Source organism: Liolophura sinensis, chromosome 8 (genome assembly GCF_032854445.1).
Source record: "Liolophura sinensis isolate JHLJ2023 chromosome 8, CUHK_Ljap_v2, whole genome shotgun sequence".
Classification (NCBI taxonomy): domain Eukaryota; kingdom Metazoa; phylum Mollusca; class Polyplacophora; order Chitonida; family Chitonidae; genus Liolophura; species Liolophura sinensis.
In genome coordinates, this window is record NC_088302.1 from 34,513,957 (window position 1) to 34,574,904 (window position 60,948).

The 60,948-nt window shown below is 38.3% G+C and overlaps 3 protein-coding genes across 6 annotated transcripts in view; 2 read left to right on the forward strand and 1 right to left on the reverse strand.

The window, feature by feature from the left end:
• Positions 1–13,131, forward strand: part of LOC135473452 (uncharacterized) — a 14,184-nt gene extending 1,053 nt beyond the window's left edge. Inside the window, 12 exon segments of the mRNA XM_064753302.1 lie at positions 1,592–1,641; positions 2,504–2,619; positions 3,384–3,471; positions 5,416–5,530; positions 5,960–6,091; positions 7,027–7,245; positions 7,788–7,943; positions 8,397–8,494; positions 8,842–8,900; positions 9,710–9,801; positions 10,776–10,833; positions 11,263–13,131. Coding sequence (XP_064609372.1) covers positions 1,592–1,641; positions 2,504–2,619; positions 3,384–3,471; positions 5,416–5,530; positions 5,960–6,091; positions 7,027–7,245; positions 7,788–7,943; positions 8,397–8,494; positions 8,842–8,900; positions 9,710–9,801; positions 10,776–10,833; positions 11,263–11,993 — 1,914 coding nt within the window. The 3' untranslated portion in view covers positions 11,994–13,131.
• Positions 13,132–19,522: 6,391 nt separating this feature from the next.
• Positions 19,523–44,613, reverse strand: LOC135473793 (dual specificity mitogen-activated protein kinase kinase 1-like). 4 transcript variants are annotated; one of them, XM_064753684.1, is made up of 12 exons: positions 44,391–44,613; positions 41,432–41,512; positions 37,743–37,971; positions 36,636–36,782; positions 35,190–35,267; positions 34,763–34,814; positions 33,083–33,207; positions 31,306–31,501; positions 28,549–28,670; positions 20,829–20,890; positions 20,004–20,049; positions 19,523–19,732 (listed from the first exon to the last, which is right to left on the reverse strand). In XM_064753684.1, exons 1-12 carry the CDS (start codon positions 44,456–44,458, stop codon positions 19,643–19,645), a joined length of 1,296 nt encoding a protein of 431 aa, XP_064609754.1. In that variant the 5' UTR covers positions 44,459–44,613; the 3' UTR covers positions 19,523–19,642. The 4 variants fall into 4 exon arrangements, with proteins under 4 accessions (XP_064609754.1, XP_064609755.1, XP_064609757.1 ...); XM_064753685.1 differs by lacking the exon at positions 41,432–41,512; XM_064753687.1 differs by lacking the exons at positions 19,523–19,732; positions 20,004–20,049; positions 20,829–20,890; positions 28,549–28,670 and adding an exon at positions 28,671–28,975.
• Positions 44,614–47,883: 3,270 nt separating this feature from the next.
• LOC135473159 (large ribosomal subunit protein uL22-like) lies at positions 47,884–53,486 on the forward strand. Its single transcript, XM_064752999.1, is given in 7 exon segments — positions 47,884–47,938; positions 48,272–48,312; positions 50,965–51,027; positions 51,029–51,100; positions 51,579–51,677; positions 52,478–52,574; positions 53,286–53,486. Coding segments are annotated over 7 exon segments (555 nt in total). The 5' UTR covers positions 47,884–47,898; the 3' UTR covers positions 53,429–53,486.
• Positions 53,487–60,948: the final 7,462 nt, after the last annotated feature.

Sequence of the window (60,948 nt, forward strand, 5' to 3'; positions counted from 1 at the left end):
CCTGGAGATACAGATGTGTTCCAATGAGCATGCGCAAACGCATTTTGAAAATTTTACAAATAGATCGAAGATAATTTTGACTACCTGTACGACTAGATATTGTTAAAATCTGGTATAACCACCACGCTTTTGTATCACACTGAGACAGTCAGCTCGCATCATGTGAATGAGGCATGTGATCCGATTTTGAGGGATGACTAACCACTCCTCCTGAAGCAGATGTCTGACGTCATGAAATCGTAATACAGCAATGCACCGCTTGTTTCAACTGGTCCCACAAATGTTCAGTGTGATCGAGATCCTTGCTTAATGCTCTCAATACCTTCATGTTCAAAGAAGACACTTATTACTCTGACACAATGTGGACGAGTATTGTCGTCCACAAAAAGAGATCCATTGCCATCTTGAATCTGTTTGTAAAATTTTCAAATTTCCGACAGATAATGCATTTGTGCATGCTCATTGGAACACATGAGTATCTACAGGGTAATCTTTTTACAGTGTGTTGACTGGATTACTAAGATATTGCTTGCAAAATTTCACAACGATTGGGCAAATATCTTGGTAAATGCCAAACACTTTTTTGGGGGAAACTTAGTTTTGATGCGCTGTTTATGTCGGGGTGGGGAAAATGTGGCTTCAGTGGGAACTCCTCCACAAACGGGGGGGCGACATTGTTTACACTCACCATGGCCATCATGATGGATAGGGTTCATTTTAATGTGGTGTGATAATCTTCGAGACCTGCAGGCAACTGATGAGTGAAGGTGAGGCCGCCGAAATTGTAGCGTGCATATTTGTGGAGCTCTGTACTTTCACAGGAGACGCACTATAAGTGTGTGAGGTGGGAGCTGGCAGAACTCTGGCACTTAACTCCAAGTAAAAGTAAATGTAAGTATGCATGATGGTACTCTAGTGATTTCAAAATCATACTGCAGTGAAGGTGCCTTCATGTAGGACTAAAACCAGCTAAGTGTGAACTCTGTTATTCAAACAAGTTGACATGAATTAGATGTGCAGCATGTTATTGTTAAGCTCCTACGTATACATCAGTAAGATGTATATAAGTCCTCCTTCCTCATACATGGGTGCATATATTGTACCTTAAACCCACATTTTGTTCTGGCTTGTTAACTAATTTTATCTGCCCATTTCTCCGTCCATATCTGATTAACTCTTGAAATATAGATAGTTAAAACCAGTTCATTAACATTTCTGTCAGAGGATCTATTAAAAATTTTAGTTTTGTGGACCATAAACTAGCAGAACTTTTGTGCAGTTGGAAACAGTTCTGCAGTTTGATACACTTTCATATATTCAAGTACATGTACTGTAGTTCAGGCAATGAAAAATGTTCTTTAACCTTTGTGATTTTCCCTATGCATTCTCCAGAATGACTGCAACTTACCATTGTTCAAGTTTCAACAAGGAAATAACAATCAGACTCAAAGCAAATTTTACTGAGTCTATCGAGTTGAAAGGAACAAGGAGGTCAAGTACGGATAACTGATAAATACAGTTAGTACTTTTGTAAGACATCTTATTTAGTTAAGCATATTCATTGTCAGCACATTTTTCTTTCTGTTTGCAGAAACTAAAGGAAGAAAATGCTGCTCTGCGAAAAGAATTATTGGAGTCAAGGTATGATCTGTAACAACATGTGTCTTTCTAAACCCTTTTCTTTTGCTTCACTAGGTAAAATGAAAATGATCAGATTTTAACCAGATCAAAGGGTCTGATCATTCCTAAGGCAGTTTTATTAAATATAGGGATGGAGATGGAAATTTTTCATAGCGTACTGTACATTTATATGTACAGCAAATCCTATGTATTTTCTTAATATTGGCTTCCAGCAACCTGCAGATGGTCGTGGGTTTCTCCCCGAGCTCTGCCCGGTTCCTCCCATCATAATCCTGGCCACCGTCGTATAAGTGAAAATATTCTTGAGTACGGTGTAATTTTTGTACAACATCAGTCAGGTTTATTCCTGTGGGGTGACTAGAATAAAACACAGCCCTTCTGCAGTCATTTGACAAACCTCCTGACTTAAATCTGCATCCATTCCAGCAGCCGCTGCACTGATTCAGAGGCTGATCCACTGTAGTGATAACAGATTTGGGGTCTACGTGGCCATGAGAGTCAGCAGGCAAGGACCCAGGAGCTTTCCACCAGTGGCGTCGCTATGAGTTGAAGTCCAGCTCATGCTGGCCTCCTCTTCAGCCGCCAGAAGACTGCGGATGGTCATGGGGTTTTCCCTAGCTTCAGCCCGGTTTCCTCCCACCGTAATACCGGCTGCCGTTGTATCAGTGAAATACTCTTGAGTACGGCGTAAAACACCAATAAAATAAATAAATAAATAAGGCACAGTGACAGATTATCAGAATTTCAGCTGTATAAGCTAGCAGCTGTTAAAGGGATTTAGATTTATTGCATTAGTAAATTCCTGTATGCATACATCATGTTTTAATATTCTGATTTGTGTGTAATTTCATTGCGTCATCAGGACGCTGTACAATCAGTTGGTGCAAGAGACATCCCACGAGAAGTTTGATGAGAGGAGGATTAACATGTTAAAGTCTCAGGTGATCCAACTGGAAAGACAGGTATGTTTACAAGCAGGTCTGTTTACATCGAGGAGCACTTCAACAAAGGTTCTGGGAGCAGGATTTATGAGGTGCTGGCTCAAACCAAGCCTTGGACAGGGTATTTGTCTTAAAGGCTTGACTTTGTTGACTTTCTTCCATCAGTATGGTGCACATACATCTGTACATCACATGTGGGAAAGTTTGTCACTAAGTTGCCAAAAAGCCGGTGGTTTTTGCGCCAACCTCTCATATTTCCTTCTAACATAAAACTTACCATCATGGTGTGAGTAAAAATTCTTGGGATGGCATTAAATAAATAAATTAAAAAATAAATAAATAAATAAATATTTAATACAGATTTAGAATGATTTGTTTTCCCCCCAGCATATTTGTCATAAATGGCATTGTTTGTTTTATTGCGCCATAAAAGCTAATTGATGTATTGGAGAATTTTGAGAGAGATTTTGAGCAGAGGGAATTGTAGTGCATGGTTGAGTAACATTCCGTCCACTTGTTCAACTTGTACATAAACAACCTTCATTATTTTTGTATAAAACAAGAAATCTGAATGCTGTTTGTGCATCAAAGATGTATCTTGGGACACTGATGATTCAGGTATTATATTACTGGAAGGAGTCAGGGATATAAATGTTGAAACTCATATCAGCATTATTTTATTATAAATCAACTTTTATGTGCGTCCACACTTAAATAAAAGACCCTTGTTGTTAATGAGCAATAGTTTGTGGGTGAAATGAAAGAAGACTGAAAATTAACTGTAACTTTGTCTGCATACAGCTGCTGGTGATATCTGATGCTTGACCTCTAGATCCAGAACTATTATGGAGGTGGAAAACGCCCTCAGCTGGCTAGTTCAACAGTGTAGGTTAGTACAGGTTTTAACACGAGCCCTCACTGGTCTAAAGTGCTTTTTTCTCATCGCAGCTACCGTATTTCTTCAACTATTTCGCATTTTTAAGGGTTTACAAGTTTACCATCATCAGAGCTTCATGTAAAAAACATTTTTTTCAGTGTAGGGAAAGAAATCTTGTCAAGTTATGCTTCAAACAACACCAGGTGAGCATGCGAAAGGGTTGAAGAAATAATGAATGGTCCCATGACTAATAAGGGTCCCGTGTTCAAATCCATCTCTGACTGGTTGGATTGCAGCTTTTTTTGTCAGGTGATCTGTCAGGTAACTGAGTGTGCATGTACAAGAGGGCAGTGGTTTCCTCTAGTACTCTTTAGTCTGCACCCAAAAAAAGCGTACCACTGTCACCGTTTACTGCTTACCGTATTGAAGAGAAAAATTCAATCAAATAAATAATCAAGGTTAGTATGGAGTGTTGAAAACCTTGGAATTCTTCTAGGCCTTGAAAAGCTTAGAATTCTTCGAGGCCTTGAAAAGCTTGGAAAATAAGGGGATTTTATAGTTTGGCCTGGAAAGGCTTTGGAATTGAGACTACAGAGCCAACCTGGAACTACTGTATATATGCATAGTATTCTGACATTCTCTTGAAATGCAGAACAACAAATGACTAATATAGCTTATGCTGGATTTGAACTCTGGCATAAACTGTTACCTTGCCATCTCTTTGAGCTGAGTAAAAGCTCATGTTAGCTCCCTCTTAGGTTGTACGTGGATATACTTGAAATGTTTTGTGAACGTCAGTACAAATACAAGAACAAGTTTAAACTGTTGGTGGGTTTGAATTGCTACAGTTCAGACTTGCTTTGACCAGACAAGGGCTGTTTGAAACCAGTTCTCAAAACTAAAGTTTGTCAAATACTGAAGGGCCTCCATGGCCTATTGCCATCTCTTTGAGCTGAAGTAAAGCTCATGTTAGCTCCCTCTTAGGTTGTACGTGCATGGGAAGGCTTACCTGCAACAAAGTCGTGGGTAAATTTCCCCCTAGGGCTCTTCCCACTTTCTTACCACCACAACATGTCTAAAGCCGGCTACTGTCATATAAAGTGAAATATTATTTAGTACAGCAAATAAATAAATCAAATATTGAACTTGCTAAAGATTTATCATTTCCTCCACCCATAAATGTGCCCTGTAAGGGAAATATACTTGGGCATGGTGTTAATCACGAAATGAACAGTTCAAATATGATAAATGGCCTAAAGTTTCGTATATGAGTTACTGTCGTTTACTTTCGCACAATCCGAGTTTGCAGCAAGATGACAGCAGAGAGCGATCAGCGCCCCAGCTGTTTCATTACTCTTCATGGCACTTTGCAGCTCTGGTTGCTAATACTCGCCACATGGGGTCCAGTCACTGACAGTGAGGTGTGCAGCTGTCCCGACTAGTAGGCCTACATGTACATCTCTGAATATACCAGTGAATGGAATCAAAGAAAGTATTAAGACAGGCGATGTCTATTATAAACCTTTAAAGCCATGCAGTGTATAAACGGATATTTGACACGACACTCCACATGTGTAAAGATACTGGGTAGTCATGCCTAATCTTCCAGAGTTTTCTCCCAAATTCCCATTTATCACAAAATAACAATAATAAAACAATCAACCTGTTGCAAAGTTCATGCACAAAAATCATCATGATTAAACCTCAGCAAAACATGAACTGTTGGTGGTCAAAGCATAGATTAACTGCTCAGTGAAGCATGAGCTTGTTTATTTCTTTCTTGAACTGTCCATATAATCCCCTGACCACCCTTGATGCTCTCCTGTGGCACCCAGACAGTAACAACAACAATCCCCATAATGAATCCTGGGATACATTTTCCAAGTTCCAGGGCGAAACTTTAGGTCATTTAATAATGGGATAATCCTCGTCAGAGTTATCTTTTTTTATATTCAGGTTGTTCATTTCACTGGACATTTCGGGACCAGATGTGCCTGTTCCTAGATCCAAACTGATGGAAATCGTGGAAAGACTGGAATCTACCAGAATCAAAGTATACAAAAACATTGAGGTAATAGAAATGGCCATATTCTGGGAAGTTAATAATGCTATGTTTAATAATTGATAACTGAAAGTATTTCATAATCTGTATGTTACTTAGTTTGTACCTTAGGATCTCTTGCATGTCAAATTCCTCATCTTCACATATATACAAATTTATGTTATTAAGCAACCACTGTTATCAAGTAAACACTGACCATACTGTATATAATCATGATGTTTACAATGGGAGCACTCAGTATCCCTGATGAGAATGAAAGTTTGAAACTGCAGTTGAAATACAACAGTGTAGAAATTTGAGAATGTTTCTTTGTTGTTGTTTTGTTTTTTGTTTTTTTTTCATATTATATATATCTTTCATATTGGATATCCCACATAACTGCATTTTTTTAGTGGAAAAAAAATACAGAAAATCAACTTTATTCTCTTTTCCTTTCAGAACACCAGCGTGGAGGCACTGTCCAAACCCATGGAGTTTTTCAGTGATTTTGTGAAACCTGGCAAACAAGGAGAAGTGTCTCTGTTTGACATATGTTCAGGCAAACTGGATCATGTGAACCTGAAACAAGTGGTGAATATTTAATAGTCGTCTTTCGATACTTTCTGCCGTTTTGTGCTACATGGTGTCATGTGACATTCGAAAAGTTGGGAATATAACAAGAACGTGTATCTGTGGCATGATGTGCGCTCAGATAGTTTATTGCTCTCAACGGCAAACAAGGTCTTGTGTGGAAACCATAAACCAGTCATACCCTGTAATTCATTGACGTCATTCATTTAACAGGGCTGGTGTATTCCAAGTATTTTTTGCAGGACATCATGTAATGCTGAAAAAATCAAGGTTGTCCAAGACAATTGAGTTTACCAGAAGAGATGGGAACTGTTAAAAGAAGTAGGGTAACTCTGTACTGGTATTTCAACAGTAGTCAAGGTTAACAGAGTGCTTTCGTAATTCTTTTAACTTGTACAATTTTTTCAACATTAAAAGAAAATATTTTTGGCAGTAATTCAGTCATAATCATTCTTTTATTAAAGGAAAAGAAAACCATTGTTTCAGCCATGGCTATATTGAAAATTTCTGCGAATAAAATATAGAACCAATGCATAACACAAGTGATATGAACACAGATGCCATGGAAAGTTACCTAATCTGTGGCTGAGTGGGTTAACATGCCAGCACTGGTGCAGTGACCCTGGATCCTTCCACCAATGCGGTTGTAGTGAGTTTTAGTCCAGCTCGTGCTGGCTTCCTGTCTGGTAGTACATGGAAATATCTGTCGGCAACTTGCAGATGGTTGAAGGTTTTCCTCGGGCTCTGCCCGGCTTCCTCCCACTATAATGCCTTCTGCCGTTGTATAAGGGAAATATTCTTGAACACGGCATAAAACACCAATCAAATTATTAAATAAATCAAATCTTCCCAATAGACAACATCCTGTATGGTGCTATGCCTATCTTCAAGCCTGGCGATTGTTTTCCATTGAAACTGGCACAACTTTTTGACAGGCCAAACTCGAGTCTCGACTGTGTCATCTGTACAAGGACCTGTTGACCGTTCATGAAGCGCTGACCAGCCCTCAGACTGACTCCAGGTTGACTTCAGTGCTCACCTGTCCAGCCTCAGCTGACCGTCTGACCACTCAGCTGTTAAAGGCTCTGGCCAGACTTGAAGATTGCACCAAGGATCTCCTGTCCCTCTCGCTGCTTTACCCTGCGGCTCCTTGGGTAAGCTATACATGGGCATATCATTCACAGTTGATTTTTTATGTTTACCTGTGACAAGCAACTCTGCAAGGCGCTCAATATGTCTGTCTGTTAGTTGTTTGCAAATCTCAGTGTCAGTATATCTGTTAACTGTTTGGTCTAATTTTTAACACCTGATACACTCAATGAGTGAGACTTGGTTCCAGAGGACGTGATATAATTTTGTTATATTTTCTTGGAGCGGACACTTTTCAAGGGAACTTTTTTTTTCGAATTTTTTTGTTTTGTTTTCTTTTGGACGAAGAAAAACGCAAGTGATAACAGATAATGTTTTAAGATATTTTGTACCCCTTCAAATGGAAATGTGATGGCTAAACTTCATAGGTTTCATGTTTGTGCTCTTGAATTCATGTGTGTGACAAAGCTGTTGGTAAATATATGTATATATTTTTTTGTTCATAGTTTTGAAAAAAATTATTTCATTATTTGATGAACCATATGTGTGTGAATATTTTCATTTCCTATAAAGTCAAGCAGTGATGTTTTTTCTTTTGAACATTCAGCCAGTTTTAAAAAGACCATTGACTGGTGAAGTAACACTAGACAAAGTTGTCTCCTCTTTACCAACTCTTCCACGGTCAAAGGCAGGGGAGGTACAAAAGGTCTTAGAGGCCCTAACCAAAGTCACCAATCACAAACTTCATCTACGAGATCAAGAGGTAAAAATCAGCCAGCAAAATTTCACATTTTTGATCTCTTTTTTTTCTTTGATGTATGTATATTTATGTACCGATATACATAACTGATGAGACCATGTGCTTTATTCCTACTCTCGCTGGTATACCTGCAGCTGCAGTTCCACTTCAACAGGTCTCAGTTATCTGCTGGTGATTATTTCCCTTGATTTATCCTCCACCACTACCATTTGGCAAGAGACAAATTAAGTATGAATATGATGATGTTAAACACTAATAAAATATTATATTAACAATGTCATTTTAAATTAAATTTTTCTTTCCGCTCCTTGATTTTGGGTCTCTGCAGTCCATTGCCATTTTAATAGATCTGATAAATCATGTGAAAAATAATCATGGCAGTTTGTAAAATATTTTCTTTTGCAGATGCCATTGACAGTATATTTAATACATGAAATTTTGATTTTGAACTTACAGGTGAAAGCCTTGAAAGATGAAGTGAACTTCCACAACACGGTGTACAACCTCCAAATTGAGTACATGCAGGCTTTGTTTGAAGCAGTCAAGTGCGTGACCTAGGTGATACATGGACACTGTATCTCATTTTCTTTTCATTTAATGTTAACAACAAGAAAATCAGTGGTAAATCTAGATAAGCCATTAACTAATGTGCCTCATTTTATTTCCTTTTCATATCATAAACTAGAAAGTCAGCTGTCAAGATTAACCATCAGTTGATTCTTTACTCATTTTCTTTCTATTGGTTTACTTTTTTTTTTTTTGGCCTGAAATCTACAGATATGGGAATGGTGTTGGAGTTATGTCAGACTATATCCAGTACAAATTTGATATTTCTGGTCACAGTTGTAAAATCAAATGTTCTCATATTTTCACACATGCAAATTCGATTTCATTTCTATAGGGCAGGCTACAGAGATTTTGAAGATAGTGTGGAGGAGTCCCTATGTAAGCCATTGACAGGTAAACATCTCAGACATTTGTATAGTGTTTGTAGGCTATACGTGTAAGTTTGCGCCCTGGGTGTCAGCCACACAATTGTTTGAACTTATGTGAAAACAGTTCATCGTATTGAATTGAAACCTTGTACATGGCTTCACCATTGCAAGTTACAGATCAAGTTTAAGTTGGGGATCCCTACGTCCAGTTTTTACAAAATTACAGCGGCTTTTATCCAAATTTGGACTCTGACAAGGGTTCATCATATTCAAAATGAAAACTCGGTGGGTGGCTTCTCCATAAAAAGTTACAGATCAGGTTTGAGCGATCTTGTATTTAAGTCAAAATTTCAAATCACTTTAAAATTGTTATTTCTGATGTGACAAGGTCAGGGTATTGTTTTTGACAACGTAAATTCCGAGTAAGTTATTGGACAACAGATTTCAGCTAAAATAATGGAAAAGAACATACCAAGTCTAATTTTGACTTAAGTTTAAGATCATTTCATGACCCTGGGACCTCGAGAACCACTCGAGTGTCACATGAGCTTTTCATCTTGATTTGCTCTTGTTCCTACTGTTCCTTCAGGAGCTCAATAAAAATGGCTTCTGGCAGCAAGTTATGCCCCTTTTTTATGATTTGTTGGTTTTTCATAACGTTAAAGTTATACAGACCTGCTTTACTTTGAGCTTTTATACTTGACCCAGAAGCCTGTCAAATTCAAAACTGCTCTAGTGTTGTGCAGTTACTCTTCGTTATCACACCCCTTTTATGTTGGCAGTGGATATGACTACGGTTATGAAAATGTGGAGTTATTATTTTCTGCCCCATAGAAATACTATGCCGTTACAAAGAGCTCAAAAACACATCCTCAGAAGAAGACCTGCGCCTTTTCCTGAAATCCTTTAAGGACCAGTCAGATAATGTAAGTATTAGATATTATCCTCTCTATTTACATAGGTTAGTTGGTTGGTAACTTGCCTAGGGTCAGTGGTTTTACTGTTTTCCATCTCTTCAAATTTTTTCCAAACCAAGTCATTTCAGGGAGTTTGAAAAAGAAATGTAAGCTGACAAAATATAGCTGTCTTTCTCAGTAGACGATTGTGGACCTGATAGAAAGCATCATGGCCTCAGTCTTGGATTCATATTACACAGGTGTAATTTTACTGCATTTTATAACAGTAAAATGTATATAATATAACCTCGGTATACAGAAAATAGAATTGACCCAAATAAAATTCCCCACATTGTGTGAATTTAGAAAAAAAAATTGCTATCAAAAGAATTAAACTGTTAATAAGGTCTTTTGGTTACAGATGGTAGATTGTAAATCATACAAAGCAATGAAAGCCTTTATTTGAACTATAGTGTATGTCACATACTGATGATCAGTCAGTCGATCGATCAAGTTTTTGTCAGCACACACATCTTTTTAAACAGACTCTGCCTACAAGTAATAATTACATTTCTTGAAATATATTTTGCTGAAAGACAGTCTTTCAACGTAAAGGAATATCATAAGTTTTATGGCATTTTATGTTCTACAAGGCGAATTATGCAGTGCCAGTTATAAGTATGTGTAACTAGTAAGTGCTCCATTGGCGGCCATGTGATAAGCAGTAGATCATGATTAGCTATCTTGTGACATCTCGCAAACCCTGTCACGCTCAGCAGGTGACAATGACCACTGAAACAGCACAAATTTATGTTGTTTTTACATTGCTGGTATGAATAAGTGGGGTTAAGTTTGTTATTGTCATTCATGGCACTTTCAGTAAAGTAACACTTTAAGTGAAAATTCTTGGGCGCAGCGTGAAATGCCATTCATATACACATATTTGTAACAGTGCTTATAAGTTTCACATAAAATTCTGTGTGACATAATGTTTATAATTTCAGCTGGAATTCACCATTTCTTCCTTATCCAGATTACACAGCACTGACGGTGAAAGTCCAGGTGAGCTGGCATTACCATTTACCATGTAAAAGATAAACCTTTTGAATCGTGTCATCACGATATGGCTCTACGATATGGTGCCATATGTGGCATTCAGCCATAATCAATCATGGATTCAAACTGCAATATTCTTTAACATGGCAAAGAAAAGCCATTATGCGCAGATTCTCAGTACCCGCGAGGCCTTCCAGCAACCTTCAGATTATCGTGAGTTTTCTAAACCCAGTTTCCTCCCACCATAATGCTGGCCGCTGTTGTATAACTGAAATATTCTTGAGTATGGCGTAAAACATCAATCACTTAAATAAATAAAGCAGTACTTTTCTGTGTAGGGGTTTGTGTCATCTTGTACCCAGACCCCTCAAAAAGAAATGATGTAAAGCATTTAACCAACCAACTAAACCACTGATATATATGTTTATCTTTCAGGACTAGAGGGGCTGTCAGCATTTGGAAGGGACTTTTTCCTAGCCATTGAGAAGCAGTGTCAACAGGTGAAGAAAACAAGAGACCAGAATGCAAGGGACAATATAGCTCTGAAGGAACAACAGGATAAGCTAGATTCGGCTTTAGCGGAGCTGCTAGAGCAAAGGGAGATAATAAAAGCACCGTCGGATAACAGCGGAGAAACAGAGAGCAAATCCTCTGCTACAAACAAAATGGTGCTTCAGAAAAACAAGGAAGAAGGTCCTCATGTAGAGTTCCACCTCAAAACCGATAAGAGCTCGGACCAAAATTCAAGGATTTCATCTCAGTTGGATGAAATGACTTTGAGTAGCCCACCCAAAGATGTGTCAGACAGAGATAGTGATAGCTCATCAGTCAGTAGTCATAGAAACTCTAAGCTCCGCCCACCTTCTGCAAGTGGTCCTCAGTCTTCTGCCAAGAGCCCAGTTAGTTACTCTAAAAATAGGACACTAAATCTGAGGCGATCTGGAAGCCTGTCAAGAGTCAGCCAATCAAAAAGTCCCACCTTTCTACCTGGCTTGTCAAATGAAAATTCTCAGTCAACTGACTCCATTTCGGCAGACATTAATAGGCCAGTGACACAGACTGGAGCTAAAAGTTCACGCAAAGGAAGTGATTCAGCAGAATTGCCTAAAAACCAAACTGCGTTACCCAGAAGGAAAATACCAACTCTAAAGGCCCCGTTTCGATAACCTAACTAAAGAAGGAATGACTGTGATAGAAAACAAAAAAAACACTGTGAAGTAACTGGTTCACACAAATCAAAGAAATATTTTTTGATGTTCCAGCTGAAAATGTTTTTGGAGTGTATATGTATTTAATTGACACGTTTATTTTCGTCCACTGATCTAACAGCATATTGTTATTTGTATATACATATAGTGCAAGCTAGGCTTAAGTTCTGTATTATGCTTTGAGCTTGCCAGTGGTTTTTCAGTGGACTCATTGTAGAATGTAAAACATTTCTTGGGATCAGTTTTATGTGAAGCATACTTCGCGTTAAGTGTACTTAATATCTGTATAATACAGGTTGTGATGGGAGATTTCTTGGGGTCAGTTTCATGAAGCGTACTTTGCATTAAGTGTACTTAATATGTCTACGCTATAGGTTGTGATGGAAAATTTCTTGTCAGCTTCCTGAAGCATACTTGCACTTCGCATTAAGGGTACTTCATATCTTTACAATATTGGTTGTGATGAACGATTTCTTGCAGTCAGTTTCATGAAGCATACTTCGCATTCAATGTGCTTCATATCTCTACAATACTGATTGTGATGGAAGATTTCTTGGGGGTATACATACGCATACTTCGCGTTTATAAGTGTACTTCATATCTCTACAATACAGGTTGTGATGGAAGATTTCTTGGGGGTATACATACGCATACTTCGCGTTTATAAGTGTACTTCATATCTCTACAATACTGATTGTGATGGAAGATTTCTAGGGGGTATACATACGCATACTTCGCGTTTATAAGTGTACTTCATATCTCTACAATACAGGTTGTGATGGAAGATTTCTTGGGGGTATACATACGCATACTTCGCGTTTATAAGTGTACTTCATATCTCTACAATACAGGTTGTGATGGAAGATTTCTTGGGGGTATACATACGCATACTTCGCGTTTATAAGTGTACTTCATATCTCTACAATACTGATTGTGATGGAAGATTTCTAGGGGGTATACATACGCATACTTCGCGTTTATAAGTGTACTTCATAGCTCTACAATACAGGTTGTGATGGAAGATAAGGACTTGTCTAGCTAAGTGTGCTTCATGGAATTTCGCCCTGGTCGAGTATTGTTGAATATTTAGGTAAAATGTCCCAAATTTAATATATTTTCCATTTGGCTAAATTTCAGATTGGTTTTGGAATTTTACTTATTTATTTAGGAATATTGAGCCTTTGCTGGTTCAAACAGGTTAAGCACTGGGATCACTGCAACTGTCAGAGCCATTGACCAATATGGTCGCATGTTCAAATTCAACCCCCAGCTGTCTCAGCTCTAGCTTTAAGTCACAAGGTTTGTCAGATACCTGCTAACAGCGGTGGTTAACTCCAGTTTTTTTCCACCCTCAACCAAAAGCACAAGTGAAAACTCAACAATGTTTAACACCAACGAAATAAATAAAATACTTGAACGCAGTAGCATTTATATATGCAATGAAAAGTAACAATTACAGGTATCATAATACAATAGTACAACTCCGAAAAATGAAAAACTGCCATCATCAGGTGAACATTACAAATATCACCAATTCATTCTCCTGTATCTATATATTACAATTTAACAATTATTCTACATTTTGTGGCTTTGTCTCCATACCTGTATATACATCTGTAATGTTCACCATGAAATTAAGTTCTCCTGATGATGGCAAAATAAAGTGTCCCAAATGAACTTTTCGTATTTTTTGGAGTTACAATACTCATGTATTATGTTACACTAATAAGTGGCGCACAAGGCTTTTGAAACACAGGTAATTTACAAGTCTTTGGAATTGGTTTTATTTCTTTCAAACAGACACTTTCAAGTATCTACAATTGTATGTCAACATGTATTGGATGATTACGATAAAACATAATCTTGGGGCATGCGTTATATCTAGACCACTAAAATCCAAGGGAGCCGTGCACATGTACATATGTGGTACCAGGAAACCAGAAGTCAGGCACACTACATGGTTGATCTGCAGTATGTCTTCACGGTAACTATACCAAAATGAACTGTTTTAACTTAGCAGTCAGGAGAACTTGATCCCCTGAAATCATCTGGCAGGAATTTTGGGCATGTACACTTGCATATTAAAAAGAAAAAAAAAAAATTGGAGTCTCATTAAAAGTTATGGCAAGTTTGATTCTATACTGGGCAGTATTAAAACGATATCATTGCAACTTTTTCTAAACCACTGAACCTTAAAGTCATACCAGCCATGCTGATAGGCCAATCATCACCTAGCCCACTGACTATGCAAGCTTTCGATTTTTTTTTTTTCTAACTGGCACTAACGTTATTTGGAATCTCAATAGTTGTGATATCTGTTGCACATGTATGTATATGCCTGTATTTAGCCCTATAGTATTAATACTTCATCCTGTGTAGCAGAATCACAAATATCAACAGTCACATGAGCCATTACAACTGACTTAAAGCTGGAAAGAAAGTACATGTACACTGTATTGTGCAATGAGCATCAGGTATGGGGAAATACCGCTACTGAAAAGTAACTTTCCGTTAGCCATAACTCATGTGCTGTCATTTTTCTCACCAAGATACATCATAAGAAGCTCACGAGTCTAGTAGTTTCAAATGTTCATGTACACACACTTGTAGCCTAGATAACCTGCCATACAACCTCCACACACTAAATTCTGGAAAAGACAACAATACGAAAGAATACTTAAATGACAATAGTTACAGGGTATAATGTATGGCAGAACAAAGTTAGGCAATTTACATTTAGTCCTTGCCTATTGGAGATTAGTTATGGGTTAAGCTCAGGCGTTGAATTTCTATAAATTCCTCTAAATCTCTATAAATGCATGATCTAAAAGTCTGCCTCAGAAAAGTGTATTTTCAGAGGCAAATAAATGTCATAAAATTACCTTTAGTGCTATAATTCACATTTGTCCAGAATCTTCGTCCCACTGTCAAAACAAACCTTTTCAGTAGTTTCAAAGACCTCTGAATTAAATCTATTTTGATTATACCCTGCTGGTCTGAAGGAACATAGTACGAAGTCTGCTGGCCATTGCACATGATACAGTAACAGTGCTACATCCTACATGTATAACTGTTTGTACTAAATGAACATTACAAAATCCTGCCAGAACAAACTGCAAAACCATACATGTAGACATACATTAGGAAGGATAGCACTTAAAACTGATATTCAAACAAATCACATTCATAGGGGGGGCCTCCGTGGCTCAGTCGGTTAGCACGCTAGCGCAGCGTAATGACCCAGGAGCCTCTCACCAATGCGGTCGCTGTGAGTTCAAGTCCAGCTCATGCTGGCTTCCTCTCCAGCCGTAAGTGGGAAGGTCTGCCAGCAACCTGCGGATGGTCGTGGGTTTCTCCCAGGCTCTACCCGGTTTCCACCCACCATAATGCTGGCCGCCGTCGTATAAGTGAAATATTCTTGAGTACGGCGTAAAACACCAATCAAATAAATAAATAAATAAATCACATTCACAGGAGTTACACTGGCAGAAAATGAGTAACTAGACACATACTGTTATAGATACCAGATAACATGACCTTTCTGTACATGTACATGAATACACCTTCTGTACAAAGCTACAGCTTGTGTTTTCATCATCATTGCATTACATATATCTTGAAAGAAACATTTACTTACAATATTTCTTGCAGGTTTTGGACACAAGTAAGAGTAACAAATGAGTTTTACATGTACAGCTGTGTGGAAAAACTAACTGTCTTGTTCATGGACACATGCCAAATTCTGGCAAGACTTAAAAGTGACAGTTTACAATCTTAAGCTTTTTAAAGGATATAACGCTATCCCTTAAGGAGCCCATAAAGTAAAAAATGCAATGAAGTGGATAAAACATGAAAAAAGGCACCAGAACCATACATATTCTTTTAATTTTTTGCTAACCAAGAAACAGCACAGAAGTAATTATTTTCCAAGGTGGGTTTTGATAATATAATTTCCAAACAGTTTTCACATTGTTTTGCGTGCCCCAAAATCCATTAAAATCCACAAGAATGGTTGTTCAACAGAGAAAGATTCACACAAATTAACTACATTCAAAGTTTTATGCTGACAAATAAGGGCAATTCTTACAATAAAAGCATGTGATGTGACGTCACATTGCTTAGATATGCTCAGTTATAGCCACCTTAATTTGTTCTGCGTGCAGTAGAAAATGCATTCTATGGTGCAGCAAAAATGTAGGGGACCATTTCACCTGGCCTTTTCAATGGCATGGGTCTCATAACTTATATCTGCTCACTTTAAATTATCACAAATACACTGACACTCCCTTATGAACTACACCTTGAACCTTACACAGCAGGTTACTGCACTTTTACATATAACAGACATATCAATAACCTCCATTTATATACAAAATTGTTAGGTATTTCTACACAATACATATGGGCCTACATATTTTGTTACCCTTAATTTGGTCATCTTTTCTTATTCTTCTTTTCTTTTCAATTTGATGCTGTTAACTTCATGTATCAAAAAGTTAAATTATAGGTGTTACAGGTATGTACAGGTATATCTGCATGCAATTCTGAGAAAAACTATCAATGTTGACTAGTTTGACCAAATGAGACAAGTGTCTTGAAATCTAAAATGTTTATCAGAATAACAGGGAATGTAGCATTGCAGATGCAAAAACAAAAAAAAAAGACGATATCACTTGCAAATAATGTATCTTTATCTCTGTATCATAATGAGAATGTCAAAAATTTGTGACAAATATATCCCACCAAGCAGTGAACAGTCCCAAAACCTGAACTACTTTCTCCGACATGCACAAATAGGTCCTTAAATGGGTTACTTTACAAACATGTTACATCCTTACCATACAGCTAAAGAAGAAATATAAAAAAAGATACCAGTGCATTTTTACAAAAAAGGCGTGCTTGACATGTACATATATATGTACCATTTGCAAAACTTAATTCTACGCTTTTCTCCATTATTTTTGTTTTTCATTAACAATTTAATTACCAAATGATGCAGATAAATTCTGAAATGATTGCAGTGTAAGAAGTATAGATCCATGTCCAGCATGTTGTACCCATCCTCCAACTCCTCAAACTGTAGGATGGTTGGATGATGTAGCCATCCTCCAACTCCTCAAACTGTAGGATGGTTGGATGATGTAGCCATCCTCTACCTCAGACTGTAGGATGATATAGCCAGACTCAGTCCGTAGGATGGTTAGGTGATGTAGCCAGTCTCTACCTCAGACTGTAGGATAATATAGCCAGACTCAGACCCTAGGATGGTTGGATGATGTAGTCATCCTCTACCTCAGACTGTAGGATGATATAGCCAGACTGAGTCTGTAGGATGGTTGGATGATGTAGTCATCCTCTACCTCAGACTGTAGGATGATATAGCCAGACTCAGTCCGTAGGATGGTTGGGTGATGTAGCCAGTCTCTACCTCAGACTGTAGGATGATATAGCCAGACTCAGACCCTAGGATGGTTGGATGATGTAGTCATCCTCTACCTCAGACTGTAGGATGATATAGCCAGACTCAGTCTGTAGGATGGTTGGATGATGTAGTCATCCTCTACCTCCTCAGACTGTAGGATGATATAGCCAGACTCAGTCCGTAGGATGGTTGGGTGATGTAGTCATCCTCTACCTCAGACTGTAGGATGATATAGCCACACTCTGCCTGAAGGATGGTTGGATGATGTAGTCATCCTCTACCTCCTCAGACTGTAGGATGATATAGCCACACTCAGTCTGTAGGATGGTTGGGTAATGTAGCCATTCTCTACCTCAGACTGTAGGATAATATAGCCAGACTCAGACCGTAGGATGGTTGGATGATGTAACCATCCTCTACCTCCTCAGACTGTAGGATGATATAGCCAGACTGAGTCTGTAGGATGGTTGGGTAATGTAGCCATTCTCTACCTCAGACTGTAGGATAATATAGCCAGACTCAGGCCGTAGGATGGTTGGATGATGTAACCATCCTCTACCGCCTCAGACTGTAGGATGATATAGCAAGACTCAGTCTGTAGGATGGACTCAGTCTATATGAAATATTAATATACACATGCAGCCATCCTCCACAATCTGCAGGTTAACACTCTCCTTCACATACATGTAAGTTGAGGATAAATACAAAGCTTCAGCAGCAGAACACATAACAGACAATCAAGTGAACACCTGAAGCTCTGTTCATGATGTATAGTCAAGAATCACATTAGTATTGTACTTCACCTCAAGTTTTTGCAAGTGACACATCTTACTTGATTTCTGACTGATTTATCCACGTCATTAGGTCATTTTAATAATTCAGAGCTTTCTGTGAAGTTTGATATATTTTTTTTTATCACAATAACCTAAGTGTTAGCATCAAAATATCATTTTAAGGCCTTTATGTTCTTCTGAAAGCGCACTTTGACCATATCAAACTTTAGGTTAACCACATTTTCTCGTTATTATGTTTGTTTCTTTTATGCATAACCTTTAACTTTTTCTGCTGGGTGCAATGTCTTTGTCTTGTTGAACAGTAACAATATCAGAATCCAAACTGCACAGAAAGCACTGACCTAAACATATGTCTACAGTTCTACACTACTGCAACAATTTACACCTACATGTGTGTCCATCGAAACTATCTCACTTCAAAATGTACCAACAAGCACCTGTCGGTGAATAAAGTAGAGCATCCCAACTGTAACACTGTAACCGGAATCAAGACCGCTTTATGTTTTTACTGTTTCAAATGGAGATTCAGAGACCTGAATATAGCAGTGGTATACATGTACAAGAATCCAGAAAAGTCGTTGAACTGGTGTGTGTGATCAGAGTTATTTGAACAACAGACAAGAAGAACATGGTCTATATATCAAAACTCAATCTTTTTGTTTTGTCTTTAGTTGTCTTAATACTTAATACTCCATGTTCATGTGTAGAATCAATTCGTACATATGCGATACCAAAAGTAAATTAACACTATTTCACGAGAAATCCATACATGAACAACCCAGGAACAGTGCATGTGCGCATTAATATATTTTGTTCGAGTTTGTTTTTTGGTTCCTTTTTTCATTTTTTTTTTTTTTTTGTTTGTTGTTTTTTTTTTAAAAGCATTTGTAGCAGACGTTAAATAACATGCACAGATACAGTAGGATGGTTAACACTTGATTAGAACATAACAAAAGGTATAGGTAACAAATAACAAATGCACAGCATGTAACTAGCCTCTAAACCAGCCTGCCCATTTAAACCTGCAACATTCTGCACATAAACACTGTTGTTTCTGAGCTCTGTTCAACAGAACAGAATGTTAAAATTTACACAGCTGAGCTCGAGTCTGGCAGTTCCTTGTTAAATCCATGAAACCTGAAGTCTTGCGAAAAAAAAATTATACACCTCACAAAAGCTTTCCTGACAAAATGCCAGAACGCAACACCTATGTGTACACATATGTGCTTGGCTAATCTAATTGCAAGAATAACAGTGTAACAGTGAGTGTACGCTTCCACGCACGCACGCACATACACACACACGATTGCTCCTCCAGTGCCGGACAGCACACTTCTCATCATCCATTGTGTCCATATTCAGCTGCTGTCCCCCGAACTTGCCCACAAACTTCAACTCGGCGGCTCAATATTCATTATACGACACACCCACTGGCCTATGTCAACATCTTCAGCCTCAGATCTCTTTACAAACTGATGAGTCTGCAAATCAACACACAAACAGTTGAAATCTGCATAAACCACTGATCTCTTGTAAGTTACAGATGAATACTACCATGTACCTGGTACAGATATAAAACCATTTTGGTGTGGAGATAAAGTGGTTTTCAATAAACGCTGGGCTGCAAAACGGAACCACGCACTGTGTCAACTGCTTATTGCCATGAACAGTGATAATGGACAGAATCTATAAATTCTCTGTTTGACAGTATACTGTATATACTATAACAAATGAACAAGAAATAAAGTATACCTTAAGTGATGCCAAGTCTGCTCTGTCTGCTGGGAGCTTCTTCAAGCTGGAAACCATAAAAAGAATTCATCAGAATTCAATGTTAAGAGCCTGGAGATCTGACTTACAAATATTGAAGGCAATACACGTTACCTGAAGAACTAGAGGTATGTAAACCAGGCATATGTACAATTACAGCATTGGGACAGGAGGGACCTTTCATACCTTACTTTATTATTACCAGTTTTATTTTTTTAATTTATTTTATTGATTGGTGTTTTTTATGCCAAACTCAAGAATATTTCACTTATATGACGGCAGCCAGCACTATGGTGGGTGGAAACCAGGCAGAGCCCAGGGGAAACCCACGACCATCCGCAGGTTGCTGCCAGATCAGTTTTGCGTTTATCGCTGGGTTGTCTGGCAAAGGGCAATAGGTCATCCAGAGTACTTTGGGTTTCTCTACACTTGACAATCCTTGTCCATGTGAACATTTTTTCCGAATGTTGTTCAACAATAAATGAAACAAATCAAGAATGGAATGGAAGCCCTCATATCAAGAATGATTTGTCAGACAGCTTTTCCACAAAGGCCAAACAGGGACAAAGTCTAAAGTGTGTATGTAAATTTTATAACCTTTGGCCAAAATATTTTGACTGAATATCACCCCACATTGCATAATGATCAGGCCAGAAAATGGGATTGATATGCTAAGTACATACAGCAGTTTGAATTTTTCTTTTTTCTTACCGAATGTGTATTAAACTTGAGAATACTGTAAAATGTTTGATCAACAATATAAATAATGAAAGAAATTAACAATTCCACTTTGGTTGCAATACTCACCACTTATTTACAAAATTACAGAATTCTTCAGAAAAATATTCTGTCGGAAGTTTTGGTGGAGGCTGATAAAAAGAAAACATATTTTTTGATAAAGGGAGTGTACCCAAGTTATTCTAGTTTGTATGGTATTTATCTATACTGGAATCAAACCACAGGAAAGTAAAACATTTAACAAGTGATCTTAAAATTGTCATGATTGTTTAAAACTAAACTTCCTTTGTTCAATCTTATACTGCCCATATAATCATTGGTCAAATTACAGAATATCACAAATAAATATGGACAAGGATAAAAATGGTATTACACATACACTATGAGATGATTAGGCCGATATTACAGGTGGCCAATGAGAAGCCCTTTTTAAAAGATCGAAGCCAGAACACAACATAAGTAGTATAAACATGTATAAAGATGAGATGTACTTGAGACATGTACAACACCTCAAGGACATATAACATGAACACATATCAGAAACAAAACACTCGAAAGATTTGCAATATTCAAGTTAAACAAGATTTCATCAAACCCTACATTTCATGTGAACAACATGGTCTACATGTAGGTCACTCAGAACAATAAAGCATGATGGTATGGTCAGTTGGACAAAGAGAAAAAAACACATTAGCTGAAGAACTTTGTCAAGTTTACAAGAGGCGGTACTGAACTCTCACCCAGAGCACACATTTGCTCTCCCTCAATCACACTGTGCACAGCGTACATAATGACACCAGGCAAGCATCGGAAGATGCAGCAAACCTCTCTAGAGTATCCCGTGCGAAGCCTGTGGCTGCATGCAGCCTTAGTGAACACCTTTATGCCCCTATAGCTCCAATAACAGTCTTATAAGCACACAGTAAACTCCAAAAGCAGTTAAAATGAAACCCCTCAAACCAAGTTGAATGTTAAGTCTTAGCTGAGGGTCAACCTCATCCCACAGACTAACCTAGCCAAGAGTCAAACTTAACTTTTTGTGAAGTTTTTATGTGAACTTGAATGTTAGCATCAAAAGCATCATTTTAAAACCTTTATGCACTTCCTTTGGTGCATTTCTCAGGCAAAAGGTGAAATACAGAATGTATACCTTAAGCATTTACACGCTGATATTTGCAGGCATTGACAGTTTGGAGCGCTGCCACCAATAACCTCAAAATCATGCTGCATTATTATAAATTTGTTCCCCCCAATATTCAAATTTTGCGAGCCTTACTTACTAACACAACCAAGAACAATACTTCTAAAAACATAGAAGTGGAACTGTCTTTGTCAACACTTGCAGAGTTGCCCGTAAAATACTATAATTCATGACTAATATATCTCACTGACATTAATCTGGGGAATGTAAAAGGTGTGCCATTTCGCAAGTCATGCAAATGCGCTGTGGGATTAAGGGAACTGGGTAGGAAATAGTTAATATTCAGGGTTGGGTGGCAGGGGATGAGAACTGTCCAAGACTCTAACCATAAAGAAACCAGACACAACTACTCCTTCCTGGAGCAGCAATTCAGGCCTTAAAATAATCGTGATATTGTTAAATTGTGAGAGGCTACAGAAACCCCCTATCACTCGTAGCCTGGGAAATCAGGCACCACTTCAGACCTGTAAAATAGCCCAGGAAGTCTCGCCACCACAAGGATGCAATATTGCCACTGCGGCATTAAAGGAGAAGAAAACCTAAAAACATGACACTATAGGCTGAAATGAGCTCATTTTTTTTTTTATCTGGTGGTGCCTGCTGCATAATTTTGCCATTTTTCCTCGTCATACATGTAGAGTCTGAAAACGACTCAGCTGGCCTAAATCGCCGAGTCCATCGCGTCCTCCATCTTTAACACCTTGTAATTTATGCTGGGGGTGTGTTGCCTCTCAGCCAATGAGAATTGTTAATACTGCCGCCTTGTTTGTGTAAACTCGGAACCTATGTCCAACATTCCGGTTTCCCGATCATTAAGCGGAAAACGAACTGTACTGTTTGCTACCTTCTGTGAAGAAGAGATCTACCAGCAATGTACGAACTGTACTTTGGCGGTTTCCGACGACAATTCTCCACCTAACACAGAAAACTTCAGGAATACTTCTTAGGCAAAATGGAGATTTTGGAGCTGACTTATTATTTATAATTTATCAACTTGAGGTACATATTAGAATTTTTTCATGGCATGCACCTGCGAGGAGAAGCATACTCTTTCCAATGGTATTTGATTGATATTTAAATTTTCTTCTCCTTTAAGCCACACTAACAGAAGTCCATAAAACCACTTCTTCAGTTTTTAAAAAGGTTTATCCCATTAACAACATTTTATCAACCTCGAAAGAAATGTATGTATCATTACTGAGAGGAAAGTAGGGATCAGCTGTGTTCTGCAAAGCTATGATGGACCAAGTTGACTGTGACTGTGATTCAAATTAACTAGAATGGTGGAGCTGGTTAGGCTTTCCTTTAGACCAAAAGTGTCCAGAAAAACAGAGCTTATCATTAGTCATCAACCATTAGTCATCAAAATCAGATCGCATATCAACCCCTCCACTATTAATATCCCCAACTTAACCAACCATGCCCAATATGAGGTTTACTGACACAATACATTTCCTTATCCTTTCAATGAACAACTGTACAAAAACTTCATCCTGTAAAAAAAACCATTAGTTCAGCACAAAAGGTTGATATACAGGCAAATTGCTTCAGCATAGTTGCTTTCACAGCCAGACTAAGGGAGATAACCCAATCAACAGACACATATGGTAAGGGAAAATTTTGTCTGACGGATGATGGATAATTGGTTAAATCTCTTGGATGTTCTCATTGCAGCCCCCGACCAATCAAGCTACAATTCCAGCTCTTATTGGTCTGGCTGTGGCTTTAAATCAGGAGGTTTGACCCGAGGGCTGTGTTTACCTCCAAACACTCCAGTATCTTTCAGCTATAAACAGAACTAAATGAAGTGAAAAAAAATGTGTCCGTTTAGCACTGAACACCAATCAACTAAAATTAATACCCAAATTCTAGAACCACTGAGCATGTTCAGTGGGCGTGGCTCTTTTAGCAAATCTGAGATGAACTCTCACTTCTAAACCAATAGTCTAACATGTCCTCTTTTCTTGAAACGTCATTTTGTACATTTTGGATACATCTCAGATTAATGGTTAGTGAGGATGTCAGTGATTCCTCATAGGATAATATCGCTGCAACTTTAGGTCAACAGTCACTGAAGAGACCAAACTGTTGGAGGGTGTCACAACTTTAGGTCAACAGTCACTGAAGAGACCAAACTGTTGGAGGGTGTCACAGTAGCCCCGCTGTTTGCAAAGTGCTTTACACGCAACCTCATTTTAACTAGATCAGTAGAAAAATATCAATGTACACTTGGGTAATACTTGCATGTGTAGCTGTCACAGAAGTGAAAAGTTGTGAAATTTCTGATTCTGATTGGCCAAGGAAAAAAGTCCGAAAGAATACATTGTTGCAGAGCTGATGCCTGTTCTCATGGTAAACTGCAGTCCATGGTTTCATGCAGTCTATCAGGAAGCTCCCATTTTATTTATATAGAAGTGTTTTGTTGGCTTTTTGGTCATAACATGAAAACAAGACAAAGTACAATCATAATTCTTGCACATTTGTAAGCAGTTTTAAAAACTGACCTACTTATAAGTTCATCGGTCAGTTTTGGCCTTATTTGCATACCAAACTAAAAGCTTTTTACTATCTGGGTAGGGTGATCCACCTAAAAACTGTAAACAAAAAGGTTATCTTAATAGGTTGAGCCTTAGAACATTTTTCTAGCTTATCAATAAAATTCAAAATGGCCTCTAAATCATGTGACGGGTAAAACAGCACAAAACGTCAAAAGTTGCTTCATATGTTCCTTAGTAAGGCTCCAAAGTTTGTTTTTTCTACGTTTACCAGTTTTATGAGTTGACTAAGAATATTAATAACCCGAATGATTTTAAGAGGTGTCCTCCTAGTACACTAGTGTGAGCCCCTAATTAAAATTTTATATTGCAGATCACAGCAGCTATCCCAAATAAAATATTATGACACACTTTAAATCAATAACCACAGAAAACATATCCATATCAAATACCCACATACATATACCAGACAACACAGGTGTAATTGTCTTGTACTAAGCTAGTATATTTGCCAATTCTCTGTAGTCCTGCTTACCTACCATATTTATGTAATCTCCCACAAAGTAACAAGGTTTAATACCCTGCGTAAACTCAAGGGAAAACAAACAAGGGGAAGTAAATCAGAGCGCAAGAACAGGGGAGATAAACCAGCAGTAATGACTGAACTCATGCACTGATGCAATAAAAAACTTTCCCTGAACTGGCATAAAGACTAGTTTTCTTGCAGTAACATTTGGACAACAAATGACCGATGAGAGCTAGGACTCAAAAACAAATGCATGTACTTGTTCAGAATGCTTATTAAAATTCCAGTATCAACCTATTCATCATGGGCATGTGAAAAAAAAAACAGTAGGCCCTATAACAAAGCAAACCTGACTTATTCCAAATAGTTGTGATGACCTTAAAAATCTGATTCATGCATGCTGAATCCATGCCATTCAACTCAAACTGATGAACATCCATGCTACAAGGCCATAAAGCAAAGCCAGCTCAATATGGCGCGCCTAAAGACAAAAACAGGAATCCATGCTGAGGTTAACAGCCAACATGCTGGGTGATAATGAAGACAAAGTGCTGTTACTCATGGAACAAGAGATAAAACACACCATGCACGGGTAAACACATAACTTGTACAATACAACCGGCCTACAGTGGCCATTAGTGACAGCAGCTCTCCAGGACTGGGCTTAATCCTTATTAACTTGACAGAATCCCCTGGAACTAGCAAAAAGCGTGATCACGAAGAGGACTGAAAGGATTTTACAAAGGTAATTCAATGAGCACAACGTGAAATTAGTTTTACGAAAAGACAATACATGTACAAAAAACAAAGACAAACAACTGTCCTATAGAATGAAAAACAAAAAAAAGGCAAAAATTCTCACTGGTTCAAAGAAAATGAATTTGGAAACTACAACATAAAACAGAGTGAAATCTGAGGTATGTTAGTGAAAACATGAGGGGCTGTCGCTGAAAGGCATTGGTAATACAAAACCAAACCTTAGAGTGAGGTCAAAACAATAAGGGGACATCACTCTGTGTGAGCTAACATGGCGGACAGTCCAAATTTAAGGAATGCTCACTCCAAAACTATCAATGAGACCTCTATCTTCTGGTAACTAAAGACAGGACGTAAAACGATGAACAAATGAAGGATTCCAAACAGAGGATTGAATACACACTCGTCATGTGACTGTCACAGACACTCATGCGGCTGTCAAGAGCATGTGATTTACATGTACATGTACCCAAAAAATACGGGTCTTGTCAACAGGCATACATCTCTAAAAGACTGATCAACAACAGTGACGAACTAGGTCCTGTTTAAGCCCCCCAAATCTCCCATAACTGACTATGATCATATTCCCACATGACTGAAACAGCTTGCACGCACAACGAAATCAGACAACAAGAGACAAACCAAAGCCGAACATATTTTCCATAACAGATTATATTCGCCACTCTGGCAACATATCCCTAAACCATGCTCTTCATACCATGGTACATATGATATAGGTCCTCCAAGACAAACCACCACCTCATGATAAACAGACTTCTATATGACTTCAGTTTAATTCCCAGAGCCATCATCTGCTGTTAGGTTTAAAATTTAATGCCCTTGTGCTCTATGAGGATCTATCAACAACAACTTTCTTCACCTAGTTCACTACCATGCCACGAGTGCAAAAAACGCACACCAACGGCAAACCAGTAGTGAGCTACAGGAAAGAACTTGTATCCTCGTTGGTGCTGTATGGCGGGGTATCTTAGTGCAAGTGTCCATAATCTACAGCCAATATGGTACGTGTGTGAGAAAAGTGTGTTACCTATGTGTTAACTTGGTAGCTGTCTCAACAGTTCGACAGAAAGAGAACTACATGTACATGTACTTAACGACACCTGCACATAACCACCATAAAATAAAGGGAGATAAATCATATATATGTATGAAGAAACTACACATGGAGGGGCAACAAATACACACATGGATACAAGACAATGAGACTACCATGAAGTATTTCACTAAAAGCTCTTCGTGCGTGTTCCGTGATCCAATGAACGATGTATAAACAGGCAATGATCAGGATAAAGCACTGATGTTGCAGCAGCAAACAGACCTCTAGTTTAATGAGGCTGAAATTTCAAATCCAGCTGTTGCTAGTTTGGCAGTGGTTTTAAGATCGGAGGTGTGTTAGGTACCTAGAAAAGGGCGATCACTTACTCTGGACTCCATCACCGATAAACCTGAACGCCTTCATATTGTAGTTCTTCAACCTTTTTGCATGTTTTCAAGATGTTTATTCAAGCATATTCTGAAGGCATTATTCTGAGTAGACTGATAAAATTATACTTTTTGTGAAGTCCTGGAACTGTCCAATCCAACCGAAGTAGTTTTGTCTCCAAAATCAAATGAGCATACATTGTATTGCAAGTTGCTCTTTCATAAGAGAAAAGGTTGAAGAATTAGGGTATATAGAGTGAAAACAATAGAGCATGGTATGAAAACTTGATCAAAGACATAAATGTCACTCATCTATACTCAGGTGACATTTCTATGTGACAGAGTGAGTGAATGAGTGCTCGGGGTTTAACGTCATGCTCAACAATTTTTCAGCCATATGACGATGCAGGAATCCTTATGGTGTATGTAATGCACCTCCTTGTTGCAGGACGCATTTTCACTGCTCTTTTATCTAGTGCTGCTTCACTGAGACGACTTACCAAAGGCAAGTAAGCCGCCCCGCCCGAGCGTTTATACTGATACGGGTCAACCAGTCGTTGCACTATTCCCTTCATGCTGAATGCCAAGCGAGGAAGTTACAACTTCATCTTTTAAAGTCTTAGGTGTGACTCGACCCAGTATTGATCCTGGATCTACCCCTCCTAAAGCGGACGCTCTACCAACTGTGCTATCCGGGCAGGTCTCTATGTGATAGAGCAAGAAGGCACAAACAGCAGGCCATATATTATAAAGACCAGAGAAAGCACATACCACAGAAAGCAAGGCCCTAGACCAGTTATGTCCCCGATGATGTCAATTTAGAAAGTCATCTTTTACAGATATTCCTCACACAAAACGACTACCCTTCCATTTATACCCCACTTTTATAAAAAGGGGAAGGCTCATCAACTGAGAAGCCAGCTCTGACAATATAAGGCCTACACAGGGACATGGCATACCAGATCTGTGTGAAACTCAAAAGTGAAAACACACATCTGTACACACACACATATATATATATATATATATATATGGGAAAACACAGATAATAATAAAAGAAGAAGAGAATAACAAAACACAAAATGGTGCAGATGAATGAAATCAGGATTAAACACAAAAATATGAAAAAAAAAATACACAAGCACTTCATTAACCTGAAAAACCAACATGATATCTACAATGAAGTTAGAGGTCTCATCATGAACTACAACATGTCATGTCATGGTCTGTCTACATGTACATACATACATTTGGTACAGCATATATGTATGCAATTGACCTACGGTTATTAACAACTGTATTATTATAACTGGGATTTAGCAGTTCTACGAGTTAGAGCAGTTTATTATGGGGTGCCACTTAACATACCTCATTGACAATGTAATCTAAAAGCTCAAATATAGCCATAGCTTTGGGTTCAGCATTCGCACTCGGGGGCTGGCCACTGCCAGTTGCAAGGCTGCGGCTAATGCTGGTATGAGCCTTGTTGCCTGGAAGCACAGAAAAATCATAAATATGACACAACAAGTCAAAATAGAGAGAGAAAGAAAAAAAAAAAAACAACATAAGTTCATAACAGCAAACATATACCAGTCCAATTTCAAGACTCAAGCGAGGCAGCACAGCATTAGAGGTGACTGTGAGAGCATGGTGTGTGGTGGCCAGGGCAGGCAGGCTCCACCCCCCAGCCTACAAGAGGCCATTGTTACCTCGTTCACTATGTATTCCAGCAGTTCAAATATGGCCATGGGCAGAGGCCCGTCCCCTGTGATCACCTGAAATCCACCTGGACAACCTGAAACATACAGCCATAGCAGTGTAACGAAGGACTCGTCATCTGATGTGTCAAGGCTCAAGCACAGCAGGACAGGGCAGATTGAAAACCAGATGTAAAACAATAACCCAAGCAATCCAATATCACCTTAAAAAGTCATAACCAAGGCACATCCACCGTCACTGGCATTTTCTCTACTACAGTTATAGCCCCTTGTCTCGTCACTGTTCGTTAGCCTGATTGTAAAGTATTCAGTCATGTAATGTGAGGCACAGAACATTTTTTTATATATTGCACAACTGCTTTTCAACTCCTGCTCAAACTCATTAAAGATCTTGTCATGAGCAGGCAAAATTCTTGATATCCCATGCAAAGTATGCAAATCTGTACAACCTAAACATACATCATTAAGTGTCAGGTGAACACGTCAAACCTCACCAGACATTAGTTGTAAAGTCAAACATTCCTTGTCATTGCACGTCAATCATCTGATCATATCAATCATCTAGCAACCTCGTTACCTGTAGCCTGCTTTTGTGATTTGTCACACCATACCTGTACCTGTCATCTGATTATGTCACACCTCAACTGTCAATTCCTGCCACATGTCTACCCCACCTGTCATTAACTTTTTTAAGATTAACTCTCAACTTATCTACCTACAAGTGCATGTGGCATAGCTTAGTACCATCACCTGTGACATGGTCATGTCACATCTTACATGTGCCTGTCTGTCATCAATTCTCATCATACCTTTCCATGTTTTACCTGTCATCATCTGTCCTATGACCAGTTCAAACAGCATGTACGGTCATTATCTGTTACTGCACCATCTCACACATCATTGTCATTAATTATCATATAAATGTCACACCTCAGCTGGCATTTACAAACATCTGATCACATCATGTCCTTAATACCAGTCTCCTAGCTGCACATTATCCTTGAGATGACGAGATAAAATCAACGTGTTTAACTGACAAGTCTTAAGATGGACAGCCATGTTTACGGGTGCACTTTCACACTAATTTATTGTAACATAGCTACTACTCTAAATGCCAGCTGTGGTAAAACGAAGAACCTGTCCGTCAATGACAAATTACCATATTAATAGCTAACTTGGATATCGATAACCATGTTCCCAGCCGCGCTTTTGCAGTATCAAGGTATTCTACAGCTCAGCTGGACAAAAAAAAAAAAGTGAAACACCTCTCAGTGTGACTGAAGTCACCCAAATATTTTTGCCATACATTGTTCTTCAGTTTATTTTCACATGCTCTGAGGAAATTATGTTTAGCACTTTCTACTATGTATGCTAGAATTGCAAAGTAAATAATAACCTTTATCTTGACAAAGAAACTGTAATTTTATTACCGAAACAGGCTTTTTTCCTACAGATATAAAAATGAATAATGAAGGTGGGAGCTCTTGCAAACTAATGTGGCTAAAATATGTGATTTTATGGAGATTGCTATACTGCTTGATCATCTTGCAAATGCTCAAGTTTTACCTGAAGGGTGCCCTTAGACCCTTATAGACCCTTAGCCCTTATATAAAGGCACGTCTTTTAGTCGTGTTAGTTTGCAAGATCCCCCACCCTGTCTCTGCCAATCATGAGACTCCTGAAATGCTGATACCATTACGGGAAGATAATTAATATGTAATGTTGAACATTTTACCCAGGGGCCTATCATACATGTGTATACAGGCACCATGTTGTGAGGAGGAGTTCTGTACACACGTGTCTCATCCAACCTGGAAAGTAGTGCATGTTGTGAACAGAGAGTTTGGTAGACAAATATGAGGTTGCCCATGGGACAATTTATCACCAGGAATCTAATTTTCAGTTTCATCATTGGTATCACTGTATTATAAATCTGCTGGAAAGAAAAAAAACCTCAATCATAATACTTGTAACCATTTCCAAACTGGGAGATTCTTCGATCCACTCAGGCACCTGAGGGTTAGATGAGTGATATCCCTAAATTTGTAAAGCAAACCACATGTAAAACAAAAACAGCCTGTCAATGTATAATTGGACTTCAGCAGTCTCCATCCATCTGTTGAGATCAATCTTTGATCAATACATACATGTACTGTGTAGCAATACAAACTGGTATATGTGTATACATATATAGTTAAACATACGTTCAACAAAAATATTCTTCAAATAAAGATTTACTACAATACATTTGACATGGAATAATTTGACTGAGTAAAATACTTAAAACAGAACAGCAAAAAGTCGAATACAGTCACAAAACACTTAACCTCATGTATATGGGCAACTGAGGTAAACAGAAAGATACGCTTCCAAGCTGAAGTATGGTTAACCATTTCACCACGACTACCTTTCAAAAGTTTTCCGGTTTTGGCAGCTTCCATGTGATCCTCAAGCGTGTTACAGCCATCCTCAAATATACTCTGCAGATCATCGGGCTCTGGGGGTGGGATAGGGTAACGCCCAATAGCCAGTTCCACCAGGGAAAGCCCCATGCTCCAGATGTCAGACTGGACAGAGTAGTGTGAGCCCTGCAACCTCTCCGGCTGATCAGAATAAAACAAAGACACAGATCTTGTTACCAAATGAAACAACCAGTGAGCTCATTCATACTTGCACGAAACAACGTTATCTATGTCTCATCAGAGGTCCAAATTAAGATGCAGATTACTCGGACAAATGACTACAACATTTACACTCAAAAAAAAAATGACCAAAAATTATATATCAGTAACTGCATGTCTCTCACTTCTTTTTTGCAACTTCACTCATTTAAGTGCTGCTTAAATTCTATACCTTGATTTATTTCCCTTGATAATTTTTTTTTTTTTACAATTGGCGATGAAAGGCTTCCCCAAAAATGCCAAGATTCTCATTCGTTATTTAACAAACATGACTTCAAACGTTATTTAATGTAAGTCAACTTGCAACAATGTTAGATTTCGCCATAATCGCCATACAACTGTGTAATCACCATACAACTGTGTTGTTGTTGTTGTTTCGCCCAGATGAGTCCGTTTGAAATGAAAGTAAGTGGATTATTTTCATAAGAAAATTTGCGAAAATCTGCTAAAAACCCCAGAAAACTCTCATGGTACTTTTTTCTTAACTAAATAAATTTGTCGCCAAAAACATTCGCATTTTTTCAAATTTTAGCGCCATTTCAAAAAATTGTTCTAAATTTGTGACAATGGTGAGTGGCAGCGGAAACCCTGATAATGGGAGAATTATCAGCGTGCTCCCAATATACAGGCTCGGCGGTCAGCAGACAATATTTAAGTTCGGGACAAACTAAGAGTTTCAAGGAATTTCCAAGAGTTTTTCTCTTTTAAAGGACTTTCAAGTACTTGAAAATGAAATTGTATTTTTCAAGGACTTTCACAGAGTTTCAAGGACTGTGCACACCCTGCTATGTTTGAACCAACATTGATGTATCCCTGGCATCAGTATATAACAGATGAAGTCTTTCAATGCTCTCATTTAGAACACATCAGCAATGTTAATAAGCTTAACTTGTAAAAGTTGTAGACATATCATTACATGTGGTGTGATCTACATAGTTTTAATACATTTATGGTTCTGTGTTCCAAATAAATGGTGTGAATTTATACTCTCAACACAGGATTCACTTTAATTGAACTACAAAATAGTTCACTAAACTAAATGTCTACTTAGAAAGTTGCTGCCTTAATTAAAGAAAAGACAATCTATTCCCTCTGAATATGTATTTATTTAACTCGATACTACACTAATTAGAAATATATAACTAGAGCTCAAGAGCTGTGAAATGGGTCTATTGCTCTTCTTCTATTTTTACTTTTTGTAACTAATGACCAATTGTCTTCTAGTACAATTCACCGGTCTTCTCAACCCACAACCATCTCATTAGACCCCCATAAAAAGCGAATACATGGATGAAAAGTATGGATGACTTTTCGGCTGGTTTGGAGACAAAAGCAAGTTACTCTTGATGCAGCATATATAAAGGATATATCCTGACTCTTAACGGTCTGCTGGATGACATTGCTTGCATGCTAATTACATTATCATTAAGTTTACTCCCACTACCTGCTAAGAGGAGTGGAGCAGTAAATGTATATCTGTCATACTCCAGTCTGTTCACATACCGACATGTAGGATCTTGTCCCCACAAAAGAGTTTGCCATGGAATCGATGAGTTGTCCGCTGACACCAAAATCACAGATCTTTATCTCACCCCTAGAGTTCACTAAAATATTGGATGGTTTGACATCTGAAAAAAAAATTAAACAAGGGAATGACTGACTGATTTATTGATTGTTTAAGGCAGCCAGTGTTACGTAAAGCAAAGAAGGTATCATAGGGAGCATAACCAAATATCGTTCGCGAGCCAATCGTTTTCAATTTTCATCAATTTTTTCACTCAATTTTTTCACTCAATTTGGAAACAGATCGAGAGGTCCTCCTCACCTCACGATCTGTTTGGAATTGGTGTAAGTGGGATTCCAAGTGGTGCCTGTTACATCTCAGGGCAACCCCGCGATCACCGTCGCCAGGGCCAAAAGAAACACAAACACAGCTTCACATGGCTCCCCGGAATAATGTCGAAAGAGAACCCGAAGAGTAATGGTGGGCTACTGATATTGGCGATCGTGCTCCATTTACTTTTGTTTTAGTTCCTAAAACTAATAGAAGCTGTTTGTGAAAATTATACAAGACGGTTTTTTTTCTTACATTTCAGGTGGAAAAGAAAATGTGCAGATACCGGAGTAAATATATACTGGAGTGTCATCAGCAGGGGAAGAAAATTCTGATACAAGGAGATTAATAAAGATGATGAAGCAATACTCTGAAACCTGAATATGTACCATCAGAAAACTTCTAACGAAGTGCAACTCACAGATAAGCTGACACTAAGTTGTTCAGAATATCAGTAAATACTTGATTTTGAATGGCCACTCATCTTTTTTCATGGAATCAACCATGGCTGACTGACACATGCTTTCATGTGTACTTACGTGCGCTTACAATAAACTACCAGTAGGTCTTCAATCTGGAAACATTTTCAGTAATTTTTATAGTTAGTTTAGCACGTTTACAGTTACAGCTATGCAATTTATTCCAGGAGCGGTTCATTGACTTCCTTTGGTGCACCAACCGGCACATCAAAACCGGGATGTTTTATTCATCTCCGGCTTCTTCTGGCCACACAGCTTTTACGATATCACTCAGTCTCTGTCAAGAAAGGTATGTGATTTTTATTACGTCTATTCTAATCATGGAGGCAGAATAATCCATGAAACGATCAAAAAGTTACTGTGACACCGCCATACTTTAGGATTAGTTCCACACATGCATGTAGGCCTACCGATATTTCCGAGTTTTCCAAGAGGTCATTGTATCACTCCGCGACAGAACGGCGCTCAAGTCTCATTTGAAACGTGATTTCATCTAATCAATGACAACTTGTCGACAAAATTGCAATCGTTAAATTTAATTGGAAACGGTATAAAAGTTGGGATTGCAATTGAAAATCAATCGTTTGCGATCTTGAAACTTCACCGCAATTAATCGGCCACAATTTTTGGCTACGCTCCCTTGTAAATAACAGTCAGAACTACCACTGAATCAACTGCCTTGAAGTTTCACTACAGACAATCAATGAAACAGCCTGCGCAACACAGCTAACAAGGCTTCATGAAGCACTCTTGACATTACGTTCACTTAACTACCATGGCAACCAGTAGCTGTAAGCTCTTAACGTTAAGAGAGCTTCGTAAAACTGGGCCATGATGGAGAATCCAACACTTCGCATGTATTGTACTCACCTCTGTGCATTATCTGGTGTTTCTCTCTCAGGTAAGTTAAGCCTTTCAACACCTAAAATACACAATTTGTTCTAAATTCACACTTTAGCTTTTCGTCAATGGGAATGACTTTTGACTATTATATTTTATACAGGTTGATGCTATTATAATTAAAATACTACATTGTGAAGTTCAAAAGTGTTTTTGTGACATGCAAATGACAACTCGTCCTATCCTTGGCCTTTCTACCAAATAATACCTGTTGTATTCAAATGCCCCTTTGCAGCATCTTCTATTTATTGAATGGTGCTAAGGCATAAAAATTCTATGCATTGAACAGATATTAGCTTAAATCAACAGCCTGATTGGTTTCAATGGTGTGCTCAAGAATTTGTTATCTACTCCACAGTGGTGCTTTGTAAACAATACATCAAAACCATATACTCACAGCAATTGAGATTTTCCCCAAAATTTGTTCAGGTAATCGACCAGCTTTCTTCAATATTAGATCTAAAGACCCTCCATCCTGTAGAAAATAAATAATTTTAGGTCAGCCGTTCATTTGGCTGTTCGTTTACTATACATTTGTATGCATTTTAACTGGTATTAAAAATTGAATTTAAAGCCTTTAAACAGCCAGGTTTAGGGGCGGAGGACATTGCAGTCCCCAGAAGAAACCACAATCCTTCACCAGGCACCTGACAAATCTCCTGGCTTAAAGCTGCAGCCAAGCTAACAAGAGCTGCATTCAATCACGTGACCTCATTCGGTAGGCCAGAGGCCCATCGTCTGTGAGGTAGCAAGGACCTCAAGCTCTTGGTAAATATAGTGAGTGAGTAAGTGCTTGGGGTTTATCGTCGTACTTAACAATCTTTCAGTCATATGACGACAAAGGAATCCTTAGAGTGCAAGTAATGTGTCTCCTTGTGGCAGGAAGGATCTTCACCACTCTTTTATCTAGTGTTGATTCACTAAGACAACTGACCGAAGGCAAGTAAGCGGCCTTGATCAAGCCAATATACTGATACGGGTCAAGCAGTCGTTGCACTATCCACGTAATGCTGAACGCCATGCAAAGAAGCGACAGCTTCCTCTTTTAAGGTTATTAATGTGAGCCAACCCAGGATTGACCCTGAATCTACTGCCCTTAAAGCAGACGCTCTACCAACTGAGCTATCAGGGATGGATCTTGGTAAATACATGTACATGTACAGGTGTATACATGTTGAATGTATGTATATATAAGCAAAGGAATATCTGGGAGGTATACATAATTCTAGAAACCTCCTTGTAATTAGCAATTTCATCTCGTTCTGGGCTTTAAAAAAAATCTTCAACCAATTCCAAAATACAACAACTTCCAAATGAATGTATAATTTATTGTATACTATTTTGATGAAACTCAGTGAGCAATGTTCACTTACTTTTGTTAAAACTTTCATCGAACATGCACATATATACATAAATTTACAGTAAAAATGATCCCCCAACCATGGGATTAATGTGTACCAGATAAGCTTTACACAAAACTGCAGTTAAACATCTGGAGCTGAATTCAACCACAAGACTCTCTTGACCTTTGATGCTTTTGACCACTGAGTCCCACACTAGTAAAGTTCATTCTGTAAACTGTTTACACACATTTGTGTATACAGTTGAAATGACAGAGCACCTGTGAGCACTATAAGGCGTGTTTTCCAAGCGAATCACAATTTTAAGAAAATGACAAAAAAATAAACCCTAAACAAAACAAACAGATAGACATACAACATAATAGGACCTGTACCCCAAGACCTGAATACTCTAGGTGAACCTGAACACTCTAGGTGTGAGAGGTTCACCACGAAGACCTGTACACAGCTTATGGTTCTGACTTAAGTGCGCAGGAACTCACCATGTACTCCATACAAATGCTGATCTCGCCGTCGCTGTAGAAAGCCCCGTAGTAGCCCACAATGTAGGGGGAGTTACAGGTATGTAGCACCTGCAATTCTCGTATGATCTGGTTTCTTACTGCAGGTTTGATCTCCAGGTGGATTAGCTGCAACAACCAACACACATGGGTACATTTGAACAGTATTAATTGATGTGCACATAAGAAAGAACGATTCTTGTTTTGATATTTCTCTAGTAGATGTGATTTTATTTACCTGACTGATCCTTCACACAGTTTAAATTTTCCCTTCAGATTTTATGCTTCTACTTGTATTCCAGTAGTAAAGAATTAAAACCCATAATAAATAATGTGTCTAAATCGTTCTCGAGAATATTTCCTGTTTCGTATTTGTGTACCAACAGTGCAACATTTTCATAGGACTTTAGTTTTGCATTTTCCATTCTATTACAGTGTGAATTTAACTGAAATCTGTATTCTTGTTTGCTAAAAATGACACATTATCAATACAACATGATATGCTTTCAGGTTATCCATAACAAAGTGAAACCAACATGTTTTCAATCATAATTATGACCATCTTTATGTATGTTTTATGATGTACTGAAGAATATTTGACTTAAATGATGGTGGCCGGTATTACGGTGGGAGAAAATGGGCTTCACGGAAAGGCATGACCATCAACAAGTAGCTGGAAGACCCTCCTACATATGTAACAGAATAAGCTGTTGAATTCGACCTTTGTTTGTTGGCTTTTGTGACTAACAGATTACTTGTGTGTGTTTATGTCTTTAATTACCTTACTTTTAGATTGGATACATTATGACATTAATTTATTACAAAGCTCAAATTCAATGATTTCATTTTAATTACATTCTCACTTTTACAAAGACTAATGATCTTACACTCACAAGATTACTGTGTAAAAATTACTTCTCTAATTTGGGTGGGTCAATACTGAATTCAAAACTGAATCAGCCCTAATGAAGACACATTTTCCTTGGCCGTGAAATAAAGCCATCAGGAAAAGTCTTGCTGACCATCTCCATACTTTCATTAGGCTATCAAATGTCTCAAATGCATGATACTAGATGACAACTATGATACCTTCCTGGCCATAATAAGTCCTGAAGGGCGGTGGGACACCTTGGTGACCACGCCCCCATTCCCTGCCCCCAGCTCTCCTAACTTGTCCATGTCCTCTGCTGACAGTTCTCGCACTTTCTTTTTCTGGGTGAGAAACTGCTCCAATCTCTGCTTCTGCTGCTCATCAATGTCCAGTTCCTGTAGCTTCTTCTGCAAGGACTCCACATTGGCAGCGCCAGTGTTGGACTTACTGAAAACAACAACAACAGCATGGCCACATGTAGGTCTCACAAGTTCTATGCATACAGATAGGTGTTTGGATTGAAAAATAGGCAGCTATGAAGAAGAATTAAAAAAGAAAAGTCTGAAATATTACTTGCCCTACTTTTACCTCAACCAATGCATTTTGGTACTTACTTTGGTAAAAAAAATTTGATATTATATTCAATTCAATTCCTAAATTCTGATTTCTGCCATAACTTGGTATATGTAGTATTGATTTAAACAAAACAAGCATGTACATGTGCTACATGCTGACAAGTCCAACAGATACAGAATTCATGGCACTTTCAACTTGTCAGACAACACTGAACAACATACATGTCTTGAAATACTTGTACCTGTATGATGAAACAAATTGTGACATTTGTTCAATCATCGACACAGTGGTCAAAAACATGAGATGAGATAAAGCCATTTTAGCATAGGATCTTGAACCTTACAGGTAAATAATACCACTACTGTATATGTTATGTATACATTTCACACTGTGGACAAGAAGCCTTTCTTTCTCAATGCACAAGTAAACATACATGTTCGCTACATAGTTCATGTCTGTATTTATTTCAGTTTGACGTCCGACTCAAGAATTTTTCACTTCTATGAAAACTGCAAGGCATGCACACAGTAAGCCATTGTCCTTCACCAGGAGCCTTAACAAGCTACAAGCCACATGAATTCAATGAAACCACAGTGTTTGTAGTGAAGCCAAATGCTCCAGGTTGTTTAGCCACCACCCAGTGTAGGGTTTCCCCACTCAAGCTCCTGTAGTAACATGGTTAATGACTGCAGCAGGTCTTGATAAGGAGAGGGAATTGATTTCTGGTGTTCGGTTCTGTGCCATTCATCTATAACAAATACTGCACACAACTCAATGTTATAGATTTGGGACTGAAGCTAGCCCAGCACAGCAAGGGGTAGTTGTATTCTCATGACTTCTCTTATGCCTGAAAGGATTCATTATCATTCATTATCAAGTTGTCACAGCAATCACTGCCATGCAGTAATGAGTACTAAAGCATGGATTTACCAGAGCTGTAACGAATACTGATATGATACATACGATCATGTACATGCACAAATCAAATTGATCTTGATCAAACCAACATGTTCACAAAGAAATATATTTACATTAAAACATATCTACAGATCTACAGGCTTAATTGATACACCAGACATGGACTGACTTGTGCATTAAAAAAGCTACATACAGGAATAATTGAGAACAGACAAGATAAAAAAAGCAATATTACTTGACATTACTTTGTTGATCTATAAAGTATCAAACATACCAATCCTACCCAGAATCCTGAAACCACGACCACCATTATCATGCTCATCCTACATGTACATGCACTATATATACCTTTAATCATACTAATCATTTCACTGCTCCTTTGTCAAATGATTTTTTTTTGTTAGTAGTGAAATTCTGGCCATGCATTGGAGAGTTAATAATAATAATAATTTCATTTCTCCTTGAATCTTTTCATAATGTCAGGTGATGTTTTTTAACAGTGAAATTCTGCCCATCTGCTGGGGAGTTAAAATGGTGCGTAGGCTTTCAGAATGGGATAGGCTAAAAAAAAGTAACAATCAATAACAATAAATGTATGTTCAACTAATATCAGTACATATATATGTACATATGTTTTACTTTTTAAAACCCAGGAGACAGGAGCCTCTGCAGTCGCAGTGAGTTCAAGCGCAGCTCATGATGGCTTCCTCTCCGGCCGTATGTGGGAAGGTCTGTCAGCAACCTGCGGATGTTCGTGGGTTTTCCCTGGGCTCTGTCAGGTTTCTTCCCACCATAATGCTGGCCGCCGTTTAATAAGTGAAATATTCTTGAGTACGGCGTAAAACACCAATCAAATAAATAAATAAAATACTTTTTAATAACCTCCTCTGCAATTACCAATATCAACTTCTTGGCAAATGGCTAAGTAATGGAATGGAAAGCCTTGACATTAAGTCTACATGTTTCTGAAAATGCATCAGTGTAGCATTTTTTTAATTACATTGTTCCTTATACACAAAAACACGATCGTGATGATTGATGGCTGGAACAGGTGACTACCTTAATTCCTATTGCTGTACAGTTTGCACATCCCAACTCTGTCAGGGATATTAAAATCCAACTATAACCAAGCAAGGACGTGGGTGTGAGTAGGTGTGTACATGATTGTATTTATCTCAGCTGCCCACATGGTTACACGTGCAGGGGAGCAATGCCATAAGCTACTGTAGCTTACTTTTGTCCAATTAAAATAAGTTTTTAAAAAGTTTTATGGATTGACTTCATACATTACTTTCTTCACAGCTAGTTCATGGGCTTTGACAGATACACTATACAGTATATGCCCTAAACATGGTTCATGATTAAGTTACAAGTGCTCATTTTGTCTGAAATATGAGAAACCATGGAAAAGTGTTTTGGGCTAATCCCTCAAAAATTCTGCATATGAGAGATCGACTTTCAGTGCAATTCTGCACATTTTTAATTTGATTTTGGAGACAAAACTACATTGGCTGAGGCGGCCAGTTTCAGAGCTTCACAAATAGTATAGTTTTGTCAGTCAACACAGACTAATGCCTTTGGTAGGTCTGAAGGTACGATGATATCTTAGAAAAAGTTTCAGCACCAAAAGAACAAGAAATATTTTAATCATGACCTTTACTTGCCTTGATGAATTTTGTTAGCAATACAGTTATTAAAGTTTCAGGGCAAAAAATCTAAGTGCCTTCACTGTACAGTCCTCACTCATTATAAGAACCCATCTGCTTTGTCAAGAGCAATGCTATACATGTAGCTGAATGAGCTGGCCATCAAGGGTGACAGTATGGCAAAAAACCACCATCAAGTAAGTACACCCCTTTCAAAAGACAGACTAGCCCTGAGACTGATTCCACAAAGGCATTTTTGATTTAGGCAAAAAATTTGAACTATTATCTTAAAGCTTATTTCTTGGTTTTATATGGTAAAATTTTGTCCATCTCATCAGTGTAATCTTACGCCAAATGTATCCAAATTTCAACTTTCAATCCCAAAAGCTGAGTGTTGTGGAAAGATTTTAAATTTTGACTTATAAATGGCTTTGTGGAATCAGCCCTTGGTTTATAGTAAGAGGCACAACTGACCATTTAACCATTTCTCCAACTGTTTTACACATGATTTATAATTTGGCTTTTCTTTGCTCCATTCATTTGATTAAAATTCACCCTTTTTCCATGATATTAGTGGTAAGTTTAACTTTGCTTATTAGAATTATAAATAACTCAACATTTGTTAATAGAACTTCCTAGGTCCTATTTGATTATTAACAATTATGATAACATTGTTAAAATAATCTTTGTATAGCATTCAGGGTTAGAATACGTATTAGTCAGTGTGTTATTGCATTTCGCTGATGATGCCAAACAGAGTTACCTACCTTTCCTCAATACTCTTTTCCCTCTTTCTAGAAGGAGGTGGATTGTCAATCTTGATACTTTCAGTGGGTGCTGGTGTATTACTATAACAGAGGCAGTCAAACAAAGGGGCATGCAAACCAACACAATCCAAGAGCCAGTCACATTCACAACATCCAACAAAAATGAAGAGTTATTCCACAAATTTTCCATCTGATTATGGAGGTTGGGCAAACACCAGCCAGCAAAACCTTAAATATACACCTCCCCATTTTTATAAGACGTAAAAAATATAAACAGATTTTCAAAGCCTTTGGAACTGTGTGTACCAGATGAAACTCTTGTAGAATAACATGGAAAATCAATAAAACCAATCATAAGAATTAATATTTAGACAACAAATCAAAAAAAATGAATGAGATGTGCATTACTACAGGCACGTATTGTGAAAAAAAAAGTGACAGGCCCACCTTCACAAAGTGATAAAGATAAATGGTTTGTATTAACAAAACTTCTTTTGTAAACCCTTTATGTTGTGCTATTCCAGATATCATTCATAAAAATAATTACAAGAAATGGTTTTATGAAAATTTGTGAAAGTATGCCACGGTGCCTAGATATGCATACATATGCAAACATGTACAAGATGCAGAAAGGTGTATTCATGGACACCAAATTGACTGACAGGATAGGCAAGCAAAACTACATGTATCTGCACATGACCTATACTACAAATGATAGGCATTCAAAACAGGGGAGTAAAAGCTGACACATTGAAAGGTAAAACATACCCATATTGTTAAGCTCTAAATAAAGTGCTCGTTTCATACAGCGGCTAATGTTGACCATACATGTACCTCACCCTAGTATTAGTCACTAAGAGCTGGTCAAAATAGTGCATTGATGAAGGTGTGAAAAACTTACTTATTACTGAATGATCTTCTGTTGTTTAATTCATGATTACTGATATAATTAAATAGTTACATTCTCACTTTCTCAGTGTGTGACATGGATGTATGAAACCAATGTAATTCCACTTTGAAATTGAATGAAAGCAGATTTATCTTTTGAAAATCATACCTATGCGTATGTGTTTTATTTTAGCTACTCTACATGAACAAGAATGACATGAACTATTATGATAATGTGTAAAGAGTGTACACAGCTTGATTACCAGTGCTGAGCATTTGATTCACAGTAAGTGTCACAGTTTCACTTCATATCATGGTGCTACTAGCTGTGTTTCACACAGCTGTTAGAGAGGTGTCAAACACATACAACAGTGTGGATATCTTGCTGCAAACCTATTCTCACTCCCCAAAAAAGGTGCTTAGTGCACTGCTGGCTAACTTGGCTATGCATGAACGATAATACTAATGTACAATGAAGGGCTCGAGTGTTTTGACTCATTAATCATTAAGTTAAACGCAGCTTAAATCCTATACGGCTTTGTATTTACCAATCTGTTACAATATCATTAATCTTCTTTAAAGCACTGCTTAAGGTTATTTATTCTCGACTAAATCTGTTACATGTATCACGGCTTTAATGTTTTAGATTGTCAACATCTTCAATGTCAAACACAAATACTGTTTCCTAACTTTAGATGTATATATGCTAATGTAAGCATATATATTCCTATAGAATAGGATTACAAATAAACCTAATAATTAAAACGCATAACTTCATACTTCTTCAGCTCATATGAGTTATCTTTTCATATTTTGGAGAAACTTGATAAGGTTAAGAAAACAAACAATTTCTACAGCAAACATGTAACTCTGATTCGAACAGTATAGCCACGAGGCGTACAATGTGAAACAAGCTTAAGTGTGTCACAGTCTCGAAAAAGCGTATTTAGTGTACAATTAATTTCTACAAATGCCAGTGATATCTTCATCGACAACTGTCGCTGGTAGTTTGAATATTTAACTTATACGACCGTGGCCAGCATTATGGTGGGAGGAAATCGGGCAGAGCCAGAGGAAAATCCACAACCATCCGCAGCTTACTGGAAGACCTTCCCTTGTACAGCCAGAGAGGAAGCAACCAAACTGGTGGGAGGCTCCTGGGTCATTGCCCGTGCTGGCATGCTAACCCCCTTGGCCAAGGAGGCCCTTTTGAACATTTAACCCTCAGAAAACTGCTATCGTAAACGTTCACATTTCTGCCATACCCTAAGTCTTCTAAAGCTTGGAACATACATTAGTAGTGCTGAAAGTAGAATATTACATTTCTTTGCCAGCCTTTGGAAAAGTAAAGATATGAGTATTTTTTTTTTTGTCACCATGTGAAAAAAAAAAGAAACTCAATATTCCTGCTAGAATTACATGTATATTGGTTAAAATGAGCAAACCAGGCATCCCAAATCTTAAAAGAAATAAGGTATATCTTTTTTCTGCTATTACATGCTCATTTTTCTTCATCCCAAAGACTCTTTCACACAGCTACCTCACTGAAGTGTTTCTTTTAATCTGGAGCCCTGCTTCCGTTCCAGGAGACAAATTACCAAACTAAAATAAAATTCTTCTGCACTGAGGCGGATATTAATATCCTATGAAACATTTGATCTTGTTGCACCTCTCGAACCAGAACTTACATATTTGCAACTGAAGCAATTTCATGTCATGAAATGTGGCAGATACTGATCATAGTGCACATGTCCCCAAAGCATAACACTAGCAGTTTGATGGTATTACAAGAAAACAGAAACGTAGGTACAGGCTTTGATCAATTATATGTTGCTTGTAGAGGCTGAAGTAAGATCTAACAAACAACACGATTAACATGTAATACTACAAAACTGACATGCTTAAAAATAGGGTCATGAACATGTAAAAACTGCGTTTAGTGTTGTGCTGGTAATCCCAAGTCAATTACACGTGAAGAGACAGTTTGATCAGGTTAAGAAGAAAGTGACTAGAGTAGAAGATTTGGTAAGGATCACATGTATTAAAATCAGATACCGATAACCTAACTCACTCGTTAGCATCACTTTGAGGCTCAGCCACCGATGGCGGAAGAGTCAGTCCCAGCTTGTTTTTCTTCATCTGTCTTTTTCAAGCGTCCACACCTAAATTACAGTCAGTCCAGCATAAGGGCAACAAGGTGCCTTCGAACAAACCACGGCCGAAGTCTCCTGTCGTCTTTTGGACGCTGATTAATTAATTCTTATTCGCATTTTTCTTCCCCTTCCCATCGATTAAACCGTTCGGCCGGATGACAGCACAACCCATAATGCTAAACCAGTGAGAAACATGAATATTCATTACAATTTCCCATAGAAACTCGAGGCGTCTGCTCATGAGATATGGCGAGACTTCCGCTTTAAGAGAGTAGCCTAGATACAGGGCACGACTTAATGAACACAAATATTCTAAAGGGACTTGGACGCATTGATTAGCGCATTTGAACTACACGAATCCCGGATAACAGAAACCATGTAAACACCACAGTAAAACTATTAAAACCTTTTCACTGTGATGAAAATCCTCAAATGGACTTGAGACTAACCAATGTCTGTAACTTCGGAACTTCAATATTATGACAGTCACACTTGCGATTAAGAAAAGCAACAATTACCGACGGGGTCGAGGCATTTTAATTACAGCTGCTGGATATATTATGAGAACGTTTGACCTAACCCAAAGAGTGATTACGTGATTTCCTATATAGTTAGGTAAAAATTAAAGGCCCAAATCATCGGAATAGATTGTACACGGAAAGAATACTATACAATTTATCTTTCTTTGTTGCTACACAGGCAGAAAATTACCAGTAATCCATATATACACGTACTTCCACGATTTAACTGAATAATGGTGGTGTGTGCGTTTGTTTGTTGTTGTTGTTTTTTTTTTGTTACATTACAATGACCATGCCCATGATTTGTTCAAACTATATTATGTTGTTGTTGTTGTTGTTTATATGTCCCATACAGTGTGTTACAGAATCAAGCCTTTTTGTGTCACGGTGAAATAAAATTGGTCGGGGAGAGGGGGGATTTCAACTTTATTTTCTCGAAAATGCGACTTTTTATCGAAATTTCGACTCTCATCTAGTCCATACTGACTTTCTGAGGAATTTCAAGGGATTTGCGCGCACTTTATGGGCATCCATCTGTATATATCTGTAAATTAAAAAAATATTTTCTAAACTACTATATCTTATAATGATGAGAAAATGTCTTAATATAATATCTTGTAATTAAGAGTTACTTTCTCGTAATTGTGAGAAAACTATCCATTGCTTACTACTGTCTCGATTGTAATTACTGTTTAGACAGTTTTCTCAGAATTACGAGGTACTTTATTATTGAACGCCTTGAAATCGTCTTAATCATACAGCGGCCTTGACTGCTAATGTGCGAGCACGAACAGTTTTTGACACATTTTTCTGGGTAAAAAGCAGCTGAAAATCGTATAGTCCCCACCTGACCTCAAAGTTTGTTTTTAGAGATAATCAAGGCCTTATTACCTTGTCTGAAAAATGTCACTTTGGTCCTGTAGTTCACCTTTGGCCTTGACTTTTTGACAAAGGCTACACTGGTCTTTTCCGATCAATCCACGACATTACATTTGACCTGAACGTTGACCTTAACTACCAAAGTCTCTGCAGCTTAGGATTGTGCCCGACCAGTTCTCAGGTGACACCGACACGTAGAAAATATATACACACATGTATTTAGTGCACTTAACAGCTGAGTAATGTATACACTGCACGTAAACAATTAATGTAAGTCGATTTTATATTTTGACCATATAATATTATACACTTAACAAGATAGAATATGTATATGTGGTACACAAATTACTCTGTTTACTTGCAAAATTACAGAACCAATTTCCTAATTATTCACAAATGATCTCTACTGAATTTAACTTTGTGAGCTATGTACAATGTAATTTTGAAACTTTATGGTGAATTATAAATTCTAATATTAATCCAAATGTTTCATTCCATAAATAATATCTGATGTCTGCAATAAAAATGTGATGCACAACTGGTTTTCCTCAGTACCCGACGTTTAGTATGGTTTGTAGGGCTTATAATAAAGGCTACAACTCACATTTCTTTTTCCGCTCCCAGGATACATCAGAGGTCCTTTTCTTCCGGTCGACCATAAAGGTGAGGCACAATCTCGGAGTTGTGTGCCTCAATCGAATGCATATCTACCTCATATAATGTCCATCGTGAAATAAAAATACCGCTGACGGCGGCGAGAAGTACATTACTGAAGTGCCCAGTGAGATATTTGTCACTGAGATTAAGAAAATCATTCTGAGGGTTCCAATGTAGATGGTACCGAGGATGTAGTCAACGTGTTTAAGTGTAGGCTTCCGAACCAATGTTGTTTGTCTGGTGTTTCCTGCGAAAGTGGAACAGTTTGTTACATTTTATGCCGGTTAATTTTGTGGCTTTGTGTGGCACGTGCCAATTGTTCTACAATCCTGGTAGAAGTGATTTTATTTAGACATTTACTGATGGATGGAGATAATTTCTTCGCCAGAAACTGTATGATAGACATTCACTGGTCATATTGATCTTCCACCCCATCACCCTAACATTCAGGTTTGAGACTTGTCCTGCTCTAAGCAGATGAAAGTTTGCCTGTCAGTGTCGTCATACTCATAATTCTAGATAAAACGAGGATCACACGATCCCAGTGCCATTGAAACTAGGCCTACTTCTGGCCGAGTGGTTAGCCCCGTAAGACTACAACCCCTTTCCTTATGTTGGCCTAGCTTCGTTGGAGTCTTGACGTTAACAGTATTAATTAATGGTCCAAGCCCATTCTATTTGTTATCGAACAAGTCTCGTGCAAATAAAGGATGCCAACCTAAAGACCTGCTTTCCGCACCCACTGCACCACCATCATAAGTCCCTACTTGCTTTTGCGTAGACTGCAACCTTCTTGTGTACTGTCCTAAATATGCAGATGTTGTCCTCTCTGTGATGTGATTTGAGATAATCCCTGTCCATTCTATGTCCCATGTATATCACTTCAGTGCAAAAGTGCACTGGATCAAAACTTCTCTGCATATATGGCCTGCATATATCTTTCACTGCATTACCCCATGTGGGTGCCTACGCAGAAAAAACAAAACAAACCAGCTGTCTATGAGTATTACCAGGTGAATTCAAACATGACAATCATTATGGCAGACTGGGAAAATGATTTTTTTGTCAACTGGAGTGATTGTCATAGAGCTGTTTTCATTCATTTAGTCAGGTTAGTTTATCCTGGAAAACAGTCAGTTGTTGGTGATTGGTTCTATTCACTAAAACATGGGCAACTGTTTTGAATGGAAAGTTTACCCCTCTACGCAACTAAGCTTGTCAAGGTACCTAGCAAAAGGCTGTGGCACATCTGGTTTCCTCCACATTTAAACTTGACTATTGCTGTATAAGCAGCTGCAAAATTGTGGGATATGATATCAAACTAAACACTGTTGAATTTTGCAATAACGTTGTTACTTTCAGAACCACGATGGTTCGTTATGCAGCGGAGCCCGAGAACCCTGCCAAATGTAAGCTATGTTTTGTACACGATATTGCCAGGAGGTTGACATTATGCTGATTTTGACAATCCTTTATGTGTAATATGTAAGGTTTGGTTACCTCTAAAGCTTAATGACATTCCACAACCTGTTAAATTTGTATTTTATCTGGTTGTCACTTTTATCTGATATAGGAAACATTTTGCGTTCATAGAATTAAAGCCTATGTGTATACAATGGAAGATAATTACACCCCTGAGAGTCAAAGTAATTTCCCGAAATTTTCATTTACTGTTCATAGTCCTTGGTATTATTTAAAAAATATATTTGCTAAAAGTGAAATATTACTTTTTGTATTTACAGCGGCAAAGGCGAGGGGTTCATACTTAAGAGTACACTTTAAGGTAAGTCTGGAAGGATGTTTGTTTTACTGTAAGAGATTTACTGGCTAGGCGTTCTGAATATTTCACGTTAATAGCACATATCAGAATTTGGGATCTTCAAATTAAAAAGAGTATTTATCAGCCATTTCAAACTCCAACATCTTAATGGTGTTGGTAAATTTGGGTGAAAAAATATTTTTGATAACTGGCATGGGAAAGATGAAAGTGAATAGTGCTTCGAGATTGCAGAAATCCAAACAAATCACTCATATGAGTGCGTAGCAAACAGACGACGAGGTGAAAGATAACATGGGAAGGTATAGGGAAATGAACAACATTAAGAGAGGTATGGCTGAAATTAACCAAAAAATTATAGTATGTAAGACAACAGAACAATGTGCACAACACATATAAATTGAAAGGAGATCTGTTTTTGTTTTTTTTTTGATGCAAATTATGCTGTGTGAATTGATACGGAAGTTTATATTCTGATTGTATAGTGGTAGGATAGAGAACATGGATTGCAAATCTCAGGTCGATGCCACAAAGTTGATTTTGACTTGATTTGAAATTTGTTTTAGATACTTATTTATGGACTGAACGAGCTCAGATTGAGATCATCTAATAAGTGTTAACAAAAATTAAAACTTAAGTGCTTCCAAATGACCTATAGTCTGTGTAATCAGTAGGTAGGGTAGCGATGATGATTGGAACTTGCCCTCTCTGACACCTGCTGAGATGTGGTTCCCAATGTACTCGAACCAATCTGAGCTGATTAAGCTGCACTTTAAGTCTGCAGTTTTCCAGATTATGCATTCCCTCCATCCTGGGACATAAAAGAAATTAAGTTGGTTGAAGAAATCAAATCACTTTACTGACAAAGTTAATTTGGTACACTGTTTGATAGGTTTTGAGTATACTGTACGTAATTAAATCTGTGACATACACAGTGTTATGATAGAACAATTCGCCTAATGGTTAAAGCAGGCCTCAACGAGGGGATCAGAAAATCGTTCTCCCAGATTTTCAGCCAGGAGAGGTCAAGGGGATCTTTCGATCAGCTTGATTGATCACCTTAAACTTACATAGTTTGTCTAATCCTGAATTGTGCATTCTTTTTGACGATTTTTCTGTATTGCGGGGGACGTCACCCTCTAGAAAGGTGTGTGGGAACCCCAAACTCACACATTAGCTTCACATACTGAATCCAGAAAGGTCTTGTGTCAATGGTTGTATTTCATGGTTCATATACCCATTTTGCCGTGTAAAGATAATGGGCCCAAATGTACAAGCTGTATGTTTTTTTCATTTAAGGAATCGGGTTTGATCGTGTTTTACAGAAAACTCATACAGAGAATTGTCATATATTTGTATGGATTTTAATAATGTTCTTTGATTGATTTTAGCGTGGTGAAAGTGGTCCTTAAAATATTATTCATTAAAATCGATGTTCTGTTTCGAAGTCATTTTTCAAACCAGGTGGGGTCTAACAAACTCCTCACAGATTTTTAACATTTATTTGGGATTAAGAAACAAAACATTTCATTGGTCATGCAATTTTCGCTGAGCCAATCATAGGTCACATTAAATATAAGTTGTCTACGCTCACTGATGCAAGCAGCCATTTTCATTTTACCAACATTGTTGATCAGTTCTTTTTCTATTTAAACTAGCATAAAGTTTGTGCAGATTTTCCTGTAAATAAACTAAATTTAGCTATTTGCAACCTGCTGAAAGCACATTGTACTTGCGAACACGTAAAATTATCGTTCCCCAGGAGTTCACATGGTGATCAAAAATTCGTTCCACTGAACTTATGCCTGGTTCGATCACCTCTTGTGTCCAGGCCTGTTAAAGTGTCTGTCTGAAGTCGGGAGACCTGGGTTAAAACCCAGGTGACGTCATACAAAAAACATTTAAAATGATAGGGTACTTCCTCACTTGGCACTCAGCACTGAGAGGTCAGAGTAAGGAAATATGACTGGTTGACCCAGTGTCAGTATGTGGCTGGGTGGAATGTCGTGTTTGGTGTCGTCTGCATGATAACTTAGTGGCTTCAGCACTCGCACATAGTGACTCGTCCTACTTTTATTACTGAAAGACAGTTAAGAACGATGCAAAACCCCACTAGCATGGGGTAACATTCATACAGCACTGTTGTTCTCTTGTACAGAATCTTTGCTGTCATGGTTACGAGTCTCAAATCCAATAACAGCACTGGACGATAAATGAGTCATGTTAGGAAATAAGCTGCTGGACATTTCTAGCATCCAGTAGTATTTTTATAGTCTTAACTATTTAGTATTGTTATGTAAATAACATTGGCAAATTTTCCAACTACAAAAATTATCCAAAGGTTCTGTCAGGTATCTCAAATGTTACGTGAAAATTATTTTCAGGCTTAAACTGTAAAAGAACCATAGTGAATTGTCAATTTGTTTGCTTAGCTTTATAATAGCTGTGGCAATGATGATTGGAACTTGCCCTCTCTGACACCTGCTGAGATGTGGTTCCCAATGTACTCGAACCAATCTGAGCTGTACATTAACTATTCAGTATTCAGGGAGTATGTCGGTGATGATGGCCAACAAGGCACATTGGCCTGTGGTCAGAATAGTATCACTAACTGATACTAGTAGCACACTTCAGTTTTAAATGTGCTTTTCCTTTCAGAATACTCGGGAGACAGCCCAGGCCATAAAACACATGCACCTGAAACGTGCCTCTCGATACCTGAAAAAACGTGATTAAAAAGGAAGAAATTGTTCCTTTCAGAAGGTTCAATGGAGGAGTTGGACGCAAGGCTCAGGTACATTTTTTTACTGTATTTATTTATAAAGAGGAGATTTATAGGCTAAATAATTATTTTTAACGTTGAGGCGTAAAGCCTAAACCAGTTGATTTTGCTTTACGCATTTGAAAAGCATTCCTGTTTTTCCCCAATGAATGTACATGAGTTATCTCCCCTTGATGCACCCTTCTGCTTTTACATATCTTGGAAGTTGATTATTAGAGTACATTAAATTCATGGATACGTTTTTTAATCATGTGTGCTGTTATGTAATTAATGTTTCATTAATTTTTGACCTGACTTCAAACCTCTACTACAAACTAGCAATGATGATTGGAACTTGCCCTCTCTGATTCCTGCTGAAAGGTGGTTCCCGTTGTACTCGAACCAATCTGAGCTGTGTTGTATACTGGGAGCGTTAAACGAAACTTCCCCTGTAAATCAGAAGCATTTATAATGAACTGTAAATATTATTTTATTGTTTAACATTTTGCAGGCTAAGCAGTTCAAAACCGTTCAGGGTCGGTGGCCAAAGAAAAGTGCAGAATTTTTGCTGCAGCTGTTGAAGAATGCCGAAAGCAATGCTGAATTCAAGGTAATTGTGTGTCACAGATAATGTTTGCAGGAATTACCATTACTAATATCATTTGGGGCCTCCGTTGCAGAGTCATTAGCTCGCTAGCCATCACAGTGACCCAGGAGCCCCTTAACAAAGCTGTCACTATGAGGTCAAGTCCAGCTCATGCTGGCTTCCTCTCTGGCCATACTTGATGTAAGGTCTGCAAACAGCTTGCGGATGGCCTTGGGTGTCTTCCCACCAGAATGCTGACCGCTGTCATTTAAGCGAAATATTCTTGAGTATGGGATAAAAAAAAGTAAGATAAAGTAAAGTAATTAAATAAATACAAAGATCATTTTCTTCATAATTCCTCATTTGTTCAAACTGCATTTAAGGTGAGTCATGGTATTGCATTAGTCTACTTGGCACTAATGGGGTTAATCAACAAGGGCAAGTAAGCAGTTGCTTAACATTCTTGCAGTCACTTAATGCAGTAATGCCATTTTGTCTTTGTAAAATAAACTTGAACATTACATTTAATTCACTAAGGTGGGTGGTTACTGTGGGCACTTCTTCCACCCATAAACCTGAAAGCCGTCAAATGTGTTTCAAATTCTTGGAACACCATTCAAATAAATAAATGAATCCTATATTTTAGCTGACTGCTTTTCAGTTCTAGCCATGGTCGCCAAATCTTAATGAAAGGCCGACATGATTAGACAATAACTGTTGAACATTTAGATTAAGGAATTTGCCAATTTCCCCCCCATCACTTGTGATGGTCTAGATTATGCTTACCTCTACTTTTATCTTCCTTTTCTTTGTGACTTTGACAGAGCCTGGACACAGACCACCTTGTGGTAGAGCACATCCAGGTAAACCCTGCCCCCAAGATGAGGAGACGAACGTACAGAGCTCACGGCAGAATTAACCGTAAGTACTGCAGCCTGCTTATTTATTTATCTGTACACTAAGGAACAGCCTTCACTCTTGCCCTTTGCACCACTGGGGCCCTTTAGGCCTTGTAGGTGTGTGGCGAAAGACATTGGACTTGCATTAGGCTGGTCATGTGTGCAAAGACCGTACTTCTCTTACCACACAGTCTGGTCTCCACCTTTTGTTACCCTAACCACCCCTGTGCAGTTTAATACCTCTTGTTCGGCGATAGACATGACAGAAATAAATGAATGAAACATCCTGGTGCTTCTGGTTATATTTTAACAAAATTCCATCTATAATATCAACATGCTAGTAACACCAGAGATGTTTTGTTGTCGGGAGTTTTTTTACAGATGAAATGCTAAATACAAAAAACCCTGCGAGGTAATTTTGCCTATGTAAAACCCATCATAAGGTTCATACATTTCATACTACATGTGTTGGAATGGAAAAACTAACAAAGTAATACATGAAATATTTGAGTATTCAGACATACTTGGTGGGCTTTTCATCATTTAAATACAGCCTTAAATGCAGATTACATGGAGTAATGCAATGATGGAGTATGATTTTGTTTGTGAAGGCATTTGAAAGTGCTAAATACTGTATTGCATTATATTTGAATTTGAAAAAAAACCATATGATATTAGATTATTAAAATATTCTGAAGCAGAGAAATGACTCCTGCTGATTTTCATATTGCAGCGTACATGAGCAGCCCTTGTCACATTGAGGTGATCTTAGCAGAGAGAGAACAGGCCATCCGCACTCCAACAGAAGATGAACCTGTCAAAAAGAAAGTCTCACAGAAGAAGTTAAAAAAACAGAAGATGATGATGAGAGATTGAGACTCCCTAACAGCTGCAATGATGTGTTTGCGAAAAAATAAATATGACAAGTGGAAAAGTGGTCTTTTTTTACATTCTTGGGAATTAAGGCAGATATCACGTTATAGTGTTAAAGGAGAAGAAAATTTAAATATCAAACAAATACCATTGAAAAGAGTATGCATTTCCTCGCAGGTGCATGCCATCAAAAAATTCTAATATGTACCTCAAGTTGATAAATTATAAATAAAGTCAGCGCCAAAATCCGCTGTTGGCGACTCCATTTTGCCTAAAAACTTGTCCTTAAGTTAAGTAGAACTCTTCTTCCCAGAAGGTGGCGAACAGTAGTTTGTTTTCCGCTTGACGATCGGGACACCGGAATGTTGGACGTAGGTTCCGAGTTTAAACGAACAAGCTGGGCAGTTTTAACAACTCTCATTGGCTGAGAGGCAGCACACCCCCAGCATAAATTACAATGTGTTAAAGATGGAGGACGCGACGGACTCCGCCTTTTCAGCCTGTGGTGTCATTTTTTTTTAAGTTTTCTTCTTAAATATAAGATATCTATAATGCAATAGAAGGCTGCGGTGCCCCAGTGGTTATAGGGTCTGCTCCAAAGTCGAGAAACCCGAGTCAGCTCATACTAAAGATTTGAATAAAGGTTCTTGCTCCTGTCTGGCTTAGTGCTCAGCGCTGTGAGGTTAAAACAAGGAAGCAGAACTGATTGGTCCTGTGTCATACAATGTGACTTGGGTGTCCTGTCCAATGTCTTGGGCTTCAGTTGCGGCAACACTCGCCCTGCCACTGGAGGACACGGTGTATGTACTAACGGAATCCGTTATCCTCATGTGACTGAAGTATTGCTAAGTACTTGTACGACCTCAATCCAAAGCATGCATGCATTCATTCATTCTTTTCGTTCCAAATTGAGAGATCAGGAGTAAAACCCGGATTGGGTCACACGAAAGACAACAAATGGTACTTGGAGGTCAGAGCAAGGAAACGGGACTAGTTGGATCGGGCACAAAGAGACTATATATATTTATTTGATGGGTGTTTTAAGCTGTGTTTAAGGGAAAAGAATACTTGACCTATATGACGGCGACCAGCATTATGGTGGGCGGAAATCCACGACCATCCTATGTCTCAGCGCAATCTAACTTCTCCCCAGCCCAAAAACAAACAAAAAAAACGAAGTCGTGTAAGTGAAATGTTCTTGTGTGACAGAAAAGGCCAACCAAAGAAAGCCTTTCTCGCACAGTTAAGATGTTTACTGGGTTACCATCAGAGCTGTAAGTAACGGTTTCCACCTGAGGTTGAGGTGTCAAAGCTACATGTAGATGGTCATTCAGATTTGGCTCGCAACAGAGGTCGCCAATTGAACTACCCAGGTTAAAAAAGGCGGCAACTGGTGTTTAAATTTCGCTTCCTGACTTTGAGGAATTTTGAGCTGTGATGGCCTTTATAATTCAGTTAGTTCACTTTATGTCCCGAGAAGTGCCCGATCTGTCTGGTGTTCCCAAACACACTTGCTGATTCTTTAATCTAGAAAGCGATCGACAGAACAATGAGCTCGTTCGGTTTTGATACACTGCAAAAATCATACATTTTTTCTTAAATCTTTGATCTTGGGTTGAACAACCTGTAAATTTAAACAGAAACTCTTGTCTGAGTGATGCTAACATGCATTACGTTAGTAGAAGATAATAGTGTGTGTCTTATAATATTCATGAAGCAATCTTTGTATTGAGTTAATGGGATCCTATGTGGTATCCTATATTGAACAGAATGATCTACTGTAATAACAAACATGTGCATTCCCAGACTGTTAAGTTGAGCAGGTTATTATTTTTTTTTGTCTTTTCTTTATAAAGTTAGTAACTGGGTGATCTATGCAGCAAGGGATTGGCCGTACAATCATCATTGTCTTTTTTGACACCTGTAGGAAGCTATGTTATTTGACCAATACCTGTTGGAAGTCGGCTTTAAAACACTATCTTTCTGTAAAGTTAATCTGAATTATTCTTTAGCTGATTCGCACCATAAAGTTACACAGGACAAAGACACATGCATAAACTAAGAAATGCAGAAAAAACTTCAAAGTATTATCGCCTGCTTCCTTATATGTACATACAGCTTATATAAGTAGGCCAACACAATTGCAGGTGGCTTATTCTGTATGTATATGAAAACCCAGAAGAGCCATCGCTGTTCTAGTAGTATTTATTTATTTGATTGGTGTTTTACGCCGTGCTCAATAATATTTCACTTATATGAAGGCGGCCAGCATTATGGTTGGAGGAAACCGGGCAGATCTCGGGGGAAACTCACGACCATCCGCAGGTTTTTGGCATCCGCAAGTTGAAGAGGAAGCCAGCATGAGCTAGACTTGAGCTCAGCCACCGCATTGGTGAGAGACTCCTGGGTCATTACGCTGCGCTACAATCAAAATAGTAAGTATAATGTTTAATTTATATGTGATTTCAGAACACTTTAATGTCTCGAACAACTAGAAATGGAAATGCTATTGCTATTTGCTTTTAATCGAGACTTGCGCATGCATGCGGCCTGAATAAGGAAACATCGCTTCATCGCACATGTTGGTATAACCGGGTGGTCCAACTCTTGCCATCATAACTTACAGGCCTGTAGGCCTATATAATTTCTAAATATTTTGTGTAAAATTCATATGTAAATGTGTCATAAGGTATAAAAAAAAGAATATAGAACAAGTTCAGTGTCTTTGTTTTGGGCTAGTGTTCACACTCCAGTGCTTGGGTGAGAGATAACCGTCTCTCTCTGTATTTCATCTGTGTACGCTACCAGAGGCAATTTCAGTCCAGCGACTTCACTTAGTTCCCGTATATAAAGAACGTAAAAGACTCGTGAGCTATAAAGGATGGAAAACGGCACATTTGCATGTATGTATGTATGGATATGTTATATTAACTGCATTAATTCTCTCCTTAACACAGGTAATGTTGAGTTTTGTGTGGGTGTGGGGTGAGGAGAGGGTGGGTTCAGTGATACATTACATATATACATGTATGATTAGTGGATGTAACATTGCCCATAATCTAAATGAATCGGGATGCCCGGTTGTGTATTCTTGAGTCTTAGGCATAAAGTACAAATAGAACAGCCATGTGTGTACATGGTGCACATGGTGTGTGTACTAACGGAATCCGTTATCCTCATGTGACTGAAGTATTGCTAAGTACTTGTACGACCTAAAACCCAAGCATGCATTCATTCATTCTTTTCGTTCCAAATTTGGAGATCAGGAGTAAAACCCGGATTGGGTCACACGAAAGACAACAAATGGTACTTAGAGGTCAAAGCAAGGAAACGGGACTAGTTGGATCGGCCACAAAGAGACTATATATATTTATTTGATGGGTGTTTTAAGCTGTGTTTTAGGGAAAAGAATACTTGATCTATGTGACGGCGACCAGCATTATGGTGGGCGGAAATCCACGACCATCCTATGTCTCGGAGCAATCTAACTTCTTCCCCAGCCCAAAAACAAACAAAAAAAAAATAGTCATGTAAATGAAATGTTCTTGTGTGACAGAAAGGGCCAACCAAAGAAAGCCTTTCTCGCACAGTTAAGATGTTTACTGGGTTACCATCAGAGCTGTAAGTAACGGTTTCCACCTGAGGTTGAGGTGTCAAAGCTACATGTAAGATGGTCATTCAGATTTGGCTCGCAACAGAGTGAGTGAGTGCTTGGTGTTTAACGTCGTACTCAACAATTTTTCAGTCATATGACGACGAAGGAATCCTTAGGGTGCATGCACGTGTAATGTGCCTCCTTGTTGCAGGACGGATTTCCACCGCTCTTTTATTTAGTGCTGCTTCACTGAGACGACTTACCGAAGGCAAGTAAGCCGCCCCGCCCGAGCCATTATACTGATACGGGTCAACCAGTCGTTGCACTATCCCCTTCATGCTGAACGCCAAGCGAGGAAGTTACAACTTCCTCTTTTAAAGTCTTAGGTGTGACTCGATCAAGGATCGATCCTGGATCTACCGGTCCCGAAGCGGACGCTCTACCAACTGTGCTATCCGGGCCGGTGGCTCGCAACAGAGGTCGCCAGTTGAACTACCCAGGTTAAAAAAGGCGGCAACTGGTGTGTAAATTTCGCTTCCTGACTATTTGAGGAATTTTGAGCTGTGATGGCCTTTATAATTCAGTTAGTTCACTTTATGTCCCGAGAAGTGCCCGATCTATGTGGTGTTCGCAAACACACTTGCTGATTCTTTAATCAGCAATCGACAGAACAATGAGCTCGTTCGGTTTTGATACACTGCAAAAATCATACATTTTTTTTCTTAAATCTTTGATCTTGGGTTGAACAACCTGTAAATTTAAACAGAAACTCTTGTCTGAGTGATGCTAACATGTATTATGTTAGTAGAAGATAATAGTGTGTGTCTTATAATATTCATGAAGCAATCTTTGTATTGAGTTAATGGGATCCTATGTGGTATCCTATATTGAACAGAATGATCTACTGTAATAACAAACGTGCATTCCCAGACTGTTAAGTTGAGCAGGTTATTATTTTTTTTTGTCTTTTCTTTATAAAGTTAGTAACTGAGTGATCTATGCAGCAAGGGATTGGCCGTACAGTCATCATTGTCTTTTTTGACACCTGTAGGAAGCTATGTTATTTGACCAATACCAGTTGGAAAGCGGCTTTAAAACACTATCTTTCTGTAAAGTTAATCTGAATTATTCTTTAGCTGATTCGCACCATAAAGTTACACAGGACAAAGACACATGCATAAACTAAGAAATGCAGAAAAAACTTCAAAGTATTATCGCCTGCTTCCTTATATGTACATACAGCTTATATAAGTAGGCCAACACAATTGCAGGTGGCTTATTCTGTATGTATATGAAAACCCAGAAGAGCCATCGCTGTTCTAGTAGTATTTATTTATTTGATTGGTGTTTTACGCCGTACTCAAGAATATTTCACTTATATGAAGGCGGCCAGCATTATGGTTGGAGGAAACCGGGCAGATCCCGGGGGAAACTCACGACCATCCGCAGGTTTTTGGCATCCGCAAGTTGAAGAGGAAGCCAGCATGAGCTAGACTTGAACTCAGCGACCGCATTGGTGAGAGACTCCTGGGTCATTACGCTGCGCTACAATCAAAATAGTAAGTATAATGTTTAATTTATATGTGATTTCAGAACACTTTAATGTCTCGAACAACTAGAAATGGAAATGCTATTGCTATTTGCTTATAATCGAGACTTGCGCATGCATGCGGCCTGAATAAGGAAACATCGCTTCATCGCATATGTTGGTATAACCGGGTAGTCCAACTCGGGCCATCATAACTTACAGGCCTGTAGGCCTATATAATTTCTAAATATTTTGTGTAAAATTCATATGTAAATGTGTCATAAGGTATAAAAAAAAAAGAATATAGAACAAGTTCACTGTCTTTGTTTTGGCTGATGTTCACACTCCAGTGCTTGGGTGAGAGATAACCGTCTCTCTCTGTATTTCATCTGTGTCCGCTACCAGAGGCAATTTCAGTCCAGCGACTTCACTTAGTTCCCGTATATAAAGAACGTAAAAGACTCGTGAGCTATAAAGGATGGAAAACGGCACATTTGCATGTATGTATGTATGGATATGTTATATTAACTGCATTAATTCTCTCCTTAACACAGGTAATGTTGAGTTTTGTGTGGGTGTGGGGTGAGGAGAGGGTGGGTTCAGTGATACATTACATATATACATGTATGATTAGTGGATGTAACATTGCCCATAATCTAAATGAATCGGGATGCCCGGTTGTGTATTCTTGAGTCTTAGGCATAAAGTACAAATGGAACAGCCATGTGTGTACATGGTGTACATGGTGTATGTACTAACGGAATCCGTTATCCTCATGTGACTGAAGTATTGCTAAGTACTTGTACGACCTAAAACCCAAGCATGCATTCATTCATTCTTTTCGTTCCAAATTTGGAGATCAGGAGTAAAACCCGGATTGGGTCACACGAAAGACAACAAATGGTACTTGGAGGTCAAAGCAAGGAAACGGGACTAGTTGGATCGGCCACAAAGAGACTATATATATTTATTTGATGGGTGTTTTAAGCTGTGTTTTAGGGAAAAGAATACTTGATCTATGTGACGGCGACCAGCATTATGGTGGGCGGAAATCCACGACCATCCTATGTCTCGGAGCAATCTTAACTTCTTCCCCAGCCCAAAAACAAACAAAAAAAAAAATAGTCATGTAAATGAAATGTTCTTGTGTGACAGAAAAGGCCAACCAAAGAAAGCCTTTCTCGCACAGTTAAGATGTTTACTGGGTTACCATCAGAGCTGTAAGTAACGGTGTCCACCGGAGGTTGAGATGTCAAAGCTACATGTAAGATGGTCATTCAGATTTGGCTGCAACAGAGGTCGCCAATTGAACTACCCAGGTTTAAAAGGCGGCAACTTGTGTGTAAATTTCGCTTCCTGACTATTTGAGGAATTTTGAGCTGTGATGGCCTTTATAATTCAGTTAGTTCACTTTATGTCCCGAGAAGTGCCCGATCTGTGTGGTGTTCCCAAACACACTTGCTGATTCTTTAATCTAGAAAGCAATCGACAGAACAATGAGCTCGTTCGGTTTTGATACACTGCAAAAATCATACATTTTTTCTTAAATCTTTGATCTTGGGTTGAACAACCTGTAAATTTAAACAGAAACTCTTGTCTGAGTGATGCTAACATGTATTATGTTAGTAGAAGATAATAGTGTGTGTCTTATAATATTCATGAAGCAATCTTTGTATTGAGTTAATGGGATCCTATGTGGTATCCTAAATTGAACAGAATGATCTACTGTAATAACAAACATGTGCATTCCCAGACTGTTAAGTTGAGCAGGTTATTATTATTATTTTTTTTTTTTGTCTTTTCTTTATAAAGTTAGTAACTGAGTGATCTATGCAGCAAGGGATTGGCCGTACAGTCATCATTGTCTTTTTTGACACCTGTAGGAAGCTATGTTATTTGACCAATACCAGTTGGAAGTCGGCTTTAAAACACTATCTTTCTGTAAAGTTAATCTGAATTATTCTTTAGCTGATTCGCACCATAAAGTTACACAGGACAAAGACACATGCATAAACTAAGAAATGCAGAAAAAACTTCAAAGTATTATCGCCTGCTTCCTTATATGTACATACAGCTTATATAAGTAGGCCAACACAATTGCAGGTGGCTTATTCTGTATGTATATGAAAACCCAGAAGAGCCATCGCTGTTTTAGCAGTATTTATTTATTTGATTGGTGTTTCACGCCGTGCTCAAGAATATTTCACTTATATGAAGGCGGCCAGCATTATGGTAGCTGGAAACCGGGCAGATCCCGGGGGAAACTCACGACCATCCGCAGGTTTTTGGCATCCGCAAGTTGAAGAGGAAGTCAGCATGAGCTAGACTTGAACTCCGCCACCGCATTGGTGAGAGACTCCTGGGTCATTACGCTGCGCTACAATCAAAATAGTAAGTATA

What these genes read in the sequence shown, in the direction of transcription:
- LOC135473793 (XM_064753684.1), bottom strand. Translation starts at nt 44,458, where the DNA reads ATGAAGAAAAACAAGCTGGGACTGACTCTTCCGCCATCGGTGGCTGAG. An exon ending in CCTCAAAGTGATGCTAACGA is followed by an intron (nt 41,513 to 44,390) that starts GTGAGTTAGGTT and finishes CCTCTGTTATAG; the next exon opens with TAATACACCAGCACCCACTG. An exon ending in GCATTTGTATGGAGTACATG is followed by an intron (nt 35,268 to 36,635) that starts GTGAGTTCCTGC and finishes TATTTTCTACAG; the next exon opens with GATGGAGGGTCTTTAGATCT.